The 72,089-nt window shown below is 45.1% G+C and overlaps 2 protein-coding genes across 6 annotated transcripts; one reads left to right on the forward strand and one right to left on the reverse strand.

The window, feature by feature from the left end:
- Window positions 1-2,227: 2,227 nt before the first annotated feature.
- Window positions 2,228-27,257, reverse strand: NES (nestin). Its single transcript, XM_069951098.1, has 4 exons — window positions 26,272-27,257; window positions 17,734-17,858; window positions 12,599-12,672; window positions 2,228-11,381 (listed from the first exon to the last, which is right to left on the reverse strand). Exons 1-4 carry the CDS (start codon window positions 27,082-27,084, stop codon window positions 3,100-3,102), a joined length of 9,294 nt encoding a protein of 3,097 aa, XP_069807199.1. The 5' UTR covers window positions 27,085-27,257; the 3' UTR covers window positions 2,228-3,099.
- LOC138771421 (dnaJ homolog subfamily A member 1-like) lies at window positions 16,648-55,414 on the forward strand. Of its 5 annotated transcripts, none has more exons than XM_069951099.1 (8): window positions 16,648-16,706; window positions 49,745-49,882; window positions 50,029-50,218; window positions 50,402-50,506; window positions 50,864-51,091; window positions 51,228-51,458; window positions 52,047-52,147; window positions 54,524-55,414. In XM_069951099.1, exons 1-8 carry the CDS (start codon window positions 16,668-16,670, stop codon window positions 54,746-54,748), a joined length of 1,257 nt encoding a protein of 418 aa, XP_069807200.1. In that variant the 5' UTR covers window positions 16,648-16,667; the 3' UTR covers window positions 54,749-55,414. The 5 variants fall into 5 exon arrangements, with proteins under 5 accessions (XP_069807200.1, XP_069807204.1, XP_069807201.1 ...); XM_069951103.1 differs by lacking the exon at window positions 16,648-16,706 and adding an exon at window positions 43,780-43,798; XM_069951100.1 differs by lacking the exon at window positions 16,648-16,706 and adding an exon at window positions 43,946-44,119.
- The last annotated feature ends 16,675 nt before the right edge of the window (window positions 55,415-72,089 follow it).

Here is a 72,089-nt window from a genome sequence, read left to right on the forward strand (position 1 = left end):
TGAATATATACAGCTGGTATAACCTGGGGATCTCCTGTATATAATTGTATATATACAGCTTGTATAACCTGGGGATCTCCTGTATATAGTGATATGAAGCATTCTGGTATAACCTGGGTATCTCCTGTATAGAATTTTATATTCTGTGCATATTGTATACTACTTCTCCAGTGGAACTTTAAAAAAAAAAATTCAATAAAGTTTTTAAAACTCTTAAAAACAACTAACTCCTTTCAGTAATTTTGTCCATGGTGTTCTCTTTCATGTGTAATTCCTCGCCTTGTCCTGACACTGTTATGTTTTGTGAGACGACGAGTTACCATATATACCAATAGATTGAGGATCCCCCCCAAAACTGTTTCTTTTATTCTTTTAGCACCATTTTGAGTTTTATACAACTCTTCATTACTTTGAAATTCATGATTTTTGGGAGACAAAGTGACCAAAAAACAGCAGTGCTGGAAATTGTTATTTGTTCTTCCTTTATGATGTTCACAGTAAGGGATAAATAAAATGATACCTGTACATGTTCACACCATCACAGGTAGCATATTTTCTATTTGAGTTTTTTTTTTTAACAATTTTGAATATATTAAAAATATTATTTTAACCTTTTTTTTTTATTACACTTTCAATATCCCTAGTTAAAGGGGTATTACAAGATACAATAACTTGTCTCCTATCCACAGGATAGGGGACAAGTAAGAGATTGGGGGGATCCAACGTCTGTACCCCCCAGGGGTTTCCCGTATCTGCCCACGGCTCCTTTGTTTTATATAAAGCCGCGGGTATGGATCCGACAGAAAGAGCAGAATGCTGTACTTGGCTCTCCCCGGTGGCTCCATTCATTCTCTATGGAGGCACCAGAGACAGCAGAGTACAGCACTCGGCTCTTTCCAACGGCCCTTTAGGAATGAATAGAGCCATGAGTCACATCCCATACCCACAGCTGTATTCGAAATAAAGGAGCTGTGGGCGGGTACAGAGATGGCTGGGGGGAATGGAGGTCAGACCTCCCACCATCTCTTACTTGTCCCCTATCCTGTGCATAGGGGACAAGTGATTTTATCTTGGAATAAGTGTCAGACCACTGGGACCCCCGTCACCTTAAAAATAGGGACCCAGTATTTTGAATGGAGCAGGAAGTCTCGCATGCATGCCACTACTCCATCTATTATCTATGGGAGTGCTGAGCGATTATCAGTGTCATCCTGTATAGAATCGAAGAAATAAAAACAACATGAGAAGAGAAGATAAAATATCGAGTGATTTATTAAATCATCATAATAAAGGCACTTAGTCGCCATGTTACATTCCCTCCAATGTCATCTGCGAGGTTCTTTGATATACACTGCTTGGCCGATACAACACATTCATTCACGTAGTGGGTGTGGTATCCATGGCACGATTCCAGATACCACTAGGCACATTAGCGGTGTATATGCTTGAAATATAATTTTCTCATATAAATACACATGCTGGCTCATAGCATAAAAAATTCATTAAAAAAAAAAAAGCTAACAAAGGATATATTGACCCAATGCTGCAGCAAGGTGCAATGAATAGGATGGAAGCATTGATCTACAGAATAAGAATGTTGATATTTTTTTTATATGCACTTACTTATAAGTACAAATTTAACAGATACTATTACCACCAGGGGTGAGCAATGACAAAAAGGAGCCTCAAATTACCATCCCTGTATTGATAATGGTGATACTTCCAGCAACCAATCAGATTACAGCATCAAAGCAAGGTGAACAATAACAAAAATGACCTGAAGGGTTGCTAAGAGCAGTATATCCCTCATAGCTTGGCTAAAAACAATGAATATTGGCATAGTCATTAGCCATTTACATGACTATAAGCTGGGGCATGGTTTGACCCCATGGTGGTACCTACAATGCATGTCCTAACATTGACAAAAAAAAAATTGTCTAGGGCATGGTTTGATCCTACCATGCATGTCATAACATTGACATAGCTATTGACTGGGTCATGGTTTGACCCCATGGCGGTACCTATCATGCATGTCCTAACACTGACATAACTATTGACAGGGGCATGGTTCGACCCCATGGTGGTACCTACCATGCAGGTCCAAGGTCCCTCATCCAATATCCTGTAACTTCACCTGCACTATATATGCCACATATATAGTGTAAAAATTTAACTTTTGTGTATACAGTGGTATAGAGCCATTTTGCATGGTTACATCATAAATCCATTTATTTAGAGATGAACTGTGTAATCCCTAATTTCCCCTGTGGTGGTGCTGTACTTAAAAAATAGCACCTGGGTTCAACCACAGCTTAATATTGATGATAGATGGTATGATGGGATGTGCTGCGATTTACTTTTGTGGAGCCCTTATACCAAAATGTTATTATCCAAAGTGGACAACCCCTTAAAGTCACCTTAAAGGATTTCCACATACATAAGTTATAAACAAACAGCATGCCATTACTGAAACACAGTGGAGGCGGCCATTTTGAAAGCTAACCTAAGATTCTTGAACATGTATTTAACAGGGTCTTTAGTGACTACTATAGTCACTGATGACTTATTGCTAGTGGTTATAAGACACCTTCTCCTAATATTTTCATATACTGCCTTTTTATGGACTTCAAAATGTCCGCCTTCACGTGGATGTAAGACGCGGCTTAAATAAGCAATGTATGCTATCTTCTGCAAAGTACCAATAGTATGCCCTACACAAGGGAATTACTATGTTCACCATAGAATGTGGACTATGTAACCATGACATGGCGTCCATTGACATAAAACTAAATATATCAAAGCACGGAAAGAAAATGATAAACAAATGATGTGCCCATATATAAAGGAGACAATGTACCATGCAGAACTTAAATAGTCAAAAAAGGATTACTTAAAAAGTCATTGGCAGACAAGCTGCAGTAGAAGAACCTACATCTGGCTCTCCATGTTCTGAGGAACTGGAAATGTGGACTTGAGACATGGCACTTAGGACACGTTCGGATATGTTGGACCTTTCATCCTTCTCAATAAAAGGGGCCATTGCCCACTTTGATATAAATAAAGTTTCAGCTGTCTTATAATCAAGAACGATTAGTCTCTTTACTCATCTGATGACCATGAATCTTCTTGTTTTTGGTTAATTTTTAAGCCTTGGTTTGTTTCTTTGACTTCCCGATGTGTGTCCACAAGATCTTCATCCAACCCCAAGGACGTTACTTCAGGTGCGTCTTCTAGATCCCTTTCACTAAGATACGGGTTTATTAGTTTCTTGGTATAATGACTCTGCTCAGCATCAGAGTCCTTGTATGTGGCAGTAATGTCGGAGACATCGTCTGAATGGCCTTCCTTATGTTCAGATGTTTGGAGTAAAGATTGGAAAAGGCCCTCACTCTTTCCTTCCGACACTGTAAATTCAATGACGGAATCTTCTATCCTTTCCTGGGATTGGGACTTTATTATATCATCATCCAACTTTACAAAAGTCTTTGCTTCAGAAATTATGATTTCACTTTTCTCTTCTGTAGAATGTCCATTATACATATGACCATCTAAATCGAGAGTGGCCTGTACAATGGTGTGCCCATATATTCCATTCACTGTTTTACCATCCTCATCATAGTGCCTTGTATATTCGGCCATATCGTCATGTTCTTTGTTAGAATCACATAAAGAATCACTTCTTTCACCTACGATGGCTTTCCCATCTTCTGATGATGTCTGAAGCTCTACCTGTTCTGTGAGACTACCTTCTAGGACTGGTTCTGGGGTCAGTAATGGTTCATTCTGTTTGAACTCGTTTGGACTCTTGGAATCAATGTCACCTCCAATACGGACTATGTCAGAACATTGTGCCATACTATCTTCCTGTTCGAGGGCATAGTTGATAATTGACACATTTGGGGAGCTCTCATTTGAGCTTTCTGAGCCATCATTTTCTGAACTTTCTTCTGATGGCTTCTCATAAACTCTGTAGTCATCTTGATCAGTCCCCAGTGTTATTTTATCTTCTTCATTAAGAATATAAGGGGCAGTTAAAGTGATATTGCCTCCATTAAATTCATCTAAAAACTCAGTTGAAGGTTCTTTTGTTCCATCATCTGTAGGATCCACATTAAATTCCTCATTTTTTTCAGAGTTTCCATCATCTGTCTTGCTTTCTACTGGTTCTTCAAAAGATTTGTCGGCAAGGTCCTCAGTAACCACTGTTGAATCTTTAGTGTCCAACTTAGGGTCTATAAAATGTTCTGGATGCTCACTCTCAAACTGATCTACGGGACTTTCATCTTGTTGCTCATTATAGTCCAAGTCTTTGATTATATTCAGCTGCTCATGTACCTCTGATAGTACCTGTGATGACTGGGACTCCATACTGCTGTCTATCACCTCCTCAGCCTCAACACCATCTGCAGAACTTTCGGTTTCTATAACATTTTCAGTATTCAGTGTTGCAGGCAACACTTCAATGTCCAGTTTTGGGTCTACAACATGTTCTGCTTGTTCACTTTCAACCCAATCTATAGGACTTTCTTGTTGCGCATTATAGTCTGAGTCTTCGACGAAATTTGGCTTCTCATGTACTTCTGAAAGTACCTGTGAAGACTGTGACTCCATACTGCTGTCTAACACCTCCTCGGCTTCGTCATCATCTGCAGGACTTTGTGATTTACTCATCTCTTCAGTATTTGGTGTTGAAGATGACTCTTCACTGTCCAGTTTTGGGTCCACAACATGTCCTGTTTGCTCACTCTCAACCAGGTCTATGTCATCTTGTTGCTCCTTATAGTCTAGTTCTTTGATTAAATTGGTCTCCTCACTTACTTCTGAGAGTATTTGTGATGACTCCACACTCCCATCGAACTCCTCCTCAGCTTCATCATCTAAGGGACTTTCTGATTCGGTAACCACTTCAGTATTCAGTGTTGTAGAAAAATCTTCGGTGTCCAGCTTAGTTTCTACAAAATGTTCTGGATGATCACTCTCACAAAAAACGATGGCACTTTCATCTAGTTGCTCATTATAGTCTGAGACTTCATCGTGTTTGATTAAATTCCCCGGCTCACTTACTTCTGGGAATATTTGTGATAACTGTGACTCTAAACTGCTGTCTAACATTTCCTCAGCTTCACAACCATCTGCAGGACTTTCTGATTCAGTAACCACTTCCGTATCCAGTGTTGCAGAAGAATCTTCAGTGTCCGGCTTAGAGTGTACGAAATGTTCTGGATGATCACTATGGACCTGATTGATAGGACTTTCATCTTGTTCCTCATTATAGTCTGTGATTACACTTGACTGCTCACCTTCTACTAAGAGTACTTGTGATGACTGTTCCAGACTGCTCTCTAACACCTCAGCTTCAACAAGACTTTGTGATTTAGTAACCTCTTCAGTATTCACTATTGCAGAAGATTCTTTTGTGTCCAGATTGGGCTCTGCAAAACATTCAGACTCATCTATCTTGCTTACTACTGAATCTTCAGACAGTTCAGTAGCAGGTCCTTCTGTAACCAGTGTTGTGGAAAAATTGTCTATATCCAGCGTAAGGACTACAACTTGTTTTTCTAGTTCCCTGTCCAGTGAATCTGTAGGACTTTCATCATGCTGCTCATTATGGTCTTTGATTACACTTGACTCTTCAATTACTTCTTGAGATAAACTGCTGTCTAAGAGCTCCTCAGCTTCACCACCATCTCCAGGACTTTGTGGTTCGGTAACCTCTTCAGTATCCAACATTAAAGAAGAATCTTCTGTGACTAGCTTGGGGTCTAGAAAATATTCTGGATGCTCATAAGTAACCAAATCTATTGGACTTGTTGCTTGTTGCCTATTATAATCTGAGTCTTCGATTACATTCCACTGGTCACTTACTCCTGATAACTGTGACTCCATACGGCTGTCTAACACCTCAGCTTCTTCATGACTTTGTAATTTGGTTCCTTCTTCGTTATCCTCTTCTGTGTCCAGTTTCGGGTCTACAAAATATTCCAACTCAGTATTTTTATTATCTATCTTGCATTTTACTAGATCTTCAGAAGGTTCAGCCACAGGTTCTTCAGTATCCATTTTAGTGTCCAGTTTAGGATCTACAGTATGCTCTTGAGGCTCACTCTCGTATAACTCTTTAGGACTTTCATCTTGTTCCTCCTCATAGTCTGAGTCTTTAATAACATACAGCTTCTCATTTACTTCTGGGATTATTTGTGGTGATTGGGTCTCAGAACTGCTCTCTAAAACCTCCTCTGTCTTTATATCATCTATCTTGCTTTCTACTAGATCTTCCGATGGTTCAGAAGCAGGTTCCTCAATGTCCACTGTTGCAGTAAAGTCTTCAATGTCCAGCTTAGGGTCTATAAAATGTTCTGGATGCTCACTCTCAAGCAAAACTATTGGACTTTCATCTTCTTGCTCATTATAGTCGGTGTCTTTGTTTACACTTGGCTGGTCACTTCCTTCTAAGAGTACCTGTGATGACTGTGACTCTAAACTGCTATCTAACACATCTTCATCTATCTTGTTTTCTACTGGATCTTCAGATGGTTCAGAAGCCGGTTCCTCAGTATGTTCTGGGTGCTCCTTCTCAACTAGATGTATTGGACTTTCATCTTGTTGCTCGTAACAGTCTTTGATTAAAGCCAACTGCTCACTTACTTCTGAGAATTCCTCTGATAATTGTTGCTCCAAACTGCTATCCAAAACATTCTCAGCTTCACCGCTGTCTGCAAAACTTTGTGTAACTGCACGCTCAGTGTTTTCACTATCTACTTTGCTTTTGACCAGATCTTCAGATGGTTCAACATCAGGTTCTTCAGTGTCTACTGTTGCAGAAGAGTCTTCAGTGTTCAGCTTAGTTTCTACAGATTGCTGTGGATGCTCAATCTCGAGAAAATCTATAGGACTTTCATCTTGTCGCTCATTATAGTCTGTTTCTTTGTCATCATGTTCGATTAAACTTGACTGCTCACTTACTTCTGGAAATACTTGTGATGTTTGCGACTCCAAACTGCTGTATAAGACCTTCTCAACTTCACAACCATCTGCAAGACTTGACTCTGTTACTGCAGACTCAGTGTTTTCATCATCTATCTCTCTTCTTACTAGATCTTCAGAAGGTTCAGCAGCAAGTTCTTCGGTATCCACTTTTGCAGAAAAGTCTTCTGTGTCTAGTTTAAGGTCTAAAAAATGTTCTGGATGCTCACTCTCAACCAGGTCGATAGGGCTTTCATCGTACTGCTCACTAGAGTCTGAGGCTTCGTCATCTTCTTTGATTACATTTGACGACTCACTTATTTCTGGGAGTATTTGTGATGACTGTGACTCCAGACTACTGTCTAACACCTCCTCAGCTTCACCACCATCTACAAGACTTTGTGATTTGGTAACTTCTTCAGTATCCATCGTTGTAGAAGAATCTTCAGCAACAGGTTCTTCAGTAACCAGTCTATCTAGCTCCCCATTTTGCACATCTTTAGGACTTTCATCAAGTTGCTCATTATAGTCTTTGATCAAATTCGACTGCTCACTTACTTCTGGGAGTATTTGTGATGATTGTGACTCCACACTGCTATCTAACACCTCCTCAGCTTCACCTCCTTCTATAGGACTTTGTGATTTGGTAACCTCTGTTGATTGTTCTGATAAAAGTTCATCCTCTACCAAGTCTTCAAACTCATCATCCAGGTTAGGAAGTGGAGTTGTGTCTGGAAGAGTTTGTTCTAGCTGATAATCTTTACTAATTTCAAATTCTTCACTCTTATGGGAGAAGATTGAAATATCTTGAGAGTCCATAGAGTAATCAGATTTAGAATGTTCATTGTCTGGATTACTAGCTACTTCCACTTCATCCAACTCTGTTAGGTTCTTTTCACTGCATCCATCCAACTCATAATTTTTATTTGGATGATCAGCAAAGAGCACATGTGATTTACTATTTCCCAACACAACATTTTCACGCTCATGTCCTAACATTACTGTTGCCTGTTGACAGATTATTTCCTTTTCAAAAAATTCTTCCTCTCTTTCTTTTTCTTCCAAAATAATATCCTCATTGTTTTGTTCACAATGCTTGAGCTCTTCATAAACATGAATATCATCGTCTTGGAATTCTGTTCCTTCCTCAGAAAACTTGCTCGTCTTCTGTTGTTCAGCTTCTGCATCATCTTCAGTTGTGAATCGAAGGTTGTTTGGGATGATGTTCAGTGAGAATCCCACGTGTGGCTCCTCATCAAATTCTTTTTGGAGTGATTGGTTTATTTTATCATCCTCTTCAGACACAACATTTGCATATAACGTGGAGCTGTCATATCCCCTCTGGTCTTCTCTTCCTTCGTAATAACCCTCTTGATTGTCTTCTTCTTGTCCTTCTACTTCTTGGTGAAAGCTCCTTGTTTCTTCTGGATCCTTTTCTGCTGCTTCATCCAGCTTCACAATGTTTTCATCTTTCAGTACCTGTGTGGCAATTGCCTGATCTTTGTCTTGATCTTTTTCCATAGTTGGTTTAGTCTCACCCTCCTTTGATTCTGTAGTCAAAGGAACCTTAGAACTTTCTTCATGGTTTTTTTCTCCATCTGACTGGGCTACATCTTCACTCACATTGGTCTCCCTAATAGAAGGTTGATATTCATCAGCTTCTAAATCTTGGACAACATAATCTAATTTAAAATTATCTTCTTCCATGTTTGTCAAAATATCTGATTGTCCTTCAACAGTTGGTTCAGTTTCTTGTAAAAAGAATTTACTTTCTTTAGCAATATTCATCTGAACATCAGGCTCTGCTTGGAAAAACTGCTCGTTCCCCTCATTTTCCTTGTACCCTTTGTTTGCGTCTTCAATAGAAACAATTTGATAATGCTCTGTTCCTTCTTCTGACTCTTTTTGTACCTCAAGTTCTAGTTTACCACTATAATCTCCCTCACCAGCTGGTGCAGGTCCTTCTTTTTCAGTAACGTTATCTTCATATGCTTCCCACTCCTCATGAACAAATTTAGTGATCACTTCAGTTTTAGGTAATTTGGTGTATTCTACAACTGTGCAAACTTCATGATTTTCTTCACCCACATATAGATCTTCTTCTCCAGCCTTTAACTCTGAACTATTCAATTCAACCTCACTTGTTTTTATATCGCCCTCTTCTTGAGTGAGATGATATTCCAATGACTGGCCATCTCTTTCTGGCTCCTCACTTTCTGAGGACTGTCTCATATGTTCAGGTGTTGATTGTACAATTTGTGGTCCCACAACACTTATCTCAATGTCCTTTTGAAATTTTTGGACATCTTCAACTTCTTTATTAGAAGTCACACTTTCCTCCAGCACACGATCATGTAATTCCTCCTGTTCTTGGTGGCTGTCAAGCAAATTGTCACCTTCTTTATTGTCCATGGTTGGGACAATTTGCTTTTTTTCAACATGGTCTTCAACAATTTCTTGGCCCTCTTGTTCTGTGTCACTCTGTTCTCCACTCTTGAGATTGTCTAGGCCTGACTGTGGACTATCAACTATCTCTTCAGATAAATCAGTAACTTCTTTTTTACCATTATTGAGCTGATCTAAAAAGTCCTTGTTCTTCTGGTCCTCTGATTCTTCTTGGTTTGTGTCACTGAACTCTTGAGTGATTTCCTCTGATTGTTTTATAGTCTCAGTTCTCTGCTGGTCATCATAACTCTGAATGCTTTTGTCTACATCACTTAATTCAATTTTTATCTTTTCTTCTTGGTGTTGAATCTGTGTTTCCTCAAAGTCCTCCAGAACCTTGTTGTTGGACTGATAGACTTCTTTGACAACAAGTACCCTTGACTGTTCAATATCAGCAGTTTCATGAATATTTTGTTCTTTATTGATTATTTTTTCTTCATATCCATAATCTCTTTCATAACCCTCCTCTTCCTTTCTGATCTCTGTCCTAAAGTCCACCTCATTTGAAAGGGAGTCCTTTGACTCTGCATTGCTAAGGTCAAACCCATCTTGTTTTCCCTCATCAAACTGTGTGTATTCCAGTTTCCCATCATCCATTTGATTGACTTCAGACTTTGTATCCAATGAAAGAACTTCATCAAGAACATCTTCATCTTGTCTGGGAGGTTGTTGGTCAAGTTCCTTATCATTATACTCTTGGATATTTATATCTTGAGGAACTTCTTTTGTACCATCGGTGTTCTTGTGTTCCACTACCTTTTCACTTTTCTGTTCATCATGAATATCCCATGTGAAGTTTTGTCCATCATCAAACAACTGATCACTGTCTTTCTTTAGTGAACTTAGCACCTGGAATGTCTGATCAATAATCTCTTCTTCATCTTCAACTTCTGCTTCAATATATTTTAGAGTTTCTTCTGTATGGTTTAACTTGGAACTCTCCTTTAGTTGCAAACTTTCCTTTTCTTCTTCAGCCTCGTGGCTTGCATTGTCAACATTTGCATTACTTGATGAGACTGGCATGTCAAAATCAAGTTCTTGGCTGAGGGAGTATTCATTTCCTTGCTCAGGTCCACCATCTGAACGAAGCACCTTGGGTTCATCTATATCTTGTGTATTTGGTTTTGAAAAATCCAGAACTTTCCTAAATTCCTCCTTATGTGCTTTAATTGAAGTCTCCATATTTTGATATTCTAGTGGTTCCACTAACTCCTCTCTTTGAACAGACACTCTCTGGCTACTCACAATCTGTCTAACCTCTTGTTTTTCAATGAAGTCATCAATATTTCCCAAACCATCACTACTATGGTCATCATTGGCTAGCGGAACCTCAAAGTCAATCTCATCTTTGTGTGGTTCCTCAAAGACAAGTGTCTCATTGTCTTTCTTTTGAGCTTCCAAGCTATGTTGTTGCTCTAACCCAAAATCAGAGAGGACTTTAACATGTTTTGTTGTCTCCACCTGAGTGCTTACAGTTTCCTTTTCAATAGGTGGTAGAAGATGGTCTGCCTTCTTTAACCCTGTATCAATTGTGTCATAAACATTTCCATTGACAACAGGTTGGAGATCTTTGTCCTTTCTCACTGTCTCCTTAGTGACAGGTTTGGAAGAATCTTGAGAATATGAATGGGAAATGACCTGCACTTTACTTTTCTTGAAAGCCTCTCCATTTCGAGGGCGCCTTTCTACATTGCTGTCTACTGAAGGTAGTGTTGTGGCTGCTTTAGCAGAAGATGCTTTGGTATAGTTAAGACCTTGAGAATGAAGCACAGAGCTTACTTTCTGAAACTCTTTGGTTACAGGACTTGCCCTGCTCGGAAATGAGGTACTCTTCACATTCAGGTAGCGGTTATTACTTGATGTCTCTGCACTCTGCTTCTTGTTGGCTTTTAACCTGTTGTCATTGGGAACCAGTGGTTTAATATTTTCATGTCGACTTTTCCTAAAGGTGTTCTGCTCCAGCATTGAATCTGAAATATGGAAACGGAAAGATGCCTTTCAATGTCTTTTGTTCACAGTCAACATAACAAAAATGGTGCAACAAAGTGTTCTTGTGGGGTTCTCCAATGGACAGATGTCTCACTGACCACCACAGTAAAGACATCCAATTGTCTATATCTACCCCTTATTTTCCTGATCGGTTGGGGGTCTCAGCACCCAGGGCTTGAGTCGGAGATCCATAACTAGTGTTGAGTGAAACTGTCTGTCTAGGTTTGGCAACTTCACTGAATCTGAATGTTCTGCATTTGAAACCCGATGGCTGGAGAAATTGGATGCCACCCTATGGCATAAGAGACCGGCCGTTCCGTGAGCCGGCCAGGTCATGAAGCGGCCGGTCTCTGAAAATATCATACTGGCCGCTACTGCAATACCGGCCGGATGATCTTTATGGCCGTAGAGTTCTAATGCGGGCGCATCAACGTGCGCCCACATCAGAACCTCCCACAGCACACTATGAAGCGAGCGGCCGGAGCCGCTCGCTCCATAGTGTGCACCGACAGGGTTTTCTGCGGCTGCTATTCACTATATAGCAGCCGAGGAAAACTGACATGTCAGTTGTTTGCGGCGTATACTATTTGTATACGCTCCGGCCGGGATCCCATAGACAAATAGGCAACAAATATCGGCAACAACGCCCATAGAAATATGAAAAAATATGGTGTGTCAACATAGCCATAAGCTGTATCCATGTTTTCCAGGGCTCCATAGGGCGGTATCCAAATTCTCCAGCCGTCTGGAGTGTTCTGAGATGTTGCCGAACCCAGACAATTCCTGTTGTCAGTCATGCACCAGGCATGATACAGTATAGCAGGAGTACTACAGGAGTGTTACAAATGAACATGGTACTTGGTTGGGCACGTAATATAAAATGTCTGCCGTAATGATGTGAGAGGGTCCTAGTGGTATGACTTTGGCCCATGGGGCACTAGTTACCACCACATTTTACTTAGTTGGTATATAAAGCTATTTCAGGTGGGAATTATTTATATGCAATGACTCTATATGCCCAAATACAGTGGTGAAGGAAATGGTTGACCATCTCGTAACCCTGAAAGCTTTTTTTTCTCATAACCAGACAGATTATATTAGGGATGTGGAAATACACCGACTGCCATGAATTAAACCGTTTGTTATGACTATAACGTCAACTTCCCCTCTATTGTAAACCCATGCATAAGAAACTTACCATGGAAGGATGAAGACATTTTGTAATCTGCACTGGAAGTATATAATCTTGTACTTTCAGCTTCTAGAAGGGACCTGCAAACAAAAAAGAAGATGTTTCTAGAATTTAACTATAATAAAGTAGGTATGATAAAGATAACCACCGGGGTGATGTGCTCTTATTAGATACCAGAGACTGGACTGAAGTCACAATAACGAATGGCAGATACTTAAAGGGGTAAAAAAAAAAAAAGAAAAATCTCTATGGCTGCAGCTGTACAAATAATAAACAAGCTATACTCACCTCCCCTGCTCCCCTGCTACTGTAGTCTGCCTGCCTAATTACTTGAAAAAGGCATTGTGTACAATAAAATTCTTCTACCTAACCTGCAGAGTCCAGTGGGTCTGTACCGACCACCTACTGATGACCACCTCCCTGGAGACATAGATACCTGCGCCCGATTGCTGTGCCGGAGCCTTCTTGGTCCAGTGTTCCTTCTCTGGTTCACGTTCTGCATCACGCTGTTTGGGGCTCTCCGGCCGGAGCAGCGGTATTCTCTCCATACATATGCAAGATAGAGTTGGGCCTATATCATAGCACACCTCAATCAGGTGAGCTTCCTCCATTATATTTGTTGAGATCCCTTGTCGAACTTTATCACACCAGGAAGCGCCCCTGTCCCTCTCTCTCTTTCCCTATTACACGGGGCGGCAGAGCGCAGGTAAGTGCAGGGGAGGCCGCGGGGAGCCCAAAGAGGATAGCAGCGATCTGCTGCCGCTACTCCCCTGTTCCAAGCGGCGACGGCAGCAGATCGTTGCTATCACAGTTGTTTGTCTTTCATCATGTTGAAAGACAAACAACTGCAACGATCAGCCAACATTGTTCATGTCGGCTGATCGCTGCCTTCTATTACACAGAATGATTATCGGCCGAATATAGCCGATAATCATTCCGTGTAATAGGGCCTTAAGCCAAATGTTCATGTGTATGAGGAATCAGGTGAGTTAGCTGTTAGGGTACTATTACACTAAGCGATTTTTAACGATTAACGACTAACGATAAACTATCGCAAATGAGATTGTTTATCGTTAACCTGAAATCGTTACTATGATCGTTATTGCGATCGTTACTATAATGGTTTATTCCTTATGATCCCAGAAAAACAATGAACAATGTGCAATTACACTGAACGATTAGTGAAAAAAAACGCAGAACTTGCGCGAACGAACGTGGAATTACAGCGAGCGATTAGCAAACGATTAACGATAATGTTATGCTATGTGTATACGCTCCGGCCGGGATTCCATAGACCGAAAGGTAACGTATTTTTTCATATTAACCACAGCCGTTGTTGCAATCGGCAACAACGGCCGTAGTTTTACAAAAAAACATGATGTGTGAACATAGCCTAAGACTGGATAACCCCTTTAAAGGCTCCTTTGAAAAAAAATTACCTACAATTCTATTTTTATTTTGATGTATTTAATTTTTGGGTGTTAAAGGGGTCACTGTAAAGTTCTTTATTTGAACAAATTTAGAATTTTTTTTTTTAATTTTACTAAAAAAAATACTATTTTAATCATTTACAAAAAAACTTGAGATTGTGTGCGACTGAAGGGGATCACACACGCTGGCTCTTGAGAACCTCCTCAGCCCTTTCACTTGGCTATCCAGCTGGATTTATATTGTGTGACACAGGCAGCCCAATGACATAATGGAATGTCTGGGGAGTGACAATGTTTCGCTCCGGTCCCTGTGGTCAGCATTATGATGCTAATGACCCCTACGCTTTTGTTTAATACCATCTGCAAGACCGAGAACAAAAAACATAAGCCTAAAAGTGAGGAAGAAACTTTGAGCAGAAGTTCGTTGTGGGGACCAAATTCCCATGGATGAAATGGGAGGATGGACTGGTGGGAGGGATGTATTCCCGGGGGGATCTTACAGAGATTGTACATGAACTGGAAGATTCTGCAGAATATTTGGACGTGACGTGAGTCCTTTATACCAACTGTATTATACGCATCTACAGTATAACAGTGATGGCTTTAAGTAGGAAATTCTAGAAAGTCTTGTTATTAAAGGGGTAGTTCACAAAAAAAAATCTTTGAAATTAACTAAAGCCAGAGATTTATAATTTACTTCTATAAAAAAAAAAATCTCCAGTCTTCCAGTACTTATCAGCTGCTGTATGTTCTGCAGGGAGTGGTGTATTCTTTCCGGTCTGACACAGTGCTCTCTGCTGCCACCTCTGTCCATGTCAGGAACTGTCCAGAGCAGCAGCAAATCCCCATAGAAAACCTCTCCTGCTCTCCAGACTGGAAAGAATACAACTTCCTGCAGGACAAACAGCAGCTGATAAGTACTGGAAGATTTTTTGAGATTTTTTTAATACAAGTAAACTACAAATCTATGGCACCAGTTGATTTAAAAGAAAAAAAATTGGTTAATTACACCTTTAAATGGTAAAAATGATAGGGCCAAGCACCAAATACAGAGTTCATTGACCCCCAACATCCAACACAATAAATAAAAATTCAAAAGAACCCCTGAAAAACTATCATTATTCATGAGGTTAAAATGAACAGAAATACAAATGGCTGATAAAAAGGTATATAAATGGAGACTGTATAAGTGATGGTACCACCACTCCATAATAACCAAAACTTTATTTCATATCAAAAGATGAGTTAAAAGCCCATTTTGTATTGGGACAGACAGGGTTTGTCTCGTTCCAATATGGACGTTTGATATGGAATAAACTTTTTATTTTTATGGATAATGGAGTGTTAGCACCATCACTGATACAGTCTTGTCTCTTGCGGATTACGGTTGACAACCATAGGCCCCCCCTTATGAATACACACTTGAATATATAGAGGTAAGCTGCCTATTGCGTTCTTGTATCTGTGTATAAATGGGATATCTGTTACTACTCTCTACTACACGTGCGTGAAAAAAAAATAGAGAAAAGGCAGCTAATTGTCCTCTGTCCCTACGACAACACTGATCTCTTCTGTCAAAGGGACATTAGCCTCATAGCCATCAATCAGCAGTGTTGTCATGGGGGCAAAGAAACAGTACATATAACCAGAACTAGTGAGACGTTGTGATCAGAGGGGCGTCCGGCTGCTGAGATTCCTATCAATCGATAGAAAGGAGGGAGAGAAGCTTTTTTTCACATCACTGTCACTTCAGAAAACTTTTGACATGTCATAGAGACGTCATAGAGACATGTCATAGAGACGTCATAGAGACATGTCAAAAGTTTTGATCGGTCTGGTTCTGAGTGTTCAGACCCGTACCGATTGGGAGATAGAGCCGGGAGAAGACGCGCTGCAGCGCATCCTCTCCCGGTTCTGAGTCACGTGATCAGTCGGACTGATCCGACTGTGGAGCCTGACTAATCAGTCCGACTGATCACGTGACTCAGAGATTATTATGTTTGTCCCATAATGAATAGTAATAATGCGAAACACTTAAACTTTTCATTTACACAGGCCTGTATGGCTACACAGCAATAATATGGATTAAAAGCAATACTATATGATCTTTATATAATCAATTTGGTAACAACAAGGTCATATATGGAAATTGAAGAAGTTCCTCTCAGTAACTGGTTGAATCCTGTAAATGATGTATTGGTGATTCACACGATGTCTTGTATAAGAACAGACGGATCCTATAAACAGTCAGTCGGTATCAGCAGACATGTTTATAGTCCGTTCATCTGTTAGAAGCGCCGTTGCTATGACAACATTAATGCCGCTGTCTGTCTCGCTATCTTCTGTAGACACCGGACCTCGTGAGTCCAACTCTATAGAGCATAGTTATCGAGTAGGAGTGTGGGTATATATATATATATATATATATATATATATATATATGTTGCCCATAGCAACCAATCAGAACTCTGCTTTCATTTTACCAGAGTCTTTTAAGAAATGAAAGCTGAGCTCTGATTGGTTGCTATGGGCAACAACATTAGCATTACTGTGTACAGTTTTGAGGTGTATCGATAGCAAGGACACCCATTAAAAGCGATATCTGAATAAGTTACCCCTGTACACAGGATATAACAAGCTGGCTGATGAGGGTCCTTGGCACCCCCACAATCACAAGAACAGAGGTGGTGTACCCCGGAATGAATGAAATTCTCTATGAGATTGCCGAGTGCTCAGAAGCCCCATAGAGGATGATGGGAGCAGCGGCCACACATGTGTGGTGGGCCCCATTCATTCCAGGGACCATTGTCTCCTCACTCGCAGGATTAGTGGCGATCCCAGAGGTCGGAGCCCCACCCATCAGCTTGTTATCCTTTATTCCAACTTCTTGAGATGGTAATATCCCTTTAATTTCAATGGCTGCAATGTTATAATCCACAAAATAGCTGACATTAGGGGTTCTGGCAGCAGTACCCCCCAACAAGTAACAGCAGCTCAGTTCCTGTGCGGTAACCAGGTCCGGCCACTACACAGTGAATGGAGACAACCGCTTCTAGCCATGTTTACCCTGTAGTGTGGGCCAGAACAGCTGATCTGCAGGGGTGCCGGTTGTCAGCCACCCCCGACGATCAGTGATTGATGCATAAATTCATCAGTATGTTCCACCTGGAAAACCGCCTTAAGCAGGGCGGCACTTGGACAACATTGATCTGACAAATTTATTAAGTTTTAAAGAGGTTGTCCTGGCAAAACTAACCACGGAATAGGAGAGAAGTAAGAGATCATGGGAGGTCCAACCTCCGTACCCCCCTCCCATCTCCATATGAGGCCCCCAGGTTTCTTTCTTTGAATACAACCACAGGTACAGCACGTGACTTTCAGCTCTACTCATTCCTATGGAGCCACCGGAAAGAGCCGAACAATGTACTCAGCTCTCTCTGGTGGCTCCATAAAGAATAAATAGAGCCGCTGGAGAGAGCTGAGTACAGTCATTGTCTCTTTCCAGTGACTCCATTAAATAGAGCTGCAGGTCACGTGCCGTTCCTGTGGCTGTATTCATATCAAAGAAGACGGAGGCCTGACATGGAGGTCTGAAGGTCGGAGCCCTCCCTCATTACTTGTCCCCAATCCTGTGGATAGAGGACAGGTTAGTTTTGCCTGGATGACCTCTTTAAGTTTAAAAAAAAAAAACAAGCTGCAAAGTGAGCTTACCTGTACGTGGCCACCTCCAAGCTGAGAGACATCTTAAGGTGCATCAGCTGCTGTCTGTCTTCCAGCACTTGTGCGATCTGGACCCTCAGGTCTTGTTTCTCCTTCTCTAAAGTTTCAATTTCAAGCTGAAAAATAATAAGAATATAATGGTGGAGATGGAATGGCTTCTCCCATAGGGATTTCTCTGGGATTGGTAACTGTGGATGAGCTGTAAGATGCCCGTACACCTTAGGGCTTTATTATACAGGGTCATTATCGTGCAAAAAATCATTATATCGATCGAATTTAAGTGATAATGGTGAATGATTTCAGGCCATTTGCAATTGTTTATCGGTTACTGGTCAAAATGAAAAATCTCTTTGTCTAATAGGACCCTTACACTAAAGTTGACCAAACCCACTGACTTTAGCAGGTTTGACTTAGGGCCCTATTCCACAGGAACTATAATCGGCCGAATCGGCCCCATTTGGCCTGATTCGGCCGATTATCGCTCGGTGGAATAGAGAGAACAATCAGCCGATGATCGTGTCATCGGCTGATCGTTCATTTAGGGCCAGACCTAAAATCATTGTTCCCCCACCGCGCATCGCTACGGTGGAATAGCGGTGCGCGACCAATGATTTGAGAAGCAGCAGCATACATTACCTGCAGGGCTTCTCCTCCGCTCTGTTCTCCTTCCCGGGTCCCGCACGCTCTAGCTTCAGAATGGCCTGTCAGCTGACGGAGCGCCGTGGCCTGTGATTGGCTGAGTGGCCTGTCAGCTGACAGGCCATTCTGAAGCTAGAGCGCGGGGGACCCGGGGAGGAAGACAGAGCGGAGGAGAAGCCCTGCAGCTAATGTATGCTGCAAGGGCTGCAAGGACATCGGTAACGATGTCCCTGCAGCCCTCGCTCAACGATCATTGGGCCGTGGAATAGGCCCAGTAAAAGAGCGGCAATCTAGCAGATCGGCCCTCTTTTACATCGTTAATCGGTCCCTGCTCGGCTCGTGGAATAGGCCCAGTAAAAGAGCGGCAATCTAGCAGATCGGCACTCGTTTACACTGTTGATCGGGCCCTGCTCGGCCCGTGGAAAAGGACTTTTACTGTCTAAAGTGTATGGTGGCCTCCTGACTCTCCACCGATAGATGATATGTATGTGGAATTCTTACCACCCAACCCTATTGTTCTGGGAGAGATAAGCCAATGTCAGAGCTGTCTGGCTGAGGAAACATGAACGCTGACTATGCGGAACATTCATGTGTACGTGACGAGACATGTGTGGCCGTTATGTCATCTCATTGTCACTTCTTACCTGCACTTAAAGGAATTGTCCATTTTTGTACACATTTGTTCCATACTGCTATAGAGCCCATTTCAGAAGCTGTGGTGTTTTTATAATATAGACAGCTGTCAGAGGGTGGCAACACCAGAACAGCGAACAACACACCGGAGATGTCACTCCTCACCATACTCAATAAGAGTGACAGCTGGAACCCTTTTCAGGAATGTTCAGACCTCCATTAGATATTCATGTCTGATCAATATACCTTTACTGTCTATAGTGAAGACCCCCTTTAAGAGCCCCCTTTAAGAGCCCCTCTAATCTCTCTGGCAGAAGTGTAGGACGGTCATTTCTCTTCATTAGGGCATGTCTGCTGACAGACACCTTATGATCCATAAGATCCCAGGGTCCTATATCAGGAGCGTTCATCCTCCATCCTCCGGTCCTCAGGGATCAGGCAGATTCTACAACATGTCCGTGTAATAAGGTTAAGTGGCCGATATTAACTTAAGAGCCCTAAGGATGAGCCATATGCCGAAGCGATCCATAACCCAGGACAATGAGACATCTGCTTCCTTCTAGCAGCGGATGAGATTAGTACAGAACAGCGTCCGGGTAATAAATAGCCCTGACTCATGTCATCTGTACAGGGCAGGGTGTCACCCTATGTCATCATACATTGGGGTCCGTTCACACGTGTCACATCTGACACTGACTCCATAGACCAACTGTATGCCATGCATGAGAATGGGGGCTCTGTGTCCAGGATAACAAGCCGTGAAATAAGCTCATATCTATCTCCTATCTATCTATCTATCTCCTATCTATCTATCTATCTATCTCCTATCTATCTATCTATCTATCTCCTATCTATCTCCTATCTATCTATCTATCTATCTATCTATCTATCTATCTCCTATCTATCTATCTATCTATCTCCTATCTATCTATCTATCTATCTATCTATCTATCTATCTCCTATCTATCTATCTATCTATCTATCTATCTATCTATCTATCTATCTCCTATCTATCTATCTATCTATCTATCTATCTATCTATCTCCTATCTATCTCCTATCTATCTATCTATCTATCTATCTATCTATCTCCTATCTATCTATCTCCTGTCTATCTATCTATCTATCTATCTATCTATCTATCTATCTATCTTTCTATCTATCTCCTATCTATCTCCTATCTATCTATCTATCTATCTATCTCCTATCCATCCATCCATCCATCCATCTATCTATCTATCTATCCCCTATCTATCTATCTCCTATCTATCTATCTATCTATCTATCTATCTATCTCCTATCTATCTATCTATCTATCTATCTATCTATCTCCTATCTATCTCCTATCTATCTATCTATCTATCTATCTATCTATCTATCTATCTATCTATCTATCTTTCTATCTATCTCCTATCTATCTCCTATCTATCTATCTATCTATCTATCTATCTATCTATCTATCTATCTATCTCCTATCCATCCATCCATCCATCCATCTATCTATCTATCTATCCCCTATCTATCTATCTCCTATCTATCTATCTATCTACCTATCTATCTATCTATCTATCTCCTATCTATCTATCTATCTATCTATCTCCTATCCATCCATCCATCCATCCATCTATCTATCTATCCATCCCCTATCTATCCCTCAGCCTGGAGGTATATTATCTATACATGTCTATAGGCCGGTGTTATGGCAGCTGTTCCCATGAGAGGACACTGATCCCCCTATCTATATCCATTAGGAAGATAGGAGAGGGGCCGGGTCCATTCATGTAATTGTCTCATAAATGACTCGGCTCCCTGGATAATTCCGGCTCTCTTTCCCGGCCACATCTGCTCTTCCTGTAACACATGGAAGCCATGGGGCTCGGCACTGCTCGGAGCAGGATACACAGGAGCCGTATCACACATTATTCCAATCTACTCTGCTTTATTTTTCCCTATAGTCTAAGAATCCTCAGTCCGGGAATCGTCTCCTGTGGATCTGCTCTATCTGCTTCTAGGAGAGCTGGGTACTAGCCAATATGGCCGCCATTACTGTCTCTGTGGGGTAGTCATCCAGCTTTCTTACCACTCTGAGACAACATACTTGCTGCTCAGGTGTCCGGGAAAGCTGAGTGATCACCCCTATGGGATCTGTAATGTAACCGCATTAGATGACTCTCAGCTTTCCCGGGAACAGATAGATGGGAACAGTATGGCAGATGTTCTCACACATTTAGGACCATGAAGCAACTGGCAAACAGCAAACTCCTATCCCAGACAGATTCTGTATCCCACCTCTGTATACACCTCTATATCGGATTAGGGATCTGTGCCCTCTATGGGATATTAGGGATCTACAGCCTCTATGGGGGATTAGGGATCTGTGCCCTCTATAGGATATTAGGGATCTGTGCCCTCTATGGGATATTAGAGATTTGTGTACTTTATGGGGTATTAGGGCTCTGTGCCTCTGTGGGATATTAGGGTCTGTGCCCTCTATGGGATATTAGGGATCTACAGCCTCTATGGGGGATTAGAGATTTGTGTACTTTATGGGGTATTAGGGCTCTGTGCCTCTGTGGGGTATTAGGGATCTGTGCCCTCTATGGGATATTAGGGATCTACAGCCTCTATGGGATATTAGAGATTTGTGTACTTTATGGGGTATTAGGGCTCTGTGCCCTCTATAGGATATTAGGGATCTGTGCCCTCTATGGGATATTAGAGATTTGTGTACTTTATGGGGTATTAGGGCTCTGTGCCTCTGTGGGGTATTAGGGTCTGTGCCCTCTATGGGGAATTAGGGATTTGTGCCCTCTATGGGGTATTAGGGCTCTGTGCGCTCTGTAGGATATTAGGGATCTGTGCTTTTTATGGGGCATTAGGGATGTGTGCCTGCTATGGGGTATTAGGGATCTGTACACTCTGTTGGGTATTAGGGATTTGTGCCGTCTATGGGGTATTAGGGATCTGTGCTCTCTATGGGGTATTAGGGATCTGTGCTCTCTATGGGGTATTAGGGATCTGTGCCATCTATGGGGTATTAGGGATCTGTGCCCTCTATGGGGTATTAGGGATCTGTGCTCTCTGTGGGGTATTAGGGATCTGTGCCATCTATGGGGTATTAGGGATCTGTGCCCTCTATGGGGTATTAGGGATCTGTGCTCTCTATGGGGTATTAGGGATCTGTGCCATCTATGGGGTATTAGGGATCTGTGCCATCTATGGGGTATTAGGGATCTGTGCCCTCTATGGGGTATTAGGGATCTGTGCTCTCTATGGGGCATTAGGGATCTGTGCCCTCTATGGGGTATTAGGGATCTGTGCTTGCTATGGGGTATTAGGGATCTGTGCTCTCTATGGGGTAATAGGAATCTGTGCTCTCTGTTAGGTATTAGGGATCTGTGCCATTTATGGGGTATTAGGGATCTGTGCCCTCTATGGGGTATTAGGGATCTGTGCTTGCTATGGGGTATTAGGGATCTATGCTCTCTGTTGGGTATTAGGGATCTGTGCCCTCTATGGGGTATTAGGGATCTGTGTCCTCTATGTAATAAAAGGGATCTGTGCCCTCTATGGGGTATTAGGGGTCTGTGCTCTCTATTGGGTATTAGGGATTTGTGCCGTCTATGGGGTATTAGGGATTTGTGCCTTCTATGAGGTAGTAGGGATCTGTGCCCTTTATGGGGTATTAGGGATATGTACCTTCTATAGGGTCTTAGGGATCTGTGCCCTCTATGGGGTATTAGGGATCTGTGCTCTCTATGGCATATTAGGGATCTGTGCCCTCTATGGGGTATTAGGGATCTGTGCTCTCTATGGGGTATTAGGGATCTGCGCTCTCTGTTGGGTATTAGGGATTTGTGCCGTCTATGGGGTATTAGGGATCTGTGACATCTAAGGGGTATTAGTTATCTGTGCCCTCTATGGGGTATTAGGGATCTGTGCTCTCTATGGGGTTTTAGGGATATGTGCCCTCTATGGGGTATTAGGGATCTGTGCTTGCTATAGGGTATTAGGGATCTGTGCTCTCTGTTGGGTATTAGGGATCTGTACTCTCTATAGGGTATTAGGGATCTGTGCTCTCTATGGGGTATTAGGGATCTGTGCTCTCTATGGGGTATTAGGGATCTGTGCTCTCTATGGGGTAATAGGGATCTGTGCTCTCTGTGGGGTATTAGGGATCTGTGCTCTCTGTTAGGTATTAGGGATCTGTGCCCTCTATGGGGTATTAGGGATCTGTGCCCTCTATGTAATAATAGGGATCTGTGCCTTCTGTGGGGTATTAGGGATCTGTGCTCTCTGTTGGGTATTAGGGATTTGTGCCTTCTATGGGGTATTAGGGATTTGTGCCCTCTATGGGGTATTAGGGATCTGTGCCCTCTATGTAATAATAGGGATCTGTGCCCTCTATGGGGTATTAGGGATTTGTGCCTTCTATGGGGTGTTAGGGATCTGTACTCTGCTGGGTATTAGGGATTAGGTAATCTGTCCATCATGGAGAACCAAGTGAAAGTGAAGTGATTTATTCCAGGTTTCCTAGAAAGTGATTGCTGGGAACAGTGCGGCCATGTGGTCTGTGGCGTAGCAGAGCCGGATAACACAGCTGGGAAGGATTACAGAACTGAGTCTGCACACACGCGCGTATAACCAAAGCCCTCATAATCCTCACTTTACTTTAATGTACAAAATTTTTTTTAAAGACATATAAAAATAAAGTTGATTGAAAAAAACACAGTATGTGGTCGGGGCGTATGTGCGTGTTACTCATCTGGGCACACAATTGCGGTATAACAAGGGGTCTACTAGTGACAGCAGCTGAAACTGTCCAGTCACAACTCATAGCTGCACTGTGATTGGCTGCTATGGGCAACCATGACCGCTTCCTTATAGAAGGTTTCATAAATCTGCCCCACACTGCACTTTCTTCAATAAACTTTATTTATACAATCCTGAAAAGTTAAACTTTATTTATAAAGTTCGGAAAAAGACACTTAAAGGGGGCGTCTGCCACTTTTAGGCTGTATTCCCACTATGGGATCAAAACGGGGAAAGGCGGCTGTCTTGTAATGTTGATGGCCCCTAATAACGATCATGATCATTATTTGCGGCTGCCGTTATCACGAGACGGCCGTAGGCTGTTTTATAAATGTGCCCTTTACTGAACTGTCTTCAATAAACTTTATGTATACAATTTCAAAAAAAGACATTTAAAGGAGGGATTTTCCACTTCTAAAAGTAGTTCCCACTAGGACTGTCACGTATGAGTCACTAGATTATGGCTACTCGGTAGGCCCCTTAGACCTTTGTGTAAGAAGTCACCAAAATGATTTTTTTATTTTGACTCATGATCACTTTTTGGGTGGAGTTTTTGTAATTTCTCAAAGTTTCTAGATAGACTAAAATATTTCAACTATTGAAGGAATATTATAAAATGGTAGATCAGCTGATCACAAGTTATAAAAAAAGACCCTGCCCAGTAGTATACGACACACTGTATAAGCGTGTCCCAACCACATGGTCATTGGCATTGCCTCGAAAATTGGGAAAGATAATCGGGATAACACTGCGACATTCAAGAAACCCTTTAAGAGCAAAATGGGGTAAAGTCTGCATCGACAATTAGTTCACTGGTAGAGATGAGCGCAACCCAAGCGTGCGGCATCTGATTGGTGGTGGCTGAAAAAGATGGATGCAGCCCTAAGGAGTCCAAAAAACATGGATAACGCCATAGGCCATAGGTTATACCCATGTTTTCCAGAACTCCCTAGGGCTGTATTCAACTTGCTCAGCCACCGCTACTTAAAGTGGTTATCCAGCGCTACAATAACATGACCATTTTTCCCCCTCTCTTGTCTCCAGGTCAGGTGTGGTTTGCAGTTAAGCTCCATTTACTTTAATGGAACTGAGTTTGAAACTCCACCCAATCTGGAGACAAGAGAGGGGGGAAAAGTGGCCATGTTTTTGCAGCGCTGGATAACCACTTTAAGTACTGCATGCTCAGGTTTGGACGAACCCACTCATGCTCAAGTTGCGCTCCTCTCCACCAGTAAACTAAATGTCCCCACAGACTTTGCCCCATTCTACTCTTAAAGGGGTTGTATAGGCTTATGAAAAACATGGCTGCTTTCTTCCAGACACAGGTCTGGTCCCCAGGTTGTGTGTGGTACGGGTCTCCATTTGATTAGTTGGGGTCTCAGTGCTGATACCCCCACCAATCATCAGAACAAGTGGGGAGACGCTACACTTTAAGGCCTGGGGCACGCTAACTCCGCCCCCGATAGTAAATCTGATTGGCTGATATTTCTATGGTATGAATGTGGCTCCAGAATTTTCTACAAGTCCATTGGGAGAAGCCAAACTTAAAGGCTTGAAATCCATTTCCCCTCATGAGTTGAATGTGCGGGGGATGTGTATAAATGTCGCCATACAGGAAGTATATTAGGATATTTTTTATCATGGAACGTAGGACTGGAGGGTTTATTTCTACTTGGTTTCATGGTCGAACAAGAGAGGTGTTATCCCTATCCAGTGTCATACACGGCCATCATCTTCCTGACCAGAATGGCTTATCACACTTGCTTTTATGTGTGCACTATATGGTGGTAATATATGGATACTGTATTGTATGGTGGTTTTTAAGTGGATTCATTCGAACTGTGAATGCAGCATGGCAGGAGCACTGTATGTGGTATCATTTGGACAGTACCGTGGTATTATATGTGCACTGTATGGCGGTACTATATGGCGATTTTACCTGTGCACTATAAGGGAGATTTATTAAACATGGTGTAAAGTGATACTGGCTCAGTTGCCCCTAGCAACCAATTAGATTCCACCTTCCATTCTCCAAAGAGTCTGTGAGGAATGAAAGGTAGAATCTGATTGGTTGCTAGGGGCAACTGAGCCCGTTTCACTTTACACCATGTTTGATAAATCTCCCCCTATATTTTAGGTAGATTGTTTCAGTCATTGTCAATGGTCGGATCCAAGTAAAGTAACATGACTAATATTACCAACCACAAGCAACATGAATAGAATTTACCAAATCTCTATTGTTTTATGATTATATGTCATCTATTATTCTCTGGTATCAGCCATCTCAGAGTGGGAGGAGGCTGCATTGTTCTCACGGGGATGACTGACAGGAAGTTCAGAACAATCCCTGCCCCCGGTGATGACATATATCCACCACCTTAGGTCTAGTGACCCTATAACTGTACGTATGTGACTATGGGCACGCGGTTAGGGACGGGCTACACACCTGTAGTCTTCCTTCTTCCTCTTGTTGTTCCAGCCACTGGTCACCCAGGAGTTTCTCCAGCATCTCCTTCCTGACTTTAAGACTCTGCAGATCTCGGTCTAGACTTTGCAGCTGCTGTTGACTCTGCTTGTTCTCGTCTAACACCTTCTTCAGATTATCTTTGGCCTGGGACAAATTTGCCTCCAGAGCTGACACTTCGTTCTTGTACTCCTCCACCGCTCCCTGCCATATCTGTGACAGCTTACTGGCATAGTCTTCCACGTTGACCGGTTTAAAGTTTGTGGGAGCGATCTTGAAGTTCTCCAGTCTTTGGGAGTAATTGGAGATCTCCTCTTCCATCAGAGCCTTGTCTTCTTCATGAGTCTTGAGGATATCGTCTATCTCGTGCTCCAGTTGGATAAGTCTTTCCTTCAACCATATCTGGGCTCTTTTCTCCTCTTCCAGCAGTTTCTTGCTCTCGGACAATTCTTTCTTCACGTCTTCTTGGGCTTGTTTCTCGTGGTGGCACAGCTCCTTCACATATTCTATCTCCTGGTAGATGGAGTCTCTGTCTATTTGCACCTGGGCTATCTCCCGGTGTCCATCATCCAAGGCGTCCCTCAACTTCATAATTTCATCATGGTACTTCCTAACAGAAGACCTATCTGACCTGGTGCTCTTGAGATGATGGATCTCAGCTCTGAGGAGTTCATTCTCTTCTTCTAGGGCTTTGACCCGGGACAGGTAAGCCTCCAGACGTTTGTTGAGGCTCCACATTTGTGCAGACTCTTCGCCAAGGGATATGGTTGCCGGGTATGTCTCCATTCTGCTCATCGATATGCTCCAAGTTCTCTTGAAGGATACTTCTCCACCAGCCTCTTGAAGGATACTTCTCCACCAGCCTCTTGAAGGATACTTCTCCACCAGCCTCTTGAAGGATACGTCTCCACCAGCCTCTTGAAGGATACTTCTCCACCAGCCTGTGGGAGTGTGATGCTGGATACTCAGCGAGTGAGAGAATGGCTTAGGAGGAGTGGACCCAAAGCTATTCATACATTGCATCTGGCCGGGGAGGGGTGGGTCCCATAATAAGGCTGTGATTAACCCTTCGGAGGAAGTCCTGCTCCATCCACTGTCAGATTCATGAACACTTCCAGTGTATACACTATAACATATACATTCTCCTGCAGTTACTTCCTTCCATGCAAACACAGTAACTAGAGTCTTTCTTACATGACCCCAATAAACTGGTGATTTATCTTCTCCTCACAGCAGTATTTTACGACCAAAGAAAAAAAAATTCTCTCTAAAATCAAAAAGTTCTTGGTAAGAGTAGATGAACTTCATAAATTCTTGGTAAGAATAGATCTACCGCTCCATCATCATCATGTTCTGAAATAATGCAGGTTCATCTCGATACCTGTATCTGGGACAGGTGGACGACTCATATAATCACCATTGTAGCACCTATAAGGGTTGTCACCCAAATTTCTTATAACCCTAAATAACAAATCTGTCCCGTGAAGGCAGGAGAAGACCACTGATCACTGACTACTGGTCAGTTCAAGAGGATGGGTGACAACCCCAACATTAAATGTAAGGAGTTACAGGTATGGGTTGTCACATGGGTTTCCTGGAAGAAATTTTAATTAAAAAAAATGTAAGTAATTTCAGATTTTTTTTTTCCTTAAAAGGGACCTCATGGTGGAATATAATAACCACCCCAAGGAACAACTGAACACAGCTTATTTAAGTAAAATTATTATTGTGCACAAAAAATTAATTGAATCATCTAGATTCTACGGGATTCTACGGGACGCTCATCTTCTGTCCGACATCTTCTAAATGAGTGCACATGTAGTGCCACCTTCTGGTCTATTGACTGTACTGCAAGTAAGGGCTTCAAAACACTGGACTTTGATAATGACCTAATGGTGATAAAAAGGTTCATACAATTTGGGTTGGTATACCTCCATCCATTGATGATGGAGTATGGGGCCAACGTGAACTAGAATGACACTCTTCCCCATAGACACCATAAGACTAGATTTGTTTTTAACAGGTTGCAGAGATAGAGAACCTTTGGCTCTCCAGCTGGACAGCCAAAGCGGAATCGTAGATTTGGAACAGTTGGATGTACACCTATGGATCTTCATACACATGTGGTTAAAGGTGTTCACACTCCTCACCACGTATGCCAAGGATGGTCACAGCCTCCTAGCTTTAGTAACCTGGTACAATCACTTCTTCATGCCGGGTAGTCATTATGTACCCTAGATTGTGGACAGCTTTGGTCACTCGTGACGTGTTCTTCACCGGGAACTGCCGATACCTTATTGTAGGTAGATGTGCTATCACCTTAATTCTGGAGAACATTGGGCAATAACACATATCTGGAATGCTGGGAATACTCAATATCCAGAGCTTGTACCCGGTAGGGGAGCAACTTTCCTCACTCGTGGATGCTTCTTGACTTGGTGGGACCCTTCCTTCAGCCGGTCATATGCTGACAACAGTCTATACAGATAGATTATTCCTCCCTTGGTGTTGGTCTGCTTTGTTGGTGTCAGTTCTGGACCCATATCGGTCAACAATTCCGCATTTGTTATCTCGACATGGACCAGCCTACGACCTGGAATGGACTCTGCCTTTCCCCTGACCCCTTGATGCCTCCTGGTCAACTGGGCCAACCAACACTCACACTGGAACCACTATTGAAAAGCCATCTGGTACCTCTAAGATTGACCCAAAGCCAAACTTACTGAGTAGCACACGATCCACCCATTGCTATCACACTTTCCTGAACAATGAGTAGTGGGTTAGTGTAAAAGCAGAACAGTGCCAGAGTTGTACAGCATTTTTTTTTTAAACCCTCTGGTTCTGAATGTGCTAAGATGGTGCCACACCTTCTTGTAAGGTAGTCTTCCGAATACTTCATCAACATACCCCATTCTCATCATGGTGCCTCCTCCTTCTGTTCAATACATACTACAGTATATACGGACAAGGAGAGAAAGGAGCGCTGCACCTCACACCTATGGCTGACACTAATGCCTCTCGGCTACATTTAAAAAACCATCTCCAGGATGTTGGTATATAATTTGATCAAACCATATTTCCCCATGTACCATGTGCAGGTACATGTGATCACGAGTCCCTACACTAACTCACCACTGTATCAGTCAGCAACCGCTAACCCCACAAAGTGAGCACAAACAGGGAGCCCTGCAACCCCAATGTCACTGGACCAAGGGCCCTCCCTCTCCTTGTCCGTATTTTACATTTCTCCCTTTTCTGAGTGTTTGCACTCCTCCTGGTAAGACCCACATGACCCCAATCAGCAGGCGGCACCTGTGCACACATGACTAGTACCTCCCATCTTTCCCATTCTACCAGCAGGAGCAATGGTGAGTGATAAGACCATGTTCACACTTGTGTTGCTTGGTGTAACGCCTGGAGTAGTGGATCCACTGGACCGTCACTAGCGATGGCACTAACCTCACCAGGGAGCGGAGTCTAAGGGGCCGCTGGTATTCACCAGAGCCAGCCTCAAGGCGGGATGGACTTGCTGTGGCAGGCGACCCCCAGGTCGCTACCCCTGGCTTGGTTGCTAGTGACAGCAGGCGAGGCGTGGCAGGAGCAGTAGGCAGGAGATCTGTAGGCAGAGGTCTGTAGACGTGATCGCAGGTGGCGGACAGGACTCAGGAACAATGAGAAGGCAGCGGGCAAGGACTAGGGACCGGGACTGAGGACAGGGACTAGGAACAAGGACTGCAGTCAGGAACAACAGGGAGCTGGGCCAAACACTATGGGAAGCATGTAGAGGCTCCAACACCTGTAGTGGGGCAGGGCTGGAATATATATGGAGTGTGATGTGCAGCAACCAATTAGGGGCGGACTGCCCCTTTAAATCTGAGTCAGCCGACGCGCGCGCGCCCTAGGAGGTGGGGACGCGCGCTGGCTGGCACAGCGGGTGACAGGAGCGGGGCGAGGTAAGGCGCCCCCCGGGGCTGAACTAGTAGCAACGCCGGGTCCCTGCACATGGACCCCGGCGGCTGCATGGAGAGGTCGCGGCGGCGGCCCGGAGCACGGGACGCCGCCGCGGCCATGACACTTGGTAGCAGCTTTCTCCGGTGACGGCGCTTGCTGGGTTTTGGGGGGGCCATTGGGCATGGGTCCTGTGTCAGTGGGGTTGCAGGGCCATTCTATGGCCTCCCTTCCCTGTTTGTGCACGCTTTGTGGGGTTAGCTATCGCTGACCGACACAGTTTTGAGACTCATGTTAACCAGGGCACCTGCACGTGGTACATGGGGCAATATGGTTTGATCAAATTATATACCAACATCCTGGTGTTGGTTTTTAAATGTAGCTGAGAGGCATTAGTGTCAGCCATAGGTGTGAGGTGCAGAGCTCCTGTCTCTCCTTGTCCGTATACTACAGTATATGCTGAGAAGAAAAGATGCATAAGAGACAGTGGAGTGTACATGACTGTACTTAAAGGGGTTCTCTTATTATTATATGACTAGGTATTATCCCTCCTTCGTGGTGGGTAGTCATTATATGACCTTAGTTGTTGGAAATTGTGGTCACTCATGAAGTGTTCTTGACCTGGTAGTGCCCAAACCTTACTGTGGGTCCTGAGACATGATCTGGATACTGGTGGACCCGTCATATGACCTCTTATGGTGCGTTTACACAGACAGATTTATCTGACAGATCTTTGAAGCCAAAACCAGGAACAGACTATAAACAGGGATCAGGTCATAAAGGAAAGACTGGGATCTATCCTCTTTTCAAATCCATTCCTGGCTTTGGCTTCCAAAATCTGTCAGATAAATCTGCCTGTGTAAACGCACCATTACATCTCGAGTATTCTTGATGTGATTTGGTCTTCCATCTTAGTGTGTCTTCATTCCTGAACTCAACAACTCCGGCTTTGTTATCCTGACCATCTCTTTGTAGCCCCTCTTCACTCTGGATCTGGAAGAGAAGCGCCCCCTCTATAACTCTAGAGATGGTTGTTCCAGATACAGCTGGGGGTCCGATTGCTCGGACCCTCATTTTCACTGTGGATAGTCGACAAATGTGGTAGAACCATTGTCAACCATTTCTCCTATCACTTTTTGACCCTAATCTGGAGGTTCCTATAGTCCCTAGTCGACTGTGCCCCCTCCCTTTGATGGATAGGAGCCTCCTGACCTCCCACTAATGACGCTGGGGAGATAGAAGGGTCGGACATGTTGGTGTTCCCAAATCCTTCTGACCTTGAAGTCTCTCCTTCCACTGACGTGAACGCCTGGCCGGGCCAAATATCCATGTTTATGGGGAAATTTGGAGTGATAGCTGAGCGAGCGTTCAATTCGCCTTATTCACACCTACAGGATCCGCAGCAGATCTGCAGCAGATTTGATGCTGTGTTCAGTTATTTAAAATAAAATCTGCTGCGGATCTGCTGCGGATCCGCAGCAGAAAATCAGCTGCGTACCCTAAGGGTACGTTCACACTTACCGGATCCACAGCTGATTTTCTGCTGCGGATCCGCAGCAGATTTCACTTAAATAACTGAACACAGCATTAAATCTGCACCATCAAATCTGCTGCAGATCCTGTAGGTGTGAACGCACCCTAAAAGGGCTGACCACTTTTAGGATAGTCTCGTAACGATAATGAAGACTGTTAGGCTTGGTCCCCGCTCTTAAGCGTCCGGCCCCTTTAAGGTTGGTGGAGTCCCAGGGACTATAGTTGCCGCTGATGCAGTGGCGTAGCTATAGGGGTCGCAGGGGTCGCCATGGCCCCCCTTGCCACTTCCTCCTGTGCTCCGCCAATCCGGGGGGGGGGCGCGGCAGGGGATATGCCCCCCGGACCTCTTTCAGTTCAGTGAGCTCCCGGGATGCCGGCCCCGGCCGGAAGCTCACTGATGCAGGACCGCGGCGCCGGGACTTCTCCTCCTCGGCAGCTCACATGTGACGTCATCACGTCACATGTCAGCCGCCGTGCAGTAGAGAGGAGAAATCCGGGCGCCGCGGACCTGCATCAGTGAGCTTCCGGCCGGGGCCGGCATCCCGGAAGCTCACTAAACTGAAGAGAAGCTGCCAGGCCTGAGGGAGATCAAGGATCCAGGTGAGGTGAGTTTATTATTTTTTTGTGTATTTTTTTTTTTTTTACATAAATGTTGCGATGTGGGGGGCTGCACAAGGGGTCTATACAAGGGGGGGGGGGGACGGCACAAGGGGTCTATACAGGGGGGGGGGCTGCACAAGGGGTCTATACAGGGGGGGGGGCTGCACAAGGGGTCTATACAGGGGGGGGGGGGCTGCACAAGGGGTCTATACAGGGGGGGGGGGGCTGCACAAGGGGTCTATACAGGGGGGGGGGCTGCACAAGGGGTCTATACAGGGGGGGGGGCTGCACAAGGGGTCTATACAGGGGGGGGGGCTGCACAAGGGGTCTATACAGGGGGGGGCTGCACAAGGGGTCTATACTGGGGGGGGGCTGCACAAGGGGTCTATACTGGGGGGGGCTGCACAAGGGGTCTATACTGGGGGGCTGCACAAGGGGTCTATACTGGGGGGGCTGCACAAGGGGTCTATAATGGGGGGCTGCACAAGGGGTCTATACTGGGGGGGCTGCACAAGGGGTCTATACTGGGGGGGCTGCACAACGGGTCTATACTGGGGGGGCTGCACAACGGGTCTATACTGGGGGGGCTGCACAAGGGGTCTATACTGGGGGGGGCTGCACAAGGGGTCTATACTGGGGGGCGGGCTGCACAAGGGGTCTATACTGGGGGGGCTGCACAAGGGGGTCTATACTGGGGGGCAGGGGCTTGGCTGCACAAGGGGTCTATACTGGGGGGGCTGCACAAGGGGTCTATACTGGTGGGGGGCTGCACAAGGGGTCTATACTGGGGGGGGGGCTGCACAAGGGGTCTATACTGGGGGTGGCTGCACAAGGGGTCTATACTGGGGGGGGGCTGCACAAGGGGTCTATACTGGGGGGGCTGCACAAGGGGTCTATACTATGGGAGGGGGGCTACACAGGGGGTCTATACTATGAGAGGGTTACACAGGGGGTCTATACTGTGGGGGATCTACACAGGGGGTCTATACTGTGGGGGGGCTACACAGGGGGTCTATACTATGGGGGGCTACACAGGGGGTCTATACTATGAGAGGGTTACACAGGGGGTCTATACTGTGGGGGATCTACACAGGGGGTCTATACTGTGGGGGGCTACACAGGGGGTCTATACTATGAGAGGGTTACACAGGGGGTCTATACTGTGGGGGATCTACACAGGGGGTCTATACTGTGGGGGGGCTACACAGGGGGTCTATACTGTGGGGGGGCTACACAGGGGGTCTATACTGTGGGGGGGCTACACAGGGGGTCTATACTATGGGGGGCTACACAGGGGGTCTATATCTACATTATCTGTACTCAGAGATATCACTGTGTTGTCTGTGGCGTTACATAGGACTGCAGGTGACTACTACATTATCTGTACTCAGAGATATCACTGTGTTATCTGTGCTGTTACATAGGACTGCAGGTGACTACTACATGATCTGTACTCAGAGATATCACTGTGTTATCTGTGGTGTTACATAGGACTGCAGATGACTACTACATTATCTGTACTCAGAGGGATATCACTGTTATCTGTGGTGTTACATAGGACTGCAGATGATATCAGGTGACTTCTCCAGGTTGCAGAAGTTCAAACTTCATTGTGCCCTGCTGACAGTTTATTATGGGAGTTTTGCAGCATTTGGCTCTTCAGGTTGCAGCACTACAACCTCCATCATATCCAACTGGCAGTTCATGATGAGAGTTGTAGTTTTTCAGCTGGAGAGTCAAAGATTGGAATACAATGATTAGACAATGACACGGTACAGTCCATTAATTATAGGGGGCAGTAGTGCAGTACATGAGGTGGAGGCAGTGACAGGGCATTAGAACATGGTGGCACATTAGAGTAATTGGATATAACGTTAGATAGGACTTTGCCTGATCGGGTGAGATGGGGGGCCCCAAGCTAACATTTTGCACCAGGGCCCATCAGCCTTTAGCTACGCCCCTGCGCTGATGTCTAATATGACAGGTGTGACCTATGGTGGTATATAGACGTTATTAGATGGGTGTATACCCCCAGCATCGGGGGCACAGAAGCTTCTACAAACCTCTTTATCAACCAATATCAAACCAATTTTGAGTCAAATTTTATAAATATATAAAATTAAAATAGTAATAAAAAATTGAAGACAATAAATGTCGATGCGATGGCCGGGAATCGAACCCGGGTCAACTGCTTGGAAGGCAGCTATGCTCACCACTATACCACCATCGCTTACACGAGCTCAGCCTCTCAGTGTGCGACTCGATGAATCCCACATTCCCCCCATGTAACCTGATAGTGAGACTGTACACACTGTATATACAGCAGCCGTATCCTGCAGGTTACCATTCTCCCCCCGGTCAGTAAATGGAACGTGCGGCATCAGGAATGATAAATGGATTGTGCTGCCTCAGCATAAGGAATCCCAGCCCCTGGGGGGGACATTCCTCTGTCAGCTGTGTGCGGGGGTCCATGTGCGCCTCCTCCCCTCCCCCCTCCATCACTCCTCTCCTGATGATGTAATCTATGACATCATATACATACGTCACAGATATCTGGTGTGATGTCACTACCTCCGGTAGTGATGATCCAGGGATTGATGCAGTTAACCCTATAGCCCACTCTCTCCATACATCCGTCACAGCAGTTCAGGAAGCTGAGATACAGGCTGTTGTTTGATGTGGTCCTCACATTGTATATAATCACTGGGGGAAATTCCGGAAAGACTGCAGGTAACCCCTATAGGGTTTCTCTAGGGATCCAGGAAGCTGAGATACAGGCTGCTGTTTGGTAAGATCCCCACACTGTAAGGGTGCGTTCAAACCTACAGGATCTGCAGCAGATTTGATGCTGAGTTCAGTTATTTAAATGAAATCTGCTGCAGAAAATCAGCTGCAGATCCTGTAGGTGTGAACATACCCTAAGGCTGTATGGCCATCATGGAGGCAGCGGCCACTGGTGGAAATATCAGGGGTGACTGTAATTAACCCTATTAGCTATGGGGTGCTGTTTGCTGTTGTCCTCAAATGCTGGGCTGCAGGTATCTCTAATAGGGTTACAGGTGGACAGGAAGCTGAGATACAGGCTGCTGTTTGCTGAGGTCCTCACACCCTTGTATAGCTATCATGGAGACAGTGGGGGTCCCTCCCCATGTGTCAGCCACTGGGATCCAGGAAGCTGAGATAGAAGCTGTTGTTGGGTGGTCACACTGTAGTAGTCATATATCAGGAAGCTGAGATAGAAGCTGCTGTTCCGGGGTCACACTATATCGCTCATATATCAGGAAGCTGAGATAGAAGCTGCTGTCGGTGGTCACACTGTACCGGTCATATATTAGGAAGCTGAGATAGAAGCTGCTGTCGGTGGTCACACTGTTCCGATCATATATCAGGAAGCTGAGATAGAAGCTGCTGTCAGTGGTCACACTGTACCCATCATATATCAGGAAGCTGAGATAGAAGCTGCTGTCGGTGTTCACACTGTACCCATCATATATCAGGAAGCTGAGATAGAAGCTGCTGTTCGGTGGTCACACTGTACCCGTCATATATCAGGAAGCTGAGATAGAAGCTGCTGTTCGGTGGTCACACTGTTCCGATCATATATCAGGAAGATGAGATAGAAGCTGCTGTTGGTGGTCACACTGTACCAGTCATATATCAGGAAGCTGAGATAGAAGCTGCTGTTCAGTGGTCACACTGTACCCGTCATATATGAGGAAGCTGAGATAGAAGCTGCTGTTCGGTGGTCACACTGTTCCGATCATATATCAGGAAGATGAGATAGAAGCTGCTGTTGGTGGTCACACTGTACCAGTCATATATCAGGAAGCTGAGATAGAAGCTGCTGTTCGGGGGTCACACTGTACCGGTCATATATCAGGAAGATGAGATAGAAGCTGCTGTCGGTGGTCACACTGTACCGGTCATATATCAGGAAGCTGAGATAGAAGCTGCTGTCGGTGGTCACACTGTACTGGTCATATATCAGGAAGCTGAGATAGAAGCTGCTGTTCGGTGGTCACACTGATTACCAGTCATATATCAGGAAGCTGAGATAGAAGCTGCTGTTCAGTGGTCACACTGTACCAGTCATATATCAGGAAGATGAGATAGAAGCTGCTGTCGGTGGTCACACTGTACCGGTCATATATCAGGAAGCTGAGATAGAAGCTGCTATCGGTGGTCACGCTGTACTGGTCATATATCAGGAAGCTGAGATAGAAGCTGCTGTTGGTGGTCACACTGTACCAGTAATATATCAGGAAGCTGAGATAGAAGCTACTGTTCGGTCATCACACTGTACCGGTCATATATCAGTAAGCTGAGATAGAAGCTGCTGTCGGTGGTCACACTGTGTCGGATATATATCAGGAAGCTGAGATAGAAGCTGCTGTCGGTGGTCACACTGTGCTGGTCATATATCAGGAAGCTGAGATAGAAGCTGCTGTTCGGTGGTCACACTGATTACCAGTCATATATCAGGAAGCTGAGATAGAAGCTGCTGTCAGTGGTCACACTGTGCCAGTCATATATCAGGAAGCTGAGATAGAAGCTGCTGTCGGTGGTCACACTGTACCGCTCATATATCAGGAGGCTGAGATAGAAGCTGCTGTCGGTGGTCACACTGTACCGGTCTTATATCAGGAAGCTGAGATAGAAGCTGCTGTCGGTGGTCACACTGTGCCACTCATATATCAGGAAGCTGAGATAGAAGCTGCTGTCGGTGGTCACACTGTACCCGTCATATATCAGGAAGCTGAGATAGAAGCTGCTGTCGGTGGTCACACTGTACCGCTCATATATCAGGAAGCTGAGATAGAAGTTCCTGTCGGTGGTCACACTGTGTCGGTCATATATCAGGAAGCTGAGATAGAAGCTGCTGTCGGTGGTCACACTGATTACCAGTCATATATCAGGAAACTGAGATAGAAGCTGCTGTCGGTGGTCACACTGTGTCGGTCATATATCAGGAAGCTGAGATAGAAGCTGCTGTCGGTGGTCACACTGTGTCGGTCATATATCAGGAAGCTGAGATAGAAGCTGCTGTTCGGTGGTCACACTGTACCAGTCATTTATCAGGAAGCTGAGATAGAAGCTGCTGTCGGTGGTCACACTGTGCCCGTCATATATCAGGAAGCTGAGATAGAAGCTGCTGTTCGGTGGTCACACTGATTACCAGTCATATATCAGGAAGCTGAGATAGAAGCTGCTGTCGGTGGTCACACTGTGTCGGTCATATATCAGGAAGCTGAGATAGAAGCTGCTGTCGGTGGTCACACTGTGTTGGTCATATATCAGGAAGCTGAGATAGAAGCTGCTGTTCGGTGGTCACACTGTACCGTTCATATATTAGGAAGCTGAGATAGAAGCTGCTGTTCGGTGGTCACACTGTGCCGGTCATATATCAGGAAGCTGAGATAGAAGCTGCTGTCGGTGGTCACACTGTGACGGTCATATATCAGGAAGCTGAGATAGAAGCTGCTGTCGGTGGTCACACTGTACCAGTCATTTATCAGGAAGCTGAGATAGAAGCTGCTGGCGGTGGTCACACTGTGCCGGTCATATATCAGGAAGCTGAGATAGAAGCTGCTGTTAGTGGTCACACTGTGCTGGTCATATATCAGGAAGCTGAGATAGAAGCTGCTGTTCGGTGGTCACACTGATTACCCGTCATATATCAGGAAGCTGAGATAGAAGCTGCTGTTCGGTGGTCACACTGTACCGGTCATATGTCAGGAAGCTGAGATAGAAGCTGCTGTCGGTGGTCACGCTGTACTGGTCATATATCAGGAAGCTGAGATAGAAGCTGCTGTTGGTGGTCACACTGTACCAGTAATATATCAGGAAGCTGAGATAGAAGCTGCTGTTCGGTCATCACACTGTACCGGTCATATATCAGTAAGCTGAGATAGAAGCTGCTGTCGGTGGTCACACTGTGTCGGATATATATCAGGAAGCTGAGATAGAAGCTGCTGTCGGTGGTCACACTGATTACCAGTCATATATCAGGAAGCTGAGATAGAAGCTGCTGTTGGGTGGTCACACTGATTACCAGTCATATATCAGGAAGCTGAGATAGAAGCTGCTGTCAGTGGTCACACTGTGCCAGTCATATATCAGGAAGCTGAGATAGAAGCTGCTGTCGGTGGTCACACTGTACCGCTCATATATCAGGAGGCTGAGATAGAAGCTGCTGTCGGTGGTCACACTGTACCGGTCTTATATCAGGAAGCTGAGATAGAAGCTGCTGTCGGTGGTCACACTGTGCCGGTCATATATCAGGAAGCTGAGATAGAAGCTGCTGTCGGTGGTCACACTGTACCGCTCATATATCAGGAAGCTGAGATAGAAGTTCCTGTCGGTGGTCACACTGTGTCGGTCATATATCAGGAAGCTGAGATAGAAGCTGCTGTCGGTGGTCACACTGTGACGGTCATATATCAGGAAGCTGAGATAGAAGCTGCTGTCGGTGGTCACACTGTACCAGTCATTTATCAGGAAGCTGAGATAGAAGCTGCTGGCGGTGGTCACACTGTGCCGGTCATATATCAGGAAGCTGAGATAGAAGCTGCTGTCAGTGGTCACACTGTGCCGGTCATATATCAGGAAGCTGAGATAGAAGCTGCTATCGGTGGTCACGCTGTACTGGTCATATATCAGGAAGCTGAGATAGAAGCTGCTGTTGGTGGTCACACTGTACCAGTAATATATCAGGAAGCTGAGATAGAAGCTACTGTTCGGTCATCACACTGTACCGGTCATATATCAGTAAGCTGAGATAGAAGCTGCTGTCGGTGGTCACACTGTGTCGGATATATATCAGGAAGCTGAGATAGAAGCTGCTGTCGGTGGTCACACTGTGCTGGTCATATATCAGGAAGCTGAGATAGAAGCTGCTGTTCGGTGGTCACACTGATTACCAGTCATATATCAGGAAGCTGAGATAGAAGCTGCTGTCAGTGGTCACACTGTGCCAGTCATATATCAGGAAGCTGAGATAGAAGCTGCTGTCGGTGGTCACACTGTACCGCTCATATATCAGGAGGCTGAGATAGAAGCTGCTGTCGGTGGTCACACTGTACCGGTCTTATATCAGGAAGCTGAGATAGAAGCTGCTGTCGGTGGTCACACTGTGCCACTCATATATCAGGAAGCTGAGATAGAAGCTGCTGTCGGTGGTCACACTGTACCCGTCATATATCAGGAAGCTGAGATAGAAGCTGCTGTCGGTGGTCACACTGTACCGCTCATATATCAGGAAGCTGAGATAGAAGTTCCTGTCGGTGGTCACACTGTGTCGGTCATATATCAGGAAGCTGAGATAGAAGCTGCTGTCGGTGGTCACACTGATTACCAGTCATATATCAGGAAACTGACATAGAAGCTGCTGTCGGTGGTCACACTGTGTCGGTCATATATCAGGAAGCTGAGATAGAAGCTGCTGTCGGTGGTCACACTGTGTCGGTCATATATCAGGAAGCTGAGATAGAAGCTGCTGTTCGGTGGTCACACTGTACCAGTCATTTATCAGGAAGCTGAGATAGAAGCTGCTGTCGGTGGTCACACTGTGCCCGTCATATATCAGGAAGCTGAGATAGAAGCTGCTGTTCGGTGGTCACACTGATTACCAGTCATATATCAGGAAGCTGAGATAGAAGCTGCTGTCGGTGGTCACACTGTGTCGGTCATATATCAGGAAGCTGAGATAGAAGCTGCTGTCGGTGGTCACACTGTGTTGGTCATATATCAGGAAGCTGAGATAGAAGCTGCTGTTCGGTGGTCACACTGTACCGTTCATATATTAGGAAGCTGAGATAGAAGCTGCTGTTCGGTGGTCACACTGTGCCGGTCATATATCAGGAAGCTGAGATAGAAGCTGCTGTCGGTGGTCACACTGTGACGGTCATATATCAGGAAGCTGAGATAGAAGCTGCTGTCGGTGGTCACACTGTACCAGTCATTTATCAGGAAGCTGAGATAGAAGCTGCTGGCGGTGGTCACACTGTGCCGGTCATATATCAGGAAGCTGAGATAGAAGCTGCTGTTAGTGGTCACACTGTGCTGGTCATATATCAGGAAGCTGAGATAGAAGCTGCTGTTCGGTGGTCACACTGATTACCCGTCATATATCAGGAAGCTGAGATAGAAGCTGCTGTTCGGTGGTCACACTGTACCGGTCATATGTCAGGAAGCTGAGATAGAAGCTGCTGTCGGTGGTCACGCTGTACTGGTCATATATCAGGAAGCTGAGATAGAAGCTGCTGTTGGTGGTCACACTGTACCAGTAATATATCAGGAAGCTGAGATAGAAGCTGCTGTTCGGTCATCACACTGTACCGGTCATATATCAGTAAGCTGAGATAGAAGCTGCTGTCGGTGGTCACACTGTGTCGGATATATATCAGGAAGCTGAGATAGAAGCTGCTGTCGGTGGTCACACTGATTACCAGTCATATATCAGGAAGCTGAGATAGAAGCTGCTGTTGGGTGGTCACACTGATTACCAGTCATATATCAGGAAGCTGAGATAGAAGCTGCTGTCAGTGGTCACACTGTGCCAGTCATATATCAGGAAGCTGAGATAGAAGCTGCTGTCGGTGGTCACACTGTACCGCTCATATATCAGGAGGCTGAGATAGAAGCTGCTGTCGGTGGTCACACTGTACCGGTCTTATATCAGGAAGCTGAGATAGAAGCTGCTGTCGGTGGTCACACTGTGCCGGTCATATATCAGGAAGCTGAGATAGAAGCTGCTGTCGGTGGTCACACTGTACCGCTCATATATCAGGAAGCTGAGATAGAAGTTCCTGTCGGTGGTCACACTGTGTCGGTCATATATCAGGAAGCTGAGATAGAAGCTGCTGTCGGTGGTCACACTGTGACGGTCATATATCAGGAAGCTGAGATAGAAGCTGCTGTCGGTGGTCACACTGTACCAGTCATTTATCAGGAAGCTGAGATAGAAGCTGCTGGCGGTGGTCACACTGTGCCGGTCATATATCAGGAAGCTGAGATAGAAGCTGCTGTCAGTGGTCACACTGTGCCGGTCATATATCAGGAAGCTGAGATAGAAGCTGCTGTTCGGTGGTCACACTGATTACCAGTCATATATCAGGAAGCTGAGATAGAAGCTGCTGTTCAGTGGTCACACTGTACCCGTCATATATCAGGAAGCTGAGATAGAAGCTGCTGTTCGGTGGTCACACTGTACCGGTCATATGTCAGGAAGCTGAGATAGAAGCTGCTGTCGGTGGTCACACTGTACTCGTCATATATCAGGAAACTGAGATAGAAGCTTCTGTCAGTGGTCACACTGTATCGGTCATATATCAGGAAGCTGAGATAAAAGCTGCTGTTGGTGGTCACACTGTACCGTTCATATATTAGGAAGCTGAGAAAGAAGCTGCTGTTCGGTGGTCACACTGTACCGGTCATATATCAGGAAGCTGAGATAGAAGCTGCTGTTCGGTGGTCACATTGTATCGGACATATATCAGGAAGCTGAGATAGAAGCTGCTGTCAGTGGTCACACTATACCGGTCCTATATCAGGAAGCTGAGATAGAAGCTGCTGTCGGTGGTCACACTGTGTCGGTCATATATCAGGAAGCTGAGATAGGGGCTGCTGTTCGGTGGTCACACTGTACCCATCATATATCAGGAAGCTGAGATAGAAGCTGCTGTCGGTGGTCACACTGTGCCGGTCATATATCAGGAAGCTGAGATAGAAACTGCTGTTCGGTGGTCACACTGATTACCAGTCATATATCAGGAAGCTGAGATAGAAGCTGCTGTTGGGTGGTCACACTGATTACCAGTCATATCAGGAAGCTGAGATAGAAGCTGCTGTTGGTGGTCACACTGTCGGTCATATATCAGGAAGCTGACATAGAAGCTGCTGTCGGTGGTCACACTGTGTCGGTCATATATCAGGAAGCTGAGATAGAAGCTGCTGTTCGGTGGTCACACTGTACCAGTCATTTATCAGGAAGCTGAGATAGAAGCTGCTGTCGGTGGTCACACTGTGCCCGTCATATATCAGGAAGCTGAGATAGAAGCTGCTGTTCGGTGGTCACACTGATTACCAGTCATATCAGGAAGCTGAGATAGAAGCTGCTATTGGTGGTCACACTGTACCGGTCATATATCAGGAAGCTGAGATAAAAGCTGCTGTCGGTGGTCACACTGTGACGGTCATATATCAGGAAGCTGAGATAGAAGCTGCTGTCGGTGGTCACACTGTAGCAGTCATATCAGGAAGCAGAGATAGAAGCTGCTGTTCGGTGGTCACACTGTGTCGGTCATATATCAGGAAGCTGAGATAGAAGCTGCTGTTCGGTGGTCACACTGTTCCGGTCATATATCAGGAAGCTGAGATAGAAGCTGCTGTCGGTGGTCACACTGTACCGGTCATATATCAGGAAGCTGAGATAGAAGCTGCTGTTCGGTGGTCACACTGATTACCAGTCATATATAAGGAAGCTGAAATAGAAGCTGCTGTTGGTGGTCACACTGTGTCGATCATATATCAGGAAGCTGAGATAGAAGCTGCTGTCGGTGTTCACACTGTGACGGTCATATATCAGGAAGCTGAGATAGAAGCTGCTGTCGGTGTTCACACTGTGACGGTCATATATCAGGAAGCTGAGATAGAAGCTGCTGTCGGTGGTCACACTGTACCGGTCATATATCAGGAAGCTGAGATAGGGGCTGCTGTCGGTGGTCAAACTGTAGCAGTCATATATCAGGAAGCTGAGATAGAAGCTGCTGTTCGGTGGTCACACTGTACCAGTCATATATCAGGAAGCTGAGATAGAAGCTGCTGTTCGGTGGTCACACTGTGTCAGTCATATATCAGGAAGCTGAGATAGAAGCTGCTGTCAGTGGTCACACTGTAATGGTCATATATCAGGAAGCTGAGATAGAAGCTGCTGTTCGGTGGTCACACTGTGTCAGTCATATATCAGGAAGCTGAGATAGAAGCTGCTGTCGGTGGTCACACTGTATCGGTCATATATCAGGAAGCTGCTGTTGGTGGTCACACTGTACTGGTCATATATCAGGAAGCTGAGATAGAAGCTGCTGTCGGTGGTCACACTGATTACCAGTCATATATCAGGAAGCTGAGATAGAAGCTGCTGTCGGTGGTCACACTGTAATGGTCATATATCAGGAAGCTGAGATAGAAGCTGCTGTCGGTGGTCACACGTGGTCACACTGTGGCGGTCATATATCAGGAAGCTGAGGCGTGGTTACCGATGGATGGGCGTGGTCAGAGGATCAGGCGGGGTCTGCTTCCAGAGGGTTCCATAGAAAAGGCGGGAGATTAGAACGCCGACGATACTTCAATCGCGCAGCAGGACGTAGGCGTGGCTTCAAAAATCTGCTTGTCATTGGCCGCTTATAATAAATAGGCGTGGCCTGTACAGGTTAGGGGGCGTGGAACGGCTTCCAGAGCTTTCCGAGCGACTTGGGGGAAACAAGATCATAGATGGGCGTGACTATAAAGTGGGCGGGGTCCTTGGTGGGATTTGCCATTAAAAGGGCGTGGTTTGCCCCAATTAGGCGATAAGGGCGGATTTGAAAGGCTTGGAAAAGAAAAGTGGGCGTGGTTATGTGGCTTAGGGGGCGTGGTGACGCTTCCAGAGGGTTCGGAGAGGAATTAAAGGTATAGGCGCAGGGTGATTTGCAGTGACGTTGCTGCCGGTGTTGGGGGACGCGGCTGGACTGGGCTGAGTGTCGGGGTTCAGGTAAGAGACCCCTCCCTATGGGGGTGCAGGGGGTGCAGGGGCGCCCTAACCCCTCCCCATAGAGGTGCGAGCTCCGGGGCTCCGGCCACTTATACTGACCACAAGAGCTAGCACTCTATCGTCACGTGATCAAGTGTTATACCGGTGCAGGGCTCTTATATGGGAGATGTGGGCGCACAGCTGTATACACTGACTGTATATAGTATACACTGACTGTATATAGTATACACTGACTGTATATAGTGTACACTGACTGTATGTAGTATATAGTGTACACTGACTGTATATAGTGTACACTGGCTGTATGTAGTATATAGTGTACACTGACTGTATATAGTGTACACTGACTGTATATAGTGTACACTGACTGTATAGTATATAGTGCACCCTGACTGTATGTAGTATATAGTGTACACTGACTGTATAGTATATAGTGCACCCTGACTGTATGTAGTATATAGTGTACACTGACTGTATAGTATATAGTGCACCCTGACGGTATATAGTATATAGTGTACACTGACTGTATGTAGTATATAGTGTACACTGACTGTATATAGTGTACACTGGCTGTATGTAGTATATAGTGTACACTGACTGTATATAGTGTACACTGACTGTATAGTATATAGTGCACCCTGACTGTATGTAGTATATAGTGTACACTGACTGTATAGTATATAGTGCACCCTGACGGTATATAGTATATAGTGTACACTGACTGTATGTAGTGTACACTGACTGTATGTAGTATATAGTGTACACTGACTGTATATAGTGTACACTGACTATACACTGACTGTATGTAGTATATACTGTACACTGACTGTATGTAGTATATACTGTACACTGACTGTATGTAGTATATACTGTACACTGACTGTATGTAGTATATACTGTACACTGACTGTATACACTGACTGTATATAGTATATAGTGTACACTGACTGTATATAGTATATAGTGTACACTGACTGTATATAGTGCACACTGACTGTATATAGTATATAGTGTACACTGACTGTATGTAGTATATAGTGTACACTGACTGTATATAGTGACTGCTCCGGCTGTATACACTGACTGTATGTAGTATATAGTGTACCCTAACTGTATACACTGACTGTATGTAGTATATAGTGTACCCTAACTGTATACACTGACTGTATGTAGTATATAGTGTACCCTGACTGTATACACTGACTGTATGTAGTATATAGTGTACCCTGACTGTATACACTGACTGTATGTAGTGTATAGTGTACCCTAACTGTATACACTGACTGTATGTAGTATAGTGTACACTGACTGTATGTAGTATAGTGTACACTGACTGTATATAGTATATAGTGTACACTGACTGTATATAGTGCACACTGACTGTATATAGTATATAGTGTACACTGACTGTATGTAGTATATAGTGTACACTGACTGTATATAGTGACTGCTCCGGCTGTATACACTGACTGTATGTAGTATATAGTGTACCCTAACTGTATTCACTGACTGTATGTAGTATATAGTGTACCCTGACTGTATACACTGACTGTATGTAGTATATAGTGTACACTGACTGTATGTAGTATATAGTGTACACTGACTGTATACACTGACTGTATGTAGTATATAGTGTACACTGACTGTATACACTGACTGTATGTAGTATATAGTGTACACTGACTGTATACACTGACTGTATGTAGTATATAGTGTACACTGACTGTATACACTGACTGTATGTAGTATATAGTGTACACTGACTGTATACACTGACTGTATGTAGTATATAGTGTACACTGACTGTATACATTGACTGTATGTAGTATATAGTGTACACTGACTGTATGTAGTATATAGTGTACACTGACTGTATGTAGTATATAGTGTACACTGACTGTATATAGTATATACTGTACACTGACTGTATATAGTGTACACTGACTGTATATAGTGTACACTGACTGTATATAGTATATAGTGCACACTGACTGTATACACTGACTGTATATAGTATATAGTGTACACTGACTGTATATAGTATATAGTGTACACTGACTGTATATAGTATATAGTGTACACTGACTGTATATAGTGTACACTGACTGTATATAGTGCACACTGACTGTATATAGTATATAGTGTACACTGACTGTATGTAGTATATAGTGTACACTGACTGTATATAGTGACTGCTCCGGCTGTATACACTGACTGTATGTAGTATATAGTGTACCCTAACTGTATACACTGACTGTATGTAGTATATAGTGTACCCTAACTGTATACACTGACTGTATGTAGTATATAGTGTACCCTGACTGTATACACTGACTGTATGTAGTATATAGTGTACCCTGACTGTATACACTGACTGTATGTAGTATATAGTGTACACTGACTGTATGTAGTATATAGTGTACCCTAACTGTATACACTGACTGTATGTAGTATAGTGTACACTGACTGTATATAGTATATAGTGTACACTGACTGTATATAGTATATAGTGTACACTGACTGTATATAGTATATAGTGTACACTGACTGTATATAGTGTACACTGACTGTATATAGTGCACACTGACTGTATATAGTATATAGTGTACACTGACTGTATGTAGTATATAGTGTACACTGACTGTATATAGTGACTGCTCCGGCTGTATACACTGACTGTATGTAGTATATAGTGTACCCTAACTGTATTCACTGACTGTATGTAGTATATAGTGTACCCTGACTGTATACACTGACTGTATGTAGTATATAGTGTACACTGACTGTATACACTGACTGTATGTAGTATATAGTGTACACTGACTGTATACACTGACTGTATGTAGTATATAGTGTACACTGACTGTATACATTGACTGTATGTAGTATATAGTGTACACTGACTGTATGTAGTATATAGTGTACACTGACTGTATACACTGACTGTATAGGAAGTTTCTAGAAGGAGTGACCCTTCCCTGTGAGGGAGCTGCCCAGTGAGGTCAGGGAGTGGGAAGGGGCCGATACTGATGTACAAGACGCAGTCTGAACACAACTTCTAACATTGTATCAGCTGAGGGTCTGTTACATTGTGTCTGCTGAGGGTTTGTAACGTATCTGCTGCGGGCCTGTTACGTTGTACGGGCTGCGGGCCTGTTACGTTGTACGGGCTGCGGGCCTGTTACGTTGTACGGGCTGCGGGCCTGTTACGTTGTACGGGCTGCGGGCCTGTTACGTTGTGTCTGGAGAGGACTTGTTACACACTGTGGGTGATGTGGGCCGTCATGTGGACACATAGACTGTATCCGGCAGTATTGCTGCTCCGTCTGTGTGTTACATAATAGGGGAAGATCTTCTAGGAAACTGCTAATCAGCTAATCAGGGTGTAATGGGGGGGGGGGGGGTGCTCCTGGGAATTTTCTAGAGCTTCAGGAGTGACCTGAGGTGACGGCCACCCTGACACTAACAGCGCTGCCCAGCAAGGTCAGGCGGTGGGGAGGAACGCTGATCCTGATATAGGAGAGCAGCTGAGGGCCTGTTATATGGTATCCACTGAAGGTTTGTTACATTGTATCTGCTGAAGGTTTGTTACGTTGTATGGGCTGAGGGCCTGTTACATTGTATCTGCCGAGGGCCCGTTACATTGTATCTGCCGAGGGCCCGTTACATTGTATCTGCCGAGGGCCCGTTACGTTGTGTGGGCCGAGGGCCCGTTACGTTGTGTGGGCCGAGGGCCCGTTACGTTGTGTGGGCCGAGGGCCCGTTACGTTGTGTGGGCCGAGGGCCCGTTACGTTGTGTGGGCTGAGCACCCGTTACCTTCCTTCCGTTGCTGCGGGGAGATGATGATGAGTTTCCTGATTTCCCAATACCTCAGAGTCCGCTCTGTTATTTTATAGACGCCTTCTCTCGACCAGTAATCCCAATTGTAGTCTGTCAGGTCATGCTGGGAGTTGTAGCCTTAGGAGTCTGGGAGCACATGTTGGGAGATTACAGCTTCAGACTAAGCAGCTTGTATAGGTCCCAATGTAGCAGAGCTCAAATCCAGCAGTTTTGAGATATATTAAAGGGGTACTCTAGCGTAAATTTACTTTTCAATCTGACACAGTGCTCTCTGCTGCCACCTCTGTCCATGTCAGGAACTGTCCAGAGCAGCAGCAAATCCCCATAAAAAACCTCTCCTGCTCTGGACAGTTCCTGACATGGACAGAGGTGGCAGCAGAGCGCGCTGTGTCAGACTGGAGAGACTACACCACTTCCTGCAGGACATACAGCAGCTGATTAGTACTGGAAGACTGTCGATTTTTAAATAGAAGTAAATTACAATTTTGTATAAATTTCTGACACCAGTTGATTTAAAAGAAAAAGCCTTTAATGGAGACCAGTACCCAGCCTGGTGTTACATCCTGCCAGACGTTATATTTTCCTACTATGTATCGGTAAGAAGTAAAAGCGGTCCAGCTTGAAGAGAAAGCAATTGTAACAAACTCTCAGCTGTGGGGAGTGTTGCGTCTATGAGAATTTGTCGGTCCCTTGATGTCCATTCTATGTTGTACCACCAGGGGGCGCTAGGTGTCATACTGCAGGGCCCCTTATAATTATTTGCTTCTTATAAGAGGGTAGTGGCCCTATAGCGGTCTGGCAGGGAAGGCGGCGCCCTCCTGGGTGGTAATCGGTGAGCGCTGCGGCCTTGTGTCACTGATAATTTGTCCCCAGTGTTTGCCGCCTGGTTAATGTGTAACCCTGTATATAGCGGTGGCTGCAGATTATCACAGGAAACACTCCTATAAACCAGAATACCCATCCCCCATCTGCCAGGACTCCTATATGTGCTGTACTGCATTGTGGGAGTTGTAGTGTTCACATGCTGCCTCCAGTGGTCTGATCCAAGGTTAAAAACTTCAATCTCTCACAATGTAAGCTGAGCTGTGATTGGTTGCTATGGGCAATGGAAGCTTAGCTGTGATTGGTTGCTATGGGCAATGGAAGGCGCTCTGTGATTGATTGCTGTGAGCAATGAAAGCAGACCTGTGATTGGTTGCTATGGGCAATGGAAGCTGAGCTGTGATTGTTGCTATGGGCAATGGACGCCGAGCTATGGTTGGCTGCTATGGGTAATGAAAGCTGAGCCGTGATTGGTTGCTAAGGGTATTGAAAGCCAATTTTAGCTGTGATTGGTTGCTATGGGCAATGGAAGCTGAGCTATAATTGGTTGCTATGGGCAATGAAAGCCGCACTGTGATTGGTTGCTGTGGGCAATGGAAGCCAAGCTGTGGTTGGTTGCTATGAGTAATGAAAACTGAGCTGTGATTGGTTGCTATGGGCAATGAAAGTCAAGATTAACGGTGATTGGTTGCTATGGGTAATGAAAGCTGAGCTGCGATTGGTTGCTATTGGCAACAGATTTTACAGTAAGGCTTTGTTCTCACGTTCCGTGCATGGCCTTACACATGGAGCGACTTCGGAAACCCTTGCATCATCGTTTATTGCCATGAGCCCGAAACTGTATAAATCTTTGCACTACTGCACTGACACGGCGTGATACGGCTGTATAGCATATTGGGAGTAGTGATCGCTGCATCTCTCGCAATGCGACGTCACTCATTATCCTTTCCAATGTGTTTCAGCAGAAAATGGTGAAGGAAACGGCATATTACGATATTCTCGGCGTCCCTCCAGCCGCTTCCTTCGAAGAGATAAAGCGGGCGTTCAGGCGGCTGGCACTGAAGTATCACCCGGACAAGAACCCCAATGCTGGCGAGAAGGTAAGAAGGCGCCATGTCTGTGAGCTGTCACCTCTGTTATAGGCGGAGACTTGACCCGGGCTGTCGGTGGCAGCCATCTTGGGTGTGACTGCAGGAGGAGGCCATAGACGATGCACTCACCACCCATGGGACCTTTCTTCTTACAGTTCAAGCAGATCTCTAAAGCCTATGAGATCCTGTCGGATTCCCGCAAGAGAGACCTGTATGACCGCGGGGGAGAGTCGGCGCTGAAAGACGGGCGGTGTGACCGGAGGGGGCACTATACCTCACCCATGGACATTTTCAGCGTCTTCTTTGGTGGCGGCCCCAGAAATGGCTTCCGAGGTGACCGGAGAGGTAAGGGAAGGGGCTGTACCCATCATAGTCTATGGGGAAGGTTCTAGAGTTTCTCCTGCCCATCCCCAATATTTATTCATACGGAAAAGTGCGACCCCTTTAAAATGAACTTCCATTCTCCGACCACAAGCAGAGATCCTAGAAATGGTGCATGGGACCCACATCCGTCTTCTCTTCTTTCAGGAAAGACGGTCACCCACTATCTCCCGGTCTCCTTGGAGGATCTGTACAACGGGGCCACGCGGAAACTCTCCCTCCAGAAGAACGTCATCTGCCCAAAGTGTAAAGGTGAGCGCCTGGCCGATCTGCTGGCAAAGCAGTATGGCTGCCACCATAGTGTCCACAGGATTGGGGATAAGTGTGAGATCCACCACTGGGACCACCCCCACAGTTCCCCGAATGAGGGCCCCTACTCCTAGTCTTGAGTCAGCACACATGCCAGCACTCCATCTATGAGGGCTTCTATGGCCGCCACGTGACATCTATTAGTATGGCCTGTTATAGTAGATAACCAAACTGACAGTGTACTGCAATACTACTGTTGCAGTGTACTGTACAAGCAATCAGAATTTCAATTTTTTTTTACTGACTGGTATATAAAGATTTACTATGGATATACCTAACACACATCAATCTGTTCTGCAGGGTCCGGGGCCCGACATGGAGGAGTGGTTAAGTGCCCCAAGTGTCATGGCACTGGTGTGGAAAGACACATCTTGGGGCAAATGCCAGGAATCATGCACTCCCTGCAGACCACCTGTTCTGAGTGCCACGGGGTGGGCGAGTATATCCGATCACGAGATCTCTGCAGGGTGTGCAGTGGCAGGAAGGTGGTGAGGGAGAAGAAGATCCTAACCGTGCACATAGACAAAGGTGAGAGGAAGAATATCCCAGTGGTCTTCTTGTCTATAATTGTTTATTATGGGACGTGGCTCCTGGACCAGTGAGGGTCTTACCTTATGGGAGCCCACCAGTCTGGAGTCTAAGCGCTGACTTTGCTTCTCTCCAGGTATGAAGAACAGACATAAGATGACCTTTCACGGGGAGGGGGACCAGTCTCCAGGCCTTCACCCCGGAGATGTGGTCATCGTCCTGGAGCAGAAGGAACACCCCATTTTCCAGAGGAAGGGCAACGATCTGGTGATGAAGATGGAGATCGGGCTGGCGGACGCCCTGTGTGCCTGCAGGCAGAAGGTCCAGACGCTGGATAGGAGGACCATCCTCATCACATCCCAGCCGGGTACGCTATACAGGAGGGTGGCCGGAGAACCAGCCCATACTTGCTGATGGAGCCTCCCTGTCATTCCAGAATAAGCTTTTGACTTGTGTTGGGCTGAGCTGTCAAAGGCCGTTCTCCTCAACTGGGACGTTCAGGGACGTTCTCCACAACTGCAGAAGTGGGATGCAGCCCTGAGGAGTCCTGTAAAACATGGACACCGCCATAGGCCATAGGCTGTATTTATGTGCTCCTGGCAGACCTAGCGCTGCATCCAACTTCTGCAGTGACCGGGAATCAAACACTGAGGGGGGGATTTATCAACACCGGTGTACAAGAGCAGGCGTAAATCATGATAAATGAGTCGCGGGAGGAGGCCACACCTCCTCCCCACCTTGTCACGCTCCCCCAGCCCGCCCATCGGGTGGGCAGGATGTACGCCAGGGAGAGGGGGCGAATCTGCACCTTCTCCCTGGCGTACACCTCGGGCCGGCTAGCCTCTGGCACCTGACACATCAGCCATATTCCTGATTACAGAGAACAGTAATGTAGGTAAGAGAGCTGTATGTATTCTGTTCCTTTAAATAACATTCTTGCTTTTTCTTTATGCAGGTAAAGTGATCCAGCCCGGCGATATCAAGTGTATCCCCAAGGAAGGAATGCCTGTCTATCGAGACCCCTTCGAGAAGGGGAATCTCCTCATTCATTTCGAGGTATATTTCCTGCTATAATTGCAGCACACCTGCTATAGCCTGAGCTATGGAAGGCTGCAGCACACCTGCTATAGCCTGAGCTATGGAAGGCTGCAGCACACCTGCTATAGCCTGAGCTATGGAAGGCTGCGGCACACCTGCTATAGTCTGAGCTATGGAAGGCTGCGGCACACCTGCTATAGCCTGAGCTATGGAAGGCTGCGGCACACCTGCTATAGCCTGAGCTATGGAAGGCTGCGGCACACCTTCTATAGCCTGAGCTATGGAAGGCTGCGGCACACCTGCTATAGCCTGAGCTATGGAAGGCTGCGGCACACCTGCTATAACCTAAGCTATGGAAGGCTGCAGCACACCTGCTATATCCTGAGCTATGGAAGGCTGCAGCACACCTGCTATAGCCTGAGCTATGGAAGGCTGCAGCACACCTGCTATAGCCTGAGCTATGGAAGGCTGCAGCACACCTGCTATAGTCTGAGCTATGGAAGGCTGCGGCACACCTGCTATAGTCTGAGCTATGGAAGGCTGCGGCACACCTGCTATAACCTAAGCTATGGAAGGCTGCAGCACACCTGCTATAGCCTGAGCTATGGAAGGCTGCAGCACACCTGCTATAGCCTGAGCTATGGAAGGCTGCAGCACACCTGCTATAGCCTGAGCTATGGAAGGCTGCAGCACACCTGCTATAACCTAAGCTATGGAAGGCTGCAGCACACCTGCTATAGCCTGAGCTATGGAAGGCTGCAGCACACCTGCTATAGTCTGAGCTATGGAAGGCTGCAGCACACCTGCTATAGTCTGAGCTATGGAAGGCTGCAGCACACCTGCTATAGCCTGAGCTATGGAAGGCTGCAGCACACCTGCTATAGCCTGAGCTATGGAAGGCTGCAGCACACCTGCTATAACCTAAGCTATGGAAGGCTGCAGCACACCTGCTATAGTCTGAGCTATGGAAGGCTGCAGCACACCTGCTATAGCCTAAGCTATGGAAGGCTGCAGCACACCTGCTATAGCCTGAGCTATGGAAGGCTGCAGCACACCTGCTATAACCTAAGCTATGGAAGGCTGCAGCACACCTGCTATAGTCTGAGCTATGGAAGGCTGCAGCACACCTGCTATAACCTAAGCTATGGTAGGCTGCAGCACACCTGCTATAGCCTGAGCTATGGAAGGCTGCAGCACACCTGCTGTAGTCTGAGCTATGGAAGCCTAGATTGTAGTCTAGAGGGGTGCATAAGAGGGGAAGTCCGGGGAGATGAAATGGTATTACCGCTCCTTTCTCCTGCACCCCACTTTATATGGCCCCATACAGTTTTTATACTGCTCTCCCAACCAACCATGGACAGATGATGTGTCAATGGAGATAGGGTTGGTCATGATGTTTGACCCCTTTGTTCTGGGAGAGATAAGCTGCAGTTCCCCAGACAGGAATGCTTTGTGGTTCAATTCTTCACTATCTGCGCTTACTGTCAGTGAATGAAGAACGACCCTGCTTACATCTCTGGGCTATAAGACCTCTAACAGTAGGGGGTTTCTATGCAGTCAGAACATGAGCCTTACAGAGCTCCCCCCCCCCCCCCCCCCCTCATACTATGTACTACGCAGAGAATAGAGAAACTGGATACAACTGTAGCAGATCCTCAGCAGTGAGATGTGTTAGGACTGTATGTATTATTAAGGACACATTCAACAAATTATATATAATTATAATTTTTATTTATTTAAGGAGCTGTAGTTTTTTATTTTTACCTTCTGAGATCCATACGGCTTTTTAACAACACAGTCGCTTGAACACCTATAATATGCTTCCATTAGCAGGGCTGGATACATGTATATAGCAGACAGATCACTATATATAGCATCAGCCTACCCCATGTGTTCCACGTTCAGAGCTGAATGTGTCCACAATTAGGGAACAATTTCCTGGGGTTTGTGTGAATGAGGCCTTAGTCATGTGGGGGGATGATGAGATGATAGAGGAATTCCCTTAATGAGACCTCCTATGGTGTCTATATGGATCTCTTCATTAGGTCTCCATATGTAAGGTTCCCTCTTTCCTCCTATGGTGTCTCTATATGGATCTCTTCATTAGGTCTCCATATGTAAGGTTCCCTCTTTCCTCCTATGGTGTCTCTATATGGTGCTCTTCATTAGGTCTCCATATGTAAGGTTCTCACTTCCCTCCTATGGTGTCTATATGGATCTCTTCATTAGGTCTCCATATGTAAGGTTCTCGCTTCCCTTCTATGGTGTCTCTATATGGTGCTCTTCATTGGGTCTCCATATGTAAGGTTCTCACTTCCCTCCTATGGTGTCTCTATATGGTGCTCTTCATTAGGTCTCCATACCTAAGGTTCTCGCTTCCCTCCTATGTTACAGGTGAAGTTCCCCGATCCTGGCTGGATTCCTGTAGACAACCTAAAACAACTACAAGAACTGTTTCCATCCCGACCTCGGCCAACCCTGCCAGAAGATACGGAGGAGGTCACCTTGTCCAGTTACGACCCTCATGAAGCCCACAAACATGGAGGCAGAAGAGAAGTTTATGAGGAAGACAAAGAGGATGAGTCTCACCACCATTCGATGCAGTGCCAGACCTCCTAGTCCTTCATCAGGGATCACCTTGGTGGATCAGTTCATGAAGCCATCATAAAGATGGTCCTGAGATGGCGGGCTCTGCTATCTTACACAACGTCTTCCGTGAATGTGTCTCCTCCACCATCTTCTCCTGGAGACCAAAGGCTTTTTGGCCCTACCTACTGGAAGATTCCAGCGTTCAGACGGTGCTACTATACAAGGTCCGTGCCCCCGGAGTAGTGATGATGTCTGTCGCCTGTAAATAGGTTAACTCTTCATAGCACTTAAGTATGGGTGAAGACTGATCGATGACCAGAGCTTACGGTCGCTCATCGCTTCTGATCAACTAACGCAACCTCGTTGTTATTTATATCTGTCCGGATTATGCATTCCTCTGTAGAATGGTTTCTCCCGGCCTTCATATTGAGCCAATAGAGCACAAAGCCTGGAGGAGAGAACAGAAGAAGCCTCAGACTGGGGGGGGGTCTCCGACCAGGCTGGAGTCCACTGCCATAGGACTGAAGAGGAGCTAAGGACCATGAGGTCATCATTGACCTCCAACTACTTTTTACATTTGTTCAATGGTGCAATACTGCTGATTTAGCGGCAACCAATGATGCTTCTGCTCCAGAGGCGTCTAGTCATCTGATGCAATCACATTTTACTGAGGAACACCTTCTTACAATGTGAATAAACCTTGATATAAAAGATCTCACACTGCCTATTCGTTTAATTCCATCAAATTATACGTAAAGGGACAGGCTGTGGGCTTGGTCCAGAATAGAGATGAGTCATGACATAGTGCTGATGGCAAAAGTGGACTGGACGGAACAGACTGGCCCTGTACTGCAGGATGTTTTACAGTACACCATTATAGATGACAGGTGGGGGGAGAAGGGGGTTATTAATGCACTGAGTTTGCAAGGTGCTATGTCAGAAATCTGCAGACTAAAGTTAAGGGGAGATGACAATTAGGAGGCAGCACTCTCCTAGAGTACAGTTATTGATGCACTTGGTCTGCAAGGTGCTATGTGAGCAGATAGGAAAGAAACCGTAGAAGCAGCACAGCAAGGAAGAGGTTACACTATGCACTGAACTGATGGTAAAGATGACAAGCCCGCAGAATAAAGTGAGGGAGAGATTACATTTAGGAGACAGCACTATTTACATACTGCAGGTATTTTCTCAAGGGACAACTTCCCAGAACCGTGTGGATGGTCAGATATAAAAGGAAAGCCTTGATTTACCTTTTAGTGACATCATGGTGCACAGCCCAGGCCCTCTATCTCTGCTTTTATGTGTTCCATCCTCATGTCTTTTTAAGTAGATACAAATAGAAGAGCCTGCAAACGCCAATACACACAGCTATTTAGAATTGCAAAACAGCTGTAGAAAAGAAAATTAGGTTCCTTCCATACTTTTTATTATCTATTCAGTCTCCCCCCCCAGTTCTGAGCTTCTGCTTTCTGCTGAACATACAAAATCTGTATGTGAGCTTTTCTCTCTGTACCCCCCTCCCTTCTAAGGCGGCTGATGTAAACAAGTCCCTGGCTGGCTTTAGCTGGCTTTAATCATGACATTACAAAGAAGCTACAATGTTGCAGGTACAGCCTGCCCGGGACTTGTTTACATCAGCTGTCTCAGAAGGGAGGGGGGAGGAGGGGAAGACAAAGAGAAAAGCTCTCAAACAGATTTTTGTGTCTTCAGCAGAAAGCAGCAGCTGAGAACTGGGGGGAAGAGACTGAATAGATAATAAGTATGGAAGGAATTGTTAGTCTTACCATCAGCAGCAACATATCAAAAGTTATGTTTGAGTGGAATACCCCTTTAATGTGGATGGTAGACTCTATTCGATAGGTCCATGGTTTCTCAGACCTCCTAGGGCTGCATCCAACCGGTATTCAAATTTCGAACAGTTGGGGGGGGAGACACTTATGACTCCACACTGGGGAATTGACCCCTGATGACACTATACTGATGAGGAAAGAGATGCAGCCTATTCAGGACTGGGGGTCTGGGGGCCCAAAAGAGTGAAACACGTAGCATGTGGCAGTAATACACATTCTTATATTCTTACACTGAGCAAATACGGCGGGATTCAGCGGTAGAGAATCCCGCCTGCCTTCTAACATGTCACTCCTCTGAGCGGAGAACGACGGCTGCGGAGGAGCGCGTGCTCTTACATAGATGGGCTATGGCACACTGAGGCAGGCGGGATTCTCTGCCGTGGAATTCCGCCTGATTTACTCAGTGTGAACATACCCTAAGGCTATGTTCACACAACGTATATTTTCATAAAAGTACGGCCGTTGTTGAAATCTGCAACAACAGCCGTACTTTTTACTGAAATATACATTGCCTTGTCTTGTATGGGATCCCGGCCGGAGTGTATACATATAGGGGGAGACTTCTCAAACATGGTGTAAAGTGAAACGGGCTCAGTCGCCCCTAGAAACAATCAGATTCCACCTTTCATTCCTCACAGACTCTTTGGAAAATGAAAGGTGGAATCCGATTGGTTGCTAGGGGCAGCTGAGCCAGTCTCACTTTACACCATGTCTGATAAATCTCCCCCAAAATGTACACTGCAGCCGGGATCCCTCGCGCTGCCACAAAGAACTGACATGTCCGTTTTCTGCAGCCATGTCAGTGCACACTATGGAGTGAGGGGCTCCGGCCGCAAGCTTCATAGTGTATTGTGGGAGTTCTGATGAGGGTGAGCACGGATGCGCCTGCATCAGAACTTTGCGGCGTGAAAGATCATCTGGCCAGTACTGCAGTACCAGCCGGGGTGATCTTTTTACAGACCGTCCGGGTCACGGAACGGCAGGTCCAATACGCCGTGTGAACATAGCCAAGTGTGTAAATCAGCAGGAAGGTCTGTAATACATTTGGGTTACAGGTAGAAAGGCAGATAGGGCTAAGGATGAAGGGTGTGAAAGTCAAAGATCTAATAGGGAGGGACTGGACGTTGTATGGATTTATCCAATAGGGAGGGACTGGACGTTGTATTGTATGGATTTATCCAATAGGGAGGGACTGGACGCTGCACTTTATTGATTTATCTAATAGGAAGGGACTGGACGTTCTATTGTATGGATTTATCCAATAGGGAGGGACTGGACGTTCTATTGTATGGGTTTATCCAATAGGGAGGGACTGGAGGTTGTATTGTATGGATTTATCCAATAGGGAGGGACTGGAGGTTGTATTGTATGGATTTATCCAATAGGGAGGGACTGGTAGTTTCACTGTATTGATTTATCCAATAGGGAGGGACTGGACGTTCTATTGTATGGGTTTATCCAATAGGGAGGGACTGGACGTTCTATTGTATGGATTTATCCAATAGGGAGGGACTGGAGGTTGTATTGTATGGGTTTATCCAATAGGGAGGGACTGGATGTTCTATTGTACGGATTTATCCAATAGGGAGGGACTGGACGTTCTATTGTATGGATTTGTCCAGTCCCTCCCTATTGGATAAATACATACAATAGAATGTCCAGTCCCTCCCTATTGGATGTTCTATTGTATGGGTTTATCCGATAGGGAGGGACTGGACGTTTTATTGTCTATAACTAAAGGCTACAGAGTGCACAACATAGAACTCGTGCCCTCTAGCCCATCCTGTTCTTATTACTCTCAACAAGAAAACCTGGAACCAAAGGGGTTAGGCTGGGTTCACACAGCGGGGTTTTTTTTCATGCAAAAGAAAAAAAACAAAAACAAACGGGTGTATTTGTGTGCATCTGTTTTTCTATTGACTTCCATTATTCAAAGAAAAAAAACGTTTATTTAGCATACATACATGGTCGACCACATTTTTGTGTACGTGTTTTTTTTTTTGTTTGTTTTTTCATACAATGGAAAAACGGATGCAGACAAATACACCTATTTTTAATCCCTTTTTGCATAAAACAGATGAAAATAAACAGACTGCAAAAAGTGTGAACCCAGCCTTAGGGCCCTATTCCACGGGACGATTATCGTTAAGTCGTTTGAATCTAAGCGATAATCGTTCGGTTGAATAGCAGTTAACAACTAACGACCAAACGAGAAATTGTTGATCGTTCAATAAGACCTGGACCTATTTTTATCGTTGCTCTTTCGCATTGAATAAGACGTCGTTCAGTCGTTCGCAGTAGTGATGAACGCAATAGCGACGACAGGACGACCGCAAGAACGATCATAAGTAACGATTATCTTTCCATGTAAATGGGTGAACGATTTCAGGACTTTTGCAATAGCGGTCATTTGGATCGTTTAGCGTTAACGATTATGCGAGCGATAATCGTCCCGTGGAATAGGTAAGTAAGGGCCCTATTCCACCGGACGATTATCGTTTGCATAATCGTTAACGATTAACGATCTCAAACGACCGCTATTGCGAAAGACCTGAAAACGTTCACTCATTTCCATGGAACGATAATCGTTACTTATGATCGTAATTGCGATCGTTTTTTGTTTGCTATTTATTCGCTATTGCGTTTGTATCTATTGCGAACGACCGAACGATGTCTTATTCAATGACAGTGACAATGTATGTACACAGTGACCCCACCAGCAGAATTGTGATTGCAGCTCTGGAGTATATTTCACAGCGACTTCTTATGTTGAGCATTTTACAACTATGTCTCTATTAAGTTAGGCTAAAGTGCAGTTCTGAAACTGGTCGCCAGGTGGCAGTATATGACAACACTACGGGAGGCATTTATTAAGTCCGGCGTTTTTTACGCCGGACGTAAAAGTGCCCCCGCAGCTCCGGCGCTACGGAGATTTATGTAGAGGCGGACTGCCTCTACATAAATCCCGTGCGCGCCATTGCGCACCGCCGAAAACCTACGCCAGCTGAGGACTGGAGTAGGTTTTCGGCGTACATTTTGGCGGAACGGATGATAAATGGCGCGGACTCTGAGTCCGCGCCCTCCGTTCCGCCCACTCTCCGCCCCTTTTCCGCCCCCTTTCCGCCCCCTGGCGTACTCGGCGGAAAGTGCCGATTTGCGAATATTTTATTCGCAAATCCGCCATTTTTGCTTAAAAAAAGACGCAAATCGGCACTTTCCGCCGAAAATCATCCATTCGCCGGATGATACATGTGGCCCTACATGTTTGTAATGTAAGCGGTGCAAGATAAAAATCCAGGAGTCAGTGAGGTCTTCTAGTTCTTACTGTTTCCCCATAAGCCGTGCTGGGATGTGTAGTGTTCATGTATTGCCTGTATACAGTTGGCGGTGGTGATATCTGCTTCTGGGAAAGCTGGATGGTTACTGCAGTATGTGTCACTCTGCTTTGGTAAGGTTTGTCACCCAGCTGAGTAACACATTAGCCTAGTTCACTTGTAATAGGAGAATAGGTGCTCGGGAGATATGCAGGAGTCTGGGAAAGTTGGGTGATGGTTTCTGTTGCTTCCATCTGGACATGCTGGGAGTTGTAGTTGTGCAGCAGCTTGGAGATCCCTGCTATATGGAGTCTGGGATGAGATGTGGGCCGGTCTTGGAATGTGCTCGTAGTCATCACCGGGTCAGTCAGGCAGAACCGTCACTCTGTCAGCCTGGCCTGTCACCGGGGAATGCCAGCTATGTCTCCATCACCAGGAGGAATATGATCACTATGTGCCCACCTAGAGGACATCTCATACAGGGGATATAACCTGTCTGCATGGAAACCATCAGCAAGCAGCTGGCCAGAGAGCGGAGAGTCTTATGTGTAAATGAGTCGTATTAATATGAGGTAAGAGAGGTGAAATACAGTAATCCTGCTTGCTGATGGTTTCCAGGTATCAAAAAAAAAAAAAAAGTTCCATCCAAAAATGTTGCGTTCCATTGGTCAGAATCATTTGGCGATAATCGAACAGAGGGTTCCTTTTAAATGTTTATTTACTTCTATTTAAAAATCTCAAGTCTTCCAGTACTTATCAGCTGCTGTATGTCCTACAGGAAGTGGTGTATTCTTTCCAGTCTGACACAGTGCTCTCTGCTTTCACCTCTGTCCATGTCAGGAACTGTCCAGAGCAGCAGCAAATCCCCATAGAAAACCTCTCCTGCTCTAGACAGTTCCTAACATGGACAGAGGTGTCAGCAGAGAGCACTGGAAAAAATACACCACTTTTTGCAGGACATACAGCAGCTGATAAGTACAAGAAGACTGGAGCTTTCTAAATAGAATTAAATTACTAATCTATATAACTTTCTGACACCAGTTGATTTGAAAGAAAATAATTTTCGCTGGAGTACCCCTTAAAAAATATTGGTGGGGATCTAAGTCCCCGTACCACCAGCGATCAGCTGATCGATGAGGCTGCCACATCCTCTTCATTCTTTACCAGTCACAGCACCATACAATATGTAGTGGCTGCACCTGGTACTGCAGCAGTGTAATCTCCAGTCTGTTACTCTTCATCTGTTGCAAAACTACAACTCCCAGCATGCTGTGACAGCTTAACAGGTCAGAGGCTACTGCTCTAGGCTTACAAGTGTATATAGGTACAGATGGACCAGGGCTGAGTGTATGTGGTTGAAAATTGTGATTTTTACATAGGACTGCTGGAAGACTTGCCACATCATCGGTATTCTCATCTTCATTTGCTGCGTCCCTGTTCTCGGAATTGGTGGGGGTCTGGGCGGTGGGACCCCCAGCCATCAGCAGGTTGTCCCTTATCCTATAGATAGAGCATAACAAGCCCACATGACAATAGGTCCCCAGTTTATCAGAACGTACTAATGTACTTTCTTTTACAATGATGGGAGTTGTAGTTTTGCAACAGCTGGAGAGTCACATGGTCCGGAGATGAGCGCTCTGTGTATCGGGACAGATGTAGCAGAGCTGAGTTTGTGATTTGGTTTACCCCTGTAGGTAATCTTGGGACATTATCAGGTCTAATATTCTTCATCTTTCAATGATGGGAGTTGTAGTTTTGCAGGTAGACGTCACAGCTTACTCATGCCAGGGTCAATTTGTCCCTTTTTAGCCAAGAAAAACAAACCCCTTGACTATGTTCTGGCAGGAGGATGTGCGCCCACCATATGGCCGGGCAGGGGGTCGGCACCATTACGTGAGTCACCCTGCCCGTTCCTGCTCTGCTATGTTGGTGCTCTGTGTAATTACCGATCCTCCGGAGCAGATGTTCTCAAGGGGAACGGAGGAGGAAATCCAGGGGGGGTTGGAGTTACCTAGTGCTGCCCACCCTGGACCCAGCACATTCACTCCATCCTTCTATCATATACATTGGCACTATACTGGTTAGGGACTATTTTAGCTCATACATTTTTAATCTGGAAACCATCAGCAAGCATGTAAATGGATTGTATTGTCACTTCATCTTTTCTCAGACTCTGAGTTCTGAGAATATCCAAGATATAACAGCTGGAGACCTGATGATGGAAAGTTCCTGACATGGACAGAGGTGGCAGCAGAGAGCACTGTGTCAGACTGGAAAGAATACACAACTTTCTGCAGGACATTCAGGAGCTGATAAGTAATGGAAGACTGGAGATTTCTAAATGGAAGTAAATTACAAATCTATATAACTTTCTGACACCAGTTAATTTGGGAAAAAAATATTTTCGCTGGAGTACCCCTTTAAAAAACCTTTGTATTTGCATGTTCTGAGATCTCCGATTGCTTTAAATGGAACCTGTCACCAGTACAATGCTATCTAATCTATCGCCATCATGTTATAACGCAGAAAGAGCCGAGCGGATTGATATATATCATTCTGGGAAAACATTCAGTATAACTTTTCATGTAGTAGTTAAAGTCTGTGCTCTCTCTAGGCTGAGGAGTCCAGTGGGCGGTCCTATCATTGAGCTACAGTGTTCACGTCCGTATATATATATATATATATATATATATATTTTATATATATATATATATATCAAACTGCTCAGCTCCTCCTGCTCAATAACATGATGCTGCTAGATTCCATGGCGTTCTCATGCTGACATGTTCCCTTTAAGCTTTGAAGGTCCATTAGGGTTGTATTATACAGGTTACATGTTTACACGTATTACACGTAGCGATGCGCGGTCGGGGCCCGACAAATATAGGTTCTAACCTATATCAACGATCAGCCGATGTTTGTCATCGGCTGATCGTTGTATTTATTACACGGAGCGATAAACGATTCGGCCGATTATCGTTCCGTGTAATAGTACCTTTACTCAGTAGAGTTGATTGACCATGGAGGGTAATGCTGACATGCTACACGCTGAGATTTGTATTTGCTGATTGTAAAGTCTGGCAGTAATGATGGGCGGTGTTCCCCTTTAAGGCTGGCTGGTTCCTGTAGTCCCTTGGATCACGTTCCTCCAGCCGCTTCTTCTGTTCCTGAAAGTCCGCCGTGATTGAAAGCGAGAACTTTAATCCCTATCAATCCTTGTTTGCCGAGGAATTAAATCTGCACTGTTCCATTTTCAGCCTCTCAGCAGAAATTTCCGAGCAGAAATCGCGGCCAAACCAAAAGCAATTTGTTTCAATTATCCTGGAAAGCTCAGGAAAAAAATAAAACCTGTATGAGAGACGACGCGGTCTATCTGCGAACACGTGTAATGGAGCGCACTGCGAGAACAGAGACGTCCCGGGGTGGAGGGGGTCGTTATTATGGAGACACATTGGGACACCTCATGCCACCCAACATGGAGATTACTGATCCCTATGTTATGCAGATACAGTGTATATGAGCTGTATGCCCTATAGGTTGTAGTGATCGCCCAGGAACCCATGTGTCTTTCCACTGATGATCTGTCTTGGCCATTTAGCCCAGTTGGCCATTTCTAGGGCATGTTTCTAGTCAAGGGGGCGGGGCACATGAGCTAGTTCACCCTGTCAAGACTTAAATTTCATAATTGGACTCCTTGTACCTTATTCAGAAGAACCTTCCTCTCTTTTAGATGATTCATAACAATTCTGTAAACAATATTCACTAAAAATGATTATTTTTTCCAATAAAAAAAGTCTTGGCCGCTTGATGGAACATATTCAGATTGGGTTTTAGTTACTAGTGGGGTACCACAGGGGTCAGTGTTGGGTCCACTTCTTTTTAATATTTTTTATTAATGATCTTGTAGAGGGGCTACAGAGTAGAATCTCCATTTTTGCAGATGATACTAAACTGGGTAAAGTAATCACCACAGAGGAGGATAATATCATATTACAGAGGGATTTAGAGAAGCTGGAGGCTTGGGCGGAGAAATGGCAAATGAAGTTTAATGTGGATAAATGTAAGGTTATGCATTTGGGCCATAGAAATAATAAGTACAGTTATGTGCTAAATAATAAAACACTGGGTAAAACTACTTCCGAAAAGGACCTGGGGGTATTGGTGGACAGTAAACTCAACTTTAGTGATCAGTGCCAGGCAGCAGCTGCCAAGGCTAATAAAATAATGGGGTGCATCAAAAGAGGTATAGATGCTAAAGATGAGAACATAGTTTTGCCTCTTTATAAATCACTAGTCAGACCACACATGGTATATACTGTGTACAGTTTTGGGCACCGGTATATAAGAAGGACACAGCGGAACTAGATCGGGTGCAGAGGAGGGCAACAAAGGTCATTAAGGGAATGGGTGGGTTACAGGACCAGGACAGGTTATCACACTTGGGGTTATTTACGCTAGAAAAAAGACGTCTTAGAGGCGATCTGATCACAATGTCAAATATATGAATGAACAGTACAGAGATCTTTGTAGTGGTCTCCTTACTCCTAGGTCTGTAACCATGATAAGGGGGCATCCTCTACGTCTAGAGGAAAGAAGATTTCACCATCAGCATCGACGCGGGTTCTTTACTGTACGAGCGGTGAGAGTGTGGAACTCTCTGCCACATGATGTTGTCATGGCCGATTCATTAAATAAGTTCCAGGGAGGCCTGGATGCTTTTCTTGAACAATATAATATTACAAGTTATGGGCATTCGATTTCCGGTGATATGTTGATCCAGGGACTGTTCTGGTTGCCATTGGAGTCGGGGGGGGGGGAGTTTTCTCCCTGTGGTGGGGTGGTTGTCGTCTGCCTCGTGGGGGGTTTTGCCTTCCCTGGATCAACACAGTAGGGTTTCCCTAGGTTGAACCTGATGGACTCTTGTCTTCTTTCAACCTTATTTACTATGTTACTATGTCTTACTACTCTGCAAATTACTGTTTACTGTCCGTTGTTAGGGGAAATCTGTCTCTACTGAAAGAGACATTAGGATGGAACACATAATGACTGGATGGCTGTGAACCATAATGTCCCTAAAAGGTAAATCAAGGCTTCTCTTTTATGTCTGACCACTCATACAGTTCCCTGGAGTATGTAGACAGTGCTGCCTCCTGAATGTAATCTCTCCCTCACTTTAGTGCATCAATAACTATACTCTAGGGCACTCTAAGGGCAGGAGAATGGGGAAGGGATGTTTTTGGATACCATTGAATCATCCTTTGATCAACTTTAGTGAAGACTGTAAAATGAAACCTGTCTTGGTGGTGTATAAAAAAAATATGAGATACTATTGGAGCCTTTAAAAATAGAAAAAAAATATATACTTCCCTATCCATATTCTTTTGCTGGGCCCTGCAGCTCTTGCTCAGCTCCTTCTGGTCCCCCAAGAGTCCTTGGAGCAGGACCTGCCCGCTCAGCCAATCACTGGCCACAGAGGTGTGCATCTTGGCCTGTGATTGGCTGATTGGGCAGGTCTTGCTCTAGGCACTCATCTCAGAAGCAGAGAGAAGACTGAAGATCAGGGGACCATAAGGAGCCGAACTGGAGCTGCAGGGGAACCTGTGGTAGGTGACCATAGCTTTTTTTTCTGTTTTTCAAAGGCCCCAGCAGTATATCATTTTTTTTTACAGCGCCAGACAATTCCTTTAATTATGAAAGGATTAAACCAATTTTAATAAAAAGTTGAAAGGTCCCAGTCCTGACTGTTCCTACAAGCCGGCAGCTTCAATAGACATCACACACAAATAACGTGGCTTCCCTGCCCCAGGGGCCCAACACTCAACTGCAGTTGACCTCCGATTGACAGCTGAAACTAAGCAGATCCTGATGTGACGGGAGGGGGTAGGCCCTGGAGAGTCGTAGAGACGAGGAGGGCAATAGGAGGCCAAGGGGGAAAATCCAACATTTGCTCTCGATCTTTTTTTTTCTGGTAGGAGGCCCCTGGTCATGGCATTTTATTTATATCGTTTTTTGGATAATACAAAACAGTTTGGAGTTGAGGTCAACAATGGGCCAACCATGGAGACCCTAGGGCAGAATTGTCGAGAATTGGTTTATAGCCTCCCTAGTGTCATCACTGACAAAATAGAGCAATGGACTTGAGAAAATGACCTCCCCGACCTCTTGCTTCAGGGCAGCAAATGGGAAGAGTGGCAACAAAAGTCAATCCACCTTGGCTTTGAAGTGGATCTCGTGGAAAGTTCAGGTTTATGAGCTGGAAGTCTGTGTCTCCCGAGGGGGGAAATGATGTGATTTACGCCCCTTTACGATCCTGGGTGCCATATGCATCCAGCTCTGCCATAAAAACCATTGTGTGGAAATAGCCGTAACAAAACTGGAGGCCTTATGGAAATCCCGGCTGTTTAAGCCCCATTACACCCGACCCTGGAGAAGAAGTCAGGTGGAGGCCAGAGCTTCTGTTCAACCCCATAACCCCTGATGCTTTTATGGAGACACAAAGTTCATCGGGTGAGAAGAACTAACCCAGAAATATTGTATCATTCTATCATGCTTATACCAGACTGTATACGTAATGGACCTCTATGGTACATGGGTAATTAATTATTTAGCATGGTAGGGGGGCACACCCTGGTTAGGAAGTAGAGATGTCACCATGCCATGAACAGCCCACTTAAAGGAATAATCCAACTATTCAAAGGTTTTGTGTAGTGTGCTGACCTTGGGGCCAGTAAATGGTAGTGCATTCATCTGATGGTGGGTGTGCTGATGATGAAGGTCTCTGGTCTCCGAAGCACACCCTGGGGAGCGAGTCTGGTAGATGCTAAATGGGGTGTCCACTGTGACAGAACTGCAGCCATATTACAACCAGTGACCCTTGTAAGCAGGATCTGTGCTGTGATCCCTGCCATTAGAGTAACTAGCTGAGTGGTTGGGGTCGGGTCACCTGGACCCCCTACTGATAATGAGAATGGTGCCCAGTTGTTCCCCAGGTCAATGGAGAAGCAGCTAATATGCTCAACCACCGTTCTATTCATTCTCTATCAGGCTTCAAAATATTGGTGAGCGCTGAACACCGCAATGCACAGAAGTGAAGAAGATGGCGGCCAAGCAGGTCACCTGCGACTCTGTTCATTTTGAGGACAACTGACCTTCATTCTTGTGGACGGTGGAGGTCCCAGCAGTCGGACTCCCTCCAATCAGCTAGTTATCTGTGGATGGAACATAGCTTTAAATCTTAGGCTTACCCCTTTAAGACAGGAGCCACCACTGTAGAGAGGAAGGAAGGAAACTTCCCGTAAGGCATCCATTGGCTAAATTGGCCAATATCGTCCTATGTAATAGGATGCAGGCCCGGACTGATAATTTGGTGGGCCAACCAAATTCCTGAAGGGCCTTCCACATTATCATTTGGTGGGCCGTCTGCCAAGTTGCCAGGGGGCTGGCTGGGCCCTCCGGATTACCAGTCAGCTGACAAATGAGCAAACATTCATTGTCAGATTGGCTCATTCTGACATGCTGAATAGTCATTGGCCGCACATCTGTCCATGTAATCGGGGATGTGTGGTCGTCGCGTTACAAGAAAGGGCCACGAGAATAATCCAGCGATCGTGGATGGATGGAACCTTGGGAAGCGCAGATCATTGAGATGGACACTTGTTTATAGACAGCCTCGGGCCCTTCTATATTGAAGGAAACTGCTTTCGAGGAATGTACCAAAAAAGAAAAAAATTAGGATTATACTGAACCAAGGGAGAAGAATTCAAATGTATTTTCCCTCCTTTGTAAGAGAGTCCTGACTCCTGGGGACTGGTGCACTATTTCCTTAATGCCACAAGTGTCAAGACCGGGGCCTACAGAACCTCCCACCACTGATAGGTATGGGGAACTCCCACTAGTCACTCCTAAGAGTTGTTGTGGCCCTGACCCCCTCAAGATCGGGGCCTATGTCAAGATCGATGCCTACAGAGCCTCCCACCACCGATAGGTCAGGTGGACTCCCACCAGTCAATCCTGACAGTTGTTGTGGCCCTGACCCCCTCAAGATCAGGGCCTACAGAACCTCCCACCACCGAAAGGTGAGGCAGACTCCCACCAGTCACTCCTGACAGTTGTTGTAGCCCTGACCCCCTCAAGATCAGGGCCTACAGAACCTCCCACCACCGAAAGGTGAGGCGGACTCCCACCAGTCACTCCTGACAGTTGTTGTGGCCCTGACCCCCTCAAGATCGGGGCCTATGTCAAGACCAGGGCCTACAGAGCCTCCCACCACTGATAGCTATGGGGAACTCCCACCAGTCACTCCTAAGAGTTGTTGTGGCCCTGGTCCCCTCAAGACCAGGGCCTACAGAGCCTCCCACCACTGATAGGTGAGGCGGACTCCCACCAGTCACCCCTGACAGTTGTTGTGGCCCTGACCCCCTCTCCTTTCACAGTCGCAGGTTCTATTTCTAGGAGGTTTCCAGCCTTGGATCCGGCAGTAATTGTTGAACCCGACCATCTGTTTCTTCTTGGATCTCGTCCGTAATCAAAAGAATGGCATTTAATTTCCAGCGAAACACTTTTCCCTCACTGAAAATAAACATACAATCCTCACGAGCTAACCATATCCCCGGCCTGCGGCCAAACATCCCGGCCTCCTGCTTATACAAGGGGACGCCGAGCCAATGTCAGGTTTACTAACACAGCAGAGACTTTGTAGTTTATTCTCACAGCTAAATGGTCCCTGCTGTGCACGCCATGGCCGATCCACAGGTGTCAGCAAGGAGGGGAAACCGCAGGGGGGTCCGAGCTATGGAGGTTACTGACCACTCCATGGATAGATAGGAGATAGATAGATAGATAGATAGATAGATAGATAGATAGATAGATAGATAGATAGATAGGAGAGATAGATAGGAGATAGATAGATAGATAGATAGATGATAGATAGGAGATAGATAGATAGATAGATAGATAGATAGATAGATAGATAGATAGGAGATAGATAGATAAATAGATAGGAGATAGATAGATGATAGATAGATAGATGATAGATAGATAGATAGATAGATAGATAGATAGATAGATAGGAGATAGATAGATAGATAGATAGATAGATAGATAGGAGATAGGAGATAGATAGATAGATAGATAGATAGATAGATAGATAGATAGATAGGAGATAGATAGATAGATAGATAGATAGATAGATAGAGAGATAGATAGGAGATAGATAGATAGATAGATAGATAGATAGATAGATAGATAGGAGATAGATAGATAGATAGATAGGAGATAGATAGATAGATAGATAGATAGATAGATAGATAGATAGATAGATAGACTTTCACAGCTGTAGATAGATAGATAGATAGATAGATAGATAGATAGATAGATAGATAGATAGGGGATAGGAGATAGATAGGAGATAGATAGATAGATAGATAGATAGATAGATAGATAGATAGATAGATAGGAGATAGATAGATAGATAGATAGATAGGAGATAGATAGATAGATAGATAGATAGACTTTCACAGCTGTAGATAGATAGATAGATAGGAGATAGATAGATAGATAGATAGATAGATAGATAGGAGATAGATAGATAGATAGATAGATAGATAGGAGATAGATAGATAGATAGATAGATAGATAGATAGATAGATAGATAGATAGATAGATAGATAGACTTTCACAGCTGTAGATAGATAGATAGATAGATAGATAGATAGATAGATAGATAGATAGATAGATAGATAGGAGATAGATAGATAGATAGACTTTCACAGCTGTAGATAGAACATCTAGGACCCTTGGATGAATCTTTTCCATAGTGTCGGTGGTCTCGCTGTGTCAGCATATCACATTGTCTAGACGCTTCTCCTCCTGCATCCTGATGTGTTATCCTGGAGGAAACCTGACCGGCTCATCCCATAGAAATATGGATAATATTATCTCGGGGTGTGAGAGGAGCGGAGCACAATGTAAGGACACCATGGGCTGGAGGTTGTCCACCAACACCGGATATCCCCATTCTGACCATTGTATACACTGCGCTTTATTGGTTATTGGTAAGCCTTCCATCTATCAATGAGAAACGCAGCGTCCCTTCTGATCTCTGCAAAGTATCCGTGGAATCGCAGACTATGCCTAGGAATAGATACGGGGAAATGCCCCTGGGTGACATCTGCCTGCATGTGACTCTGCCACTCCACCTCCTTGTTGGTTGGGCCGGCTTTTTTAGTTTGCCCCATAGGGGCCGAACACTTGTCCTGGCTATAACTTAAAGGGCCATTGTGTGCGTCTTCTATGTGTTCTCCACCTATCCCAGACTGACATTACCTAGTTAAAGGGGTAATCAGGTGAAAAAATAAGTTTTTTAAATCAACTGGTATCAGAAAGTTATACAAATTTGTAAATTACTTCTACTCTTCCAGTACTTATCAGCTGCTGTATGTCCTGCAGGAAGTGGTGTATTCGTTCCAGTCTGGCACAGTGCTCTCTGCTGCCACCTCTGTCCATGTCAGAAACTGTCCAGAGCAGTAGCAAATCCCCATAGAAAACCTCTCCTGCTCTGGACAGTTCCTGACATGGACAGAGGTGGCAGCAGAGAGCACTGTGTCAGACTGGAAAGAATACACCACTTCCTGCAGGACATACAGCAGCTAAAAAGTACTGGAAGAACTTGCTGCGAGAGCGGAAGATAGAAATGTTGCCAATATAGAACTGATACCTGGTAAATAAGACTGTTGCGTTATTACCCCTGGATATCAGCCATCTTATGCTAATGGGGGGGGGTATCTAAACTTCCTGTAGCCAAATAAACACATAAAACCCTAAAACTTAATAGAAGGTAAACATTAGCCAATGGTAGTCCCTTCTATAAAGTCTACAGTCTGCATGAAATCGTCTCCACATGTTTCACTGCTCGGTTATAGAATATTAATGTGAGAATAAAAAAAAAGTATGTTTCCCCTTTAAATTCCTTTATAAGCCTATTGTAGGTGGCCCCTCATATTATTTCCAACATCTGGAGCAGAACGAGGGGCTAAAACGCCAGCAACTCCTGCACAGAGGAAAAGCTTCCTAGGGGGATTTCTCCAACCTCCACACAACGGGGTTAACACCTCGACTCTGGGAAGGTTACTGAACCCGGGCCAAGATCCCAGAATACACAGAGCCCGGGATCTATTCCCTCTCAGTGTAAGCAATGCGCGCCATATTGTCAATGACATAATAACAGCTTCACTCTACAAATAAACTCCACTTTATTAAGTTCTACTAATCCTGCTCCCCAAACAGCCCCATCTGCCCCCCAAAGACCCCTCTGTCCTGCCAAGGTGAGGATGTTACTATATCTCGGTCAGGGAAATGAGACATCCGGTCAACTCTACTTATAATATAATTGAAGTCTATGGGTCACGGGATGGCGGGGACAGCAATTCTGGGAGCTGAATACCCAGGTGGGGGCAAATATGGGGTCATGGCAATTGTTATAGTAGCTAAGTTATGGGCAAGAAATTATACATTCTCAAGTAACTCAAAGACTACTGGGCCACCATGTGCACAACAAGCCAGATGACATAGCTTCTATACGGATTTTGTATGAATTGCCTTCTATGTACAATAATACAACTATTATAATACTGATCCCTACGAGTAAATAGATAATTTAATACTGCCCCTATGTACAAAAACATAACTTCTATAATACTGCCCCTATATACAAGAATATAACTACTATAGTACTACCACCTATATACAGGAATATAACTACTATAATACTGCTCCTACATACAGGAATACAACTATTATACTGCTTCTATATACAGGAATATAACTACTATAATACTGCTCCTATATACAAGAATATAACTACTGTAATACTGCTCCTATGTACAGGAATATAACTACTATAATACTGCTCCTATATACAGGAATATAACTACTATAATACTGCCTCCTATATACAAGAATATAACTACTATAATACTGCTCCTATATACAGGAATATAACTACTATTATACTGCTCCTATATACAGGAATATAACTACTATAATACTGCTCCTATATACAAGAATATAACTACTATAATACTGCTCCTATATACAGGAATATAACTACTATAATACTGCTCCTATATACAAGAATATAACTACTATAATACTGCCCCCTATATACAAGAATATAACTACTATAATACTGCTCCTATATACAGGAATATA

Source organism: Dendropsophus ebraccatus, chromosome 13 (assembly GCF_027789765.1).
Source record: "Dendropsophus ebraccatus isolate aDenEbr1 chromosome 13, aDenEbr1.pat, whole genome shotgun sequence".
Lineage (NCBI taxonomy): Eukaryota > Metazoa > Chordata > Amphibia > Anura > Hylidae > Dendropsophus > Dendropsophus ebraccatus.

Bases quoted from the DNA above. Each gene is read 5' to 3' on its own strand.
- LOC138771421 (XM_069951099.1), top strand. From the start codon at position 16,668: ATGAGGGTCCTTGGCACCCCCACAATCACAAGAACAGAG. The intron at 49,883-50,028 runs GTAAGAAGGCGC...TTCTTCTTACAG, and splicing joins ACCCCAATGCTGGCGAGAAG to TTCAAGCAGATCTCTAAAGC. The intron at 51,459-52,046 runs GTACGCTATACA...TTCTTTATGCAG, and splicing joins CCTCATCACATCCCAGCCGG to GTAAAGTGATCCAGCCCGGC.
- NES (XM_069951098.1), bottom strand. From the start codon at position 27,084: ATGAGCAGAATGGAGACATACCCGGCAACCATATCCCTTGGCGAAGAG. The intron at 17,859-26,271 runs GTGTGTAGCCCG...ATTATTTTTCAG, and splicing joins AGGAAGAAGGAAGACTACAG to CTTGAAATTGAAACTTTAGA. The intron at 12,673-17,733 runs GTAAGCTCACTT...TTTTGTTTGCAG, and splicing joins TTGGAGGTGGCCACGTACAG to GTCCCTTCTAGAAGCTGAAA.